The sequence below is a fragment of the Phocoena sinus genome, chromosome X, assembly GCF_008692025.1.
Source record: "Phocoena sinus isolate mPhoSin1 chromosome X, mPhoSin1.pri, whole genome shotgun sequence".
NCBI classification, from domain to species: domain Eukaryota; kingdom Metazoa; phylum Chordata; class Mammalia; order Artiodactyla; family Phocoenidae; genus Phocoena; species Phocoena sinus.
Genome location: NC_045784.1, coordinates 48,821,606 through 48,893,694, shown reverse-complemented (window position 1 = coordinate 48,893,694; position 72,089 = coordinate 48,821,606). Strand labels below are relative to the sequence as shown.

The following is a 72,089-nucleotide window of genomic DNA, read 5'->3' as shown; positions in this document are numbered from 1 at the left end:
CGTGGGGAGGGAGGGGTTCGTAATGCAGGGTGAGCCTGTGGCAGCAGGCTGGCGTGACGTTGCAACAGCCTGAGGCATGCCATGTGTTCTCCCGGGGAAGTTGTCCATGGATCACAGGACCCTGGCAGTGGCATGCTGCACAAGCTGCTGGGGGTGTGTGGATAGTGACCTTTGCTTGCACACAGGCTTCTTGGTGGCTGCAGCAGCAGCCTTAGCATTTCATATCTGTCTTTGGTTTCCACGCTGATAGCTGTGGCTCACGCCCATCTCTGGAGCTTGTTTAGGCAGCGCTCTGAATCCCCTCTCCTCTAGTACCCCAAAACAATGGTCTCTTGCCTCTTAGGCAGGTCCAGACTTTTCCGGGACTCCCTCTAGCTAGCTGTGGCACACTAGCCCCCTTCAGGCTGTCTTCATGCAGCCAACCCCAGTTCTTTCCCTGAGATCTGACCTCTGAAACCCCAGCCTCAGCTTCCAACCCTCACCCACCCCGGTGGGTGAACATACAAGCCTCTTAGGTTGGTGAGTGCTGATCAGCAGCGATCCTCTGTGTGGGAATCTCTCTGCTTTGCCCTCCGCACCTTTGCTGCTGTGCTCTCCTCCGTGGCTCTGAAGCTTTCTCCCTGCCACCCCCGTTTCCACCAGTGAGGTGGCTTCCTAGTGTGTCGAAACTTTTCCTCCTTCACAGCTCCCTCCCAGAGGTGCAGGTCCCATCCCTATTCTTTTGTCTCTGTTTTTCCTTTTTTCTTTTGCCCTACCCAGGTATGTGGGGAGTTTCTTGCCTTTTGGGAAGTCTGAGGTCTTCTGCCAGCATTCAGTAGGTGTTCTGTAGGAGTTGTTCCACATGTAGATATACTTTTGATGTATTTGTGGGGAGGAAGGTGATCTCCACGTCTTACTCCTCTGCCACCTTGAATGTCCCTGTAATTTATGTTATATTAATCAGGTGCTAGCAATATTGATTGAAAAATTGTTCTCAACTACTCTCAATGCCTTTTTTGCTTTACAAGTGTTTTGTTTAGTTGCACATCATTTCTTTAAGACCCTAATCCTAAGTATTTGGGGTTACATAAATGAGTAAGGCACAGTTTCCACCAATGAGCAGCTGAAGTTCTTGTGGGAAAGATATAAATATCTCATTTCAATATAACTTGGGAAGCACAATGCTAGAGACATGTAGCGGGTGCTATGGGAATTCCCATAAAAGGATAGGTTCAACGAGTTAATGAGATAGATGTTATTAGCCCAGATTATCATATGAGGAAATTGAGGCTTGAAGAGGTTAAGTGACTTGCCCTAACCTCTCAGTGGCATGACTGAGCAGTGCACTAGGACCCAGGTCTTTTGACTACAAATATAGTCCATTTGTTTCCCTTGTGTCTATAGAAATGTTGCTATTGACAGGAAAGCAGTGTCCAGGTGGTAAAACAGGTAAGTGTGGTATCAGTGTGATAGTAAAGTCTTTATATATTTTTCTCTTTAGAAATAGCTGTTGATCATATTAACTCAGAATGAGAGTGGAGGGGAAAAGTTGAGGCCTAGGGCAGTTCCTCAGTTTTAAAGGTACAATGTAAGCCCTTCCTTACCTCATCTTTTATCAACAGTTCTTTTTAGGGATCTACCAGAGTTTTAGGCCTCATTAACTGCATGTTGTATATTATCCAGATCTTTATAAGCACTTTAGATAACTTAGGTCTCAGCATAATATTTTTAATTTAACTATGGAAATATGAATGTGTCTCTCTACTGCCTACTGCTGAAGTAGAAAGAACATTCAAATTGAAATTTAAAAAAAACTCACTCATCAGCACCAATTAATTAATCCCCAGATGAATAATTTTGCAACACACACTTGCAAACTGCATTGTGAAGTTATAAGGTTGGATCACCAAACTGAGACCAATCAACTGAGAGTTGTCTAAAGTTGGTAGTCTAAGTCAGATGGAATTGTGAAACCAAATAGTACTTGATGTATATTGTTCACTGGAAAAAAGAGAGTTGTTTTTTGTTTTTTTTTTTTTTTTTTTAAGAGAGTTGTTTTATTAGCTGAATATTATGTCTCCTTAGAATGTATTCCAAGAAGTTGTCTGATTTTAGAACACTATATGTAATGAATACATACCAAATCCTCTATTTTGAAATAAAGAGATGTAAAGTATATTAGTAGAAAAACTGATTATAATTTCAAAAATGCTTAATTAGTGTTTGAAGACTATTGGCTTTGGTGGGGAACTAAGTAATTACCTTGCCTGTGTTACACACGTGTCTGACTTAAGTATGGCAGTAACATTTCCTGGGACTTCATTTAAGAGCCATGACAATTACTTATACTTCAATTAAGTTCTCTTAATGAACATTTGAGAACTATCATTCCCCATGGACTGCTTTAGGTGTTTTAGGGTATAACAGGGAACAAGACAAAGTCCCTGTCCTCAGAAAAGTCACAATTTAGTGGGATAGACAAAACATAAACAAGTAAACAAAAAATATTTATTACCATTTCAGATAGTGATACGTACTTTTTAAAAGCTGAAAAACAGGGTAAAAGGCTAGAGAGTAACAAGTGGGAGTGGAGCTATCTTTCAAAGTCAGAAAAGATTTCTCTGAGGAAGTGACATTTGAGCAGAGACCTGAATGAAAAGAAGGAGGAAGGTAAGAGAATATTTGAAAAAGGAGTGGTCCAGGCAGAGGGAACAAGTGCAAAGCCCTGATACATAGGCAGGCTTAGCATATTCAAAGAACAGCAAGGAGAACAGTATGGATGGAATTCAGCAGGCCAAGGGGAGAGTGGTACGAAATGAGATCAAAACATGTCATGTTAAGTCCCTGTAAGTCTTATTAAGCAGTATTTGTACTGTGTGATGACAGGCCATCTGAGAGAATTTTTGTTTATTTTTGTTTTGCATATGTGTGTCTGTTTTACTTTTCTCTTTAATTAAAATATATTTATTATGGAAAGTTTCAAATATATACAAAAGTAGAGAGAATAATATAATGAACCCCTTACACTCATCACCCAGCTTTAATAATTATCAAGTCATCAAGTCATGGCTTCTCTTGTTTTATCTATACACCTACCTACTCCCCACACAACTTCAGATAATTTTGAAGCAAATTTCACACTTATTATCATTTGGCATTTATGTCTGAAAGGTAAGGACCATCTGGAAGTTTTATACAGGGGAGTGTTAAGTAAGGAAGATTACTTTGGGGTTGAAACAAAATCATATAAGTAAAGAGCCCATTACATAGTAGGTGCTCTCAAAATAGCAGTTATTATCACTATTACTCTGGCAGGATGCTGATGAAGTTGCAATCTTGAATGAGATTGAGACCAGAATGACCAAGAAGAGTGAAGACAGAACTGAGGATCAGACTGGGGGGGAAAGCCAGCCAGGAGCAAGGTATGGTAGAATAAGGATGGATATGGATAAGGTAAAGGAGCTATTGCCACCATGGCTATCAAATCAGAGCCAGGTCTGTAGAGAGCCACAGAGAGTCAGGCACACCTCTGAGCTAAGCTCTCTCACTACCACAAGTAGTATCTCTGCTCATGTGAAGCCTTAAGAAGCCTAGTGGCCCTGTCCAGGCTCAATATTGCCAGAGGTTTGTAGGGAATCCAATGCCTCATGACATTTCAGTGGTAAGAACTCCAGTTTATGGGGAGTTAATCAAGTCATCTCTCCCTTAACATCCTCCTGAGTCAGGTATTCCAGCTTCATCTCACTATGGATCTACCAACTGAATGAACTTTTATTATTGCTGTTATTATTATTATTTACCATTGTTGAGTACCAAATATACACCAGGCATTGTTAGGGAGCTTTAGGTACATTATCTCATCTCCTCTCATTCTACATACAGCCTGGTGAAGCTGATGTTGTTACTACCATTTTATTGATGAGGAAATTGAGGCTGGGAGAGGCTAAGAGACTATCCAAAATAATCCACCTAGGAAGTAAACACCTGGTCTGAATTTAATGCCCAATCGTTTACTTCTACACTAGGATACCTTAGAGAAAAGTCACTGTCTTTCATATTCGGACATCTAGGTAGTTCTTGGCAACCTGAGCCACTGAAAATGGCACCCCACCTATCCCCTTGAGTAGGTGGAAGAAGGAAGACAAGACATCTGCTCTTGGGGTTTTCAGACCCCAGTCCCCGAGAGTTCTACCTAAGAAAGCATGGCTGGAGGCAGAGAAAGTGTCTGGAGTGGAAAAGTATAAAGTATGCATGATCTTGGCCATCCTTTTCCTCATAGATACCAATGAGAATAGCCTCAAAGTAAGACGATGTCTCCTTACCTCAGATTATGTCACAAAGTGTGAAAAGAACTGATCTTATTCTCAAAGGTCCAGAGCAGCAGAATGCCTTTATGTTGCCCAAAGTTTCAGGATGTATTTTAGCAGTCTGGCTCAGAAAAACACCAAGCAGCTTGCTCAGGAATTTGAACCCTGCCTCCAAAGGAAAACCTTAAAAAAAAGTCTGACTATACAACAATCTAAAAGCTAGTAACTAGAGCTAGATTTACTCTTTTTTTTTTTTTTTTTAAACATCTTTATTGGGGTATAATTGCTTCACAATGGTGTGTTAGTTTCTGCCCCACAACAAAGTGAATCAGCTACACACATACATATGTTCCCACATGTCTTCCCTCTTGCGTCTCCCTCCCTCCCACTCTCCCCATCCCACCCTTCCAGGCTGTCACAAAGCACCGAGCTAATATCCCTGTGCCTTGCGGCTGCTTCCCCCTAGCTATCTACCTTACTACGTTTGTTAGTGTGTATATGTCCATGACTCTCTCTCGCCCTGTCAAAGCTCACCCTTCCCCCTCCCCATATCCTTAAGTCCGTTCTCCAGTAGGTCTGCGTCTTTATTCCTATCTTACCCCTAGGTTCTTCATGACATTTTTTTCCCTTAAATTCCATATATATGTGTTAGCATACGGTATTTGTCTTTTTCTTTCTGACTTACTTCACTCTGTATGACAGATTCTAGGTCTATCCATCTCATTACAAATAGCTCAATTTCATTTCTTTTTAAGGCTGAGTAATATTCCATTGTGTATATGTGCCACATCTTCTTTATCCATTCATCCGATGATGGGCGCTTAGGTTGTTTCCATGTCCTGGCTATTGTAAATAGAGCTGCAATGAACATTTTGGTACATGACTCTCTTTGAATTTTGGTTTTCTCAGGGTATATGCCAAGTAGTGGGATTGCTGGGTCATATGGTAATTCTATTTGTAGTTTTTTAAGGAACCTCCATACTGTTCTCCACAGTGGCTGAACCAATTCACATTCCCACCAGCAGTGCAAGAGTGTCCCCTTTTCTCCACACCCTCTCGAGCATTTATTGTTTCTAGATTTTTTGATGATGGCCATTCTGACTGGTGTGAGATGATATCTCATTGTAGTTTTGATTTGCATTTCTCTAGTGATTAATGATGTTGAGCATTCTTTCATGTGTTTGTTGGCATTCTGTATATCTTCTTTGGAGAAATGTCTATTTAGGTCTTCTGCCCATTTTTGGATGGGGTTGTTTGTTTTTTTGTTATTGAGCTGCATGAGCTGCTTGTAAATTTTGGAGATTAATCCTTTGTCAGTTGCTTCATTTGCAAATGTTTTCTCCCATTCTGAGGGTTGTCTTTTGGTCTTGGTTATGGTTTCCTTTGCTGTGCAAAAGCTTTGAAGTTTCATTAGGTCCCATTTGTTTATTTTTGTTTTTATTTCCATTACTCTAGGAGGTGGGTCAGAAAGGATCTTGCTGTGATTTATGTCATAGAGTGTTCTTCCTATGTTTTCTTCTAAGAGTTTGATAGTTTCTGGCCTTACATTTAGGTCTTTAATCCATTTTGAGCTTATTTTTGTGTATGGTGTTAGGGAGTGATCTAATCTCATACTTTTACATGTACCTGTCCAGTTTTCCCAGCACCATTTATTGAAGAGGCTGTCCTTTCTCCACTGTACATTCCTGCCTCCTTTATCAAAGATAAGGTGTCCATATGTGCGTGGGTTTATCTCTGGGCTTTCTATCCTGTTCCACTGATCTATCTTTCTGTTTTTGTGCCAGTACCATACTGTCTTGATTACTGTTGCTTTGTAATATAGTCTGAAGTCAGGGAGCCTTATTCCTCCAGCTCCTTTTTTCGTTCTCAAGATTGCTTTGGCTATTCGGGGTCTTTTGTGTTTCCATACAAATTGCGAAATTTTTTGTTCTAGTTCTGTGAAAAATGCCAGTGGTAGTTTGATAGGGATTGCATTGAATCTGTAGATTGCTTTGGGTAGTAGAGTCATTTTCACAATGTTGATTCTTCCCATCCAAGAACATGGTATATCTCTCCATCTATTTGTATCATCTTTAATTTCTTTCATCAGTGTCTTATAATTTTCTGCATACAGGTCTTTCGTATCCTTAGGTAGGTTTATTCCTAGATATTTTATTCTTTTTGTTGCAATGGTAAATGGGAGTGTTTTCTTGATTTCACTTTCAGATTTTTCATCATTAGTATATAGGAATGCCAGAGATTTCTGTGCATTAATTTTGTATCCTGCTACTTTACCAAATTCATTGATTAGCTCTAGTAGTTTTCTGGTAGCATCTTTAGGATTCTCTATGTATAGTATCATGTCATCTGCAAACAGTGACAGCTTTACTTCTTCTTTTCCGATTTGGATTCCTTTTATGTCCTTTTCTTCTCTGATTGCTGTGGCTAAAACTTCCAAAACTATGTTGAATAAGAGTGGTGAGAGTGGGCAACCTTGTCTTGTTCCTGATCTTAGTGGAAATGCTTTCAGTTTTTCACCATTGAGGATGATGTTTGCTGTGGGCTTGTCATATATGGCCTTTATTATGTTGAGGAAAGTTCCCTCTATGCCTACTTTCTGCAGGGTTTTTATCATAAATGGGTGTTGAATTTTGTCAAAAGCTTTCTCTGCATCTATTGAGATGATCATATGGTTTTTCTCCTTCAATTTGTTAATATGGTTTATCACATTGATAGATTTGCGTATATTGAAGAATCCTTGCATTCCTGGAATAAACCCCACTTGATCATGGTGTATGATCCTTTTAATGTGCTGTTGGATTCTGTTTGCTAGTATTTTGTTGAGGATTTTTGCATCTATGTTCATCAGTGATATTGGCCTGTAGTTTTCTTTCTTTGTGACATCCTTGTCTGGTTTTGGTATCAAGGTGATGGTGGCTTCGTAGAAGGAATTTGGGAGTGTTCCTCCCTCTGCTATATTTTGGAAGAGTTTGAGAAGGATAGGTGTTAGCTCTTCTCTAAACGTTTGATAGAATTCACCTGTGAAGCCATCTGGTCCTGGGCTTTTGTTTGTTGGAAGGTTTTTAATCACAGTTTCAATTTCAGTGCTTGTGATTGGTCTGTTCATATTTTCTATTTCTTCCTGATTCAGTTTTGGCAGGTTGTGCATTTCTAAGAATTTGTCCATTTCTTCCAGATTGTCCATTTTATTGGCATAGAGTTGCTTGTAGTAATCTCTCATGATTTTTTTTATTTCTGCAGTGTCAGTTGTTACTTCTCCTTTTTCATTTCTAATTCTATTGATTTGAGTCTTCTCCCTTTTTTTCTTGATGAGTCTGGCTAGTGGTTTATCTATTTTGTTTATCTTCTCAAAGAACCAGCTTTTAGTTTTATTGATCTTTGCTATTGTTTCCTTCATTTCTTTTTCATTTATTTCTGATCTGATTTTTATGATTTCTTTCCTTCTGCTAGCCTTGGGGTTTTTTTGTTCTTCTTTCTCTAATTGCTTGAGGTGCAAGGTTAGGTTGTTTATTCGAGATGTTTCCTGCTTCTTAAGGTGGGCTTGTATTGCTATAAACTTCCCCCTTAGAACTGCTTTTGCTGCATCCCATAGGTTTTGGGTCGTTGTGTCTCCATTGTCATTTGTTTCTAGGTATTTTTTGATTTCCTCTTTGATTTCTTCAGTGATCACTTCATTATTAAGTAGTGTATTGTTTAGCCTCCATGTGTTTGTATTTTTTACAGATCTTTTCCTGTAATTGATATCTAGTCTCATGGCGTTGTGGTCGGAAAAGATACTTGATACAATTTCAGTTTTCTTAAATTTACCAAGGCTTGATTTGTGACCCAAGATATGATCTATCCTGGAGAATGTTCCATGAGCACTTGAGAAAAATGTGTATTCTGTTGTTTTTGGATGGAGTGTCCTATAAATATCAATTAAGTCCATCTTGTTTAATGTATCATTTAAAGCTTGTGTTTCCTTATTTATTTTCATTTTGGATGATCTGTCCATGGGTGAAAGTGGGGTGTTAACGTCCCCTACTATGAATGTGTTACTGTTGATCTCCCCTTTTATGGTTGTTAGTATTTGCCTTATGTATTGAGGTGCTCCTATGTTGGGTGCATAAATATTTACAATTATTATATCTTCTTCTTGGATCGATCCCTTGATCATTATGTAGTGTCCTTCTTTGTCCCTTTTAATAGTCCTTATTTTAAAGTCTATTTTGTCTGATATGAGAATTGCTACTCCAGCTTTCTTTTGGTTTCCATTTGCATGGAATATCTTTTTCCATCCCCTTACTTTCAGTCTGTATGTGTCTCTAGTTCTGAAGTGGGTCTCTTGTAGACAGCATATATAAGGGTCTTGTTTTTGTATCCATTCAGCCAATCTGTGTCTTTTGGTGGGAGCATTTAGTCCATTTACATTTAAGGTAATTATTGATATGTATGTTCCTATTTCCATTTTATATATTGTTTTGGTTTCGCTACTATAGGTCATTTCCTTCTCTTGTGTTTCTTGTCTAGAGAAGTTCCTTTAGCATTTGTTGTAAAGCTGGTTTGGTGGTGCTGAACTCTCTCAGCTTTTGCTTGTCTGTAAAGGTTTTAATTTCTCCATCAAATGTGAATGAGATCCTTGCTGGGTAGAGTAGTCTTGGTTTCAGGCTATTCTCCTTCATCACTTTCAGTACGTCCTGCCACTCCCTTCTGGCTTGTAGGGTTTCTGCTGAGAGATCAGCTGTTAACCTTATGGGGATTCCCTTGTGTGTTATTTGTTGTTTTTCCCTTGCTGCTTTTAATATGCTTTCTTTGTATTTAATTTTTGACAGTTTGATTAATATGTGTCTTGGCGTGTTTCTCCTTGTATTTATCCTGTATGGGACCCTCTGTGCTTCCTGGACTTGATTAACTATTTCCTTTCCCATATTAGGGAAGTTTTCAACTATAATCTCTTCAAATATTTTCTCAGTCCCTTTCTTTCTTTCTTCTTCTTCTGGAACCCCTATAATTCGAATGTTGGTGCGTTTCATGTTGTCCCAGAGGTCTCTGAGACTGTCCTCAGTTCTTTTCATTCTTTTTTCTTTATTCTGCTCTGCAGTAGTTATTTCCACTACTTTATCTTCCAGGTCACTTATCCGTTCTTCTGCCTCAGTTATTCTGCTATTGATCCTATCTAGAGTGATTTTGATTTCATTTATTGCATTGTTCATCGTTGCTTGTTTCATCTTTAGTTCTTGTAGGTCCTTGTTAACTGTTTCTTGCATTTTGTCCATTCTACTTCCAAGATTTCGGATCATCCTTACTATCATTATTCTGAATTCTTTTTCAGGTAGATTGCCTATTTCCTCTTCATTTGTTAGGTCTGGTGGGTTTTTATCTTGCTCCTTCATCTGCTGTGTGTTTTTCTGTCTTCTCATTTTGCTTATCTTACTGTGTTTGGGGTCTCCTTTTTGCAGGCTGCAGGTTCATAGTTCCCGTTGTTTTTGATGTCTGTCTCCAGTGGCTAAGGTTGTTTCAGTGGGTTGTGTAGGCTTCCTGGTGGAGGGGACTAGTGCCTGTGTTGTGCTGGATGAGGCTGGATCTTGTCTCTCTAGTGGGCAGGTTCACGTCTGGTGGTGTGTTTTGGGGTGTCTGTGGCCTTATTATGATTTTAGGCAGCCTCTCTGCTAATGGGTGGGGTTGTGTTCCTGTTTTGCTAGTTGTTTGGCATAGGTTGTCCAGCACTGTGGCTTGCTGGTCGTTGAGTGAAGCTGGGTGCTGGTGTTAAGATGGAGGTCTCTGGGATATTTCCACCGTTTAATATTATGTGGAGCTGGGAGGTCTCTTGTTGACCAGTGTCCTGAAGTTGGCTCTCCTACCTCAGAGGCAGAGCCCTGACTCCTGGCTGGAGCACCAAGAGCCTTTCATCCACACAGCTCAGAATAAAAGGGAGAAAATGTAGGGAGAATTAGTAGAAGTATGAGTAAAGAAAGAGGGAAAGGAGGAAAGGAAGGAAGGAAGAAAGAAGCAAAGAAGGAAAGAAAGGAGGGAGGGAGGGAGGGAGGGAGGAAGGAAGGAAGGAGGGAAAGAAGGAAAAAAAGACAGAAAGAAAGATGATACAGTAAAAATAAAATAAAGTATAATATAGTTATTGAATTAAAAAATATTTAGAAAAAAAAAAAAGGGACGGATAGAACCTTAGGACAAATGTTGGAAGCAAAGCTATACAGAGAAAATCTTACACAGAAGCATACACATACACCTTCACAAAAAGAGGTAAAGGGGGAAAAATCATAAATCCTGCTCCCTGAGACCACCTCCTCAATTTGGGGTGATTCGTTGTCTAAAGGAGGGAGGGAAGGAAGGAAAGAAAGAAAAAACGAAGGTAAAGTATAATAAAGTTATTACAATTAAACTTAATTATTAAGAAAAAGAATTTTAAAAAAAAAGTCATGGATGGATAGAGCCCTAGGACAAATGGTGGAAGCTAGAGTATACAGACTAGATGTCACACAGAAGCATACACGTACACATTCACAAAAAGAGGAAAAGGGAAAAAAATCATAGATCTCGCTCCTAAATTCCACCTCTTCAATTTGGGATCATTCCTTGTCTATTCAGGTATTCCACAGATGCAGGGTATATCAAGTTGATTGTGGAGCTTTAATCCGCTGCTTCTGTGGCTGCTGGGAGAGATTTCCCTTTCTCTTCTTTGTTCTCACAGCTCACAGGAGCTCAGCTTTGGATTTGGCCCTGCCTCTGCGTGTAGGTCGCTGGAGGGCGTCTGTTTTTTCGCTCAGACAGGACGGGGTTAAAGGAGCCGCTGATTCGGGGCCTCCTGCTCACTCAGGCCGGGGGTTGGGGGATGGGGGAAGGAGGGGCACTGCGTGCGGGGCGGGCCTGCGGCGGCCGAGGCAGCGTGACGTTGCGGCAGCGGCCGGCGTGACGTTGCACCAGCCTGAGGCCCGCCGTGCGCTGTCCCGTGGAAGTTGTCCCTGGATCCCGGGAACCTGGCAGTGGCGGGCTGCACAGGCTCCGCGGAAGAGGGGTGTGGAGAGTGACCTGTGCTCGCACACAGGCCCCTTGGTGGCGGCAGCAGCAGCCTTAGCGTCTCCCGCCCGTCTCTGGGGTCCGCGGTTTTAGCCGCGGCTCGCGCCCGTCTCTGGGGTTTGCGCTTTCAGCCGCGGCTCGCGCCCGTCTCGGGGGCTCGCGCCCTCAGCCGCGGCTCGCGCCCGTCTCTGGGGTTCGCGCTTTTAGCCGCGGCTCGTGCCCGTCTCTGGAGTTCCTTTAAGCAGCGCTCTTAAACCCCTCTCCTCGCGCACCAGGAAACAAAGAGGGAAGAAAAAGTCTCTTGCCTCTTCGGCCGGTGCAGGCTTTTCCCCGAACTCCCTCCCGGCTAGTCGTGGTGCACTAACCCCTTCAGGCTATGTTCAAGCCGCCAACCCCAGTCCTCTCCCTGAGCTCCGTCCAAAACCAAAACCCGAGCCTCAGCTCGCAGCCCCGCCCGCCCCGGCGGGTGAGCAGACAAGCCTCTCGGGTTGGTGAGTGCTGGTCGGCACCGATCGTCTGTGCAGGAATCTCCCCGCTTTGCCTTCCGCACCCGTCGCTGTGCACTACTCCGCGGTCCCGAAACTCCCCCCTCTGCCTCCCGCAGTCTCCGCCCGCGGAGGGGCTTCCTAGTGTGTGGAAACTTTTCCTCCTTCACAGCTCCCTCCCACTGGTGCAGGTGCCGTCCTTATTCTTTTGTCTCTGTTTTTTCTTTTGCCCTACCCAGTTACGTGGGGAGTTTCTTGCCTTTTGGGAGGTCTGAGGTCTTCTGCCAGCCTTCAGTAGGAGTTCTGTAGGAGTTGTTCCACGTGTGGATGTATTTCTGGTGTATCCGTGGGGAGGAAGGCGATCTCTGCGTCTTACTCTTCCGCCATCTTCAAGGTCCCTAGATTTATTCTTGACCTCAATTAATCCAGCCAGCATTGCTTGCTCCCTCTCTAGGGGCTGTCTAGAATGGAAGCTTTATTCATTCATTCATCAACTATTTATCGAATGCTTATGACATGTCAGGAATTGTCCTATATTGTGGAGTCAGTGTGGAGGGAAAATAGACATGTTTATGCCCTCAAGGAGTTTCCAGTATTGTGGGAAAACCTGTTTTTGCTAGCAGACTGTCTTCTTTTTTTTATTTTTTTTTATTTTTTTTTTGACTGTCTGTCTTCTTAACCACGTCTAAAACAGCTGAATATACAGGGCTTCTCAGTCAATGCTTACTAGCAGATGAAGGGAAATTGGAATTGATACCCTATGGGGCTATTTAGATTAAATCTCATCTAGAGATAGTGTGTCTGTCCAGTTCTATCTACCTTATTCTGAAGTTCCTGAGTAATACAAGGTGCAGACATCCCCTTCTCTAAAATCTGTTCTGCTACTCAGGCAGTACAGCAGAAGAGGTTAGTGGCACACACTAGATGCCTAGATTCAAGTCCAGGCTCTGTCACTCACAAACCATGTGAGTTGTAGGCCAGTAACCTAACCTCTCTGTGTCTCAGTTTTATCATATATAACAGTACCGAATTAGTGGAATTTTAAGGACAAAATGAATTAATATATATTAACAAATAATTAATATACTTAAATAATTGATTAAATAATTAATATAAATATTTAGAAGAGTGCATAATATATGGTAAGCAATCAATAAATGTTGGAAATCATAATTGTTGTTCTGGAGCTACAATGAAGGGAGCTACCAAAAGTTAGTTGTTTTCAATTGAGCTACTCCAAAGAAATTCAGTTTCCTGTTTTTTATGGGGTAAGAATTTGGCTACTTTCTCTTCTACACTGAGTTTGGTCTTTCCAGTTTCAAGAAGTGCTCAAGAGGAGCATATATGTGGTGTTGAAAATAGATTATAAATGAGGCAATCTTTCACTCAGAAGCTGCTGGTCAGACTTTGAGAAATTTCTTTTGGGATGAGACCAGCCTAAGGAAGAAATTCTTCAGGAGTTATGAAAAAATACTTCCCTGGACATTGCTGCCATCCTCTTTTCTTCCCTATATAACTACTTCTTGAAGCAGTTGTCACTGCTTTGCTTCATCACCATCCACATACTCTTCAGGCCCAGTGAGTATGGTTTCTGCCTCCTTCACTCCAATGTAACCACTTGTGACAACACAGACTGACCTTGAGGACATAATGCTATGCAAGATGTTAGAGAAAGACAAATTCTGTATCATCTCACTTATATGTGGAATCTAAAAATGTCGAACTCATAGAAGCAGAATAGCATGATGGATGCCAGGGGCTGAGGGGTGTGGGAAACGGGGAGATTTTAGTCAAATAGAACAAATTTCCAGTGATAAGATGAATAAGTTCTCGAGATCTAATTACAGCATGGTGGCTATAGTTAAGAATACTGTATTGTATACTTAAAACTTGCTAAGAGAGTAGATCTTAAGAGTTCTTTACCAGAAAAATAAAAGGTAACTGTGTAGGGTGATGGATGTGTTAATTAACTTGATTGTGGTAATCGTTTCACAATGTATTTGTATATTAAATCATAATGCTGTACACCTTAAAAAAACATCACATTGTACAACCTACACATATACAATTTTTGTCAATCATACCTCAATAAAGCTGGAAAAAAATGCTGATTATGTTCCACTAAATCACATGCAGTGAGGACATTTACATGCAATGAGGCTGGAAATTTTGTTAGTGAAGGCTGCAGGAAGACCCTGACTGATTTCCTGCTTTATAAGGAAGTCAGGAATTTAAGTGGGAAATCATAAGCTGGCCTTTGCAAAATATTGCTGTGGGAGATCCAAAAGAGTAACAAACTTTTTCCCTCCTATTTTTAAAAGGCCTCAGAGAAGTAGAGGCTATAACTAACTGCTCACAGTAGTCCAATTCTTGGGGAAAACCCACAAATACTGAAAAACTACTTAGATTTGACCTAAATCCTTCAAGCTAGAGATTTGTTTTCTTCCCCCTCCTATTCGACTCTGCTTTTCACTGCCAACTGTGGTAAAGCTTCTTATTCCATGTGGCAAAGCCCCAATGAAAACAAGAGTAATACAGGTTCACAAGCATTTGGCTTACTACTTCCATAGTAGCCAACACAGTGGTAGTCTCACAGCTAGGTACCATACCTGGATGCACCTCAAACTCTCCATCCTGAGAAGGCCCTTAAATTCAGGAAGGCCATACAATTTCAAGGTTAAGTTTAAGTGCACAAGCTCTGGAGTTAGAATACCTGAATTCAAATCCCAGCTCTACCACAACTGTTTCAATGTGGGCAAGTTTCTTACTTCTCTGGGCCCAATTCCCCCATCTAAAAAGTGGGATAGTGATAGTACTTACTTCATGGGGTTCTTGTAAAGATTAATGAGACAATCCTTATAAAGCATTTACAACATGACACTTAGTAAATACTGAACAAAAGGTAGCACTGTTTTCATCTGCAACCCACCTACATTTTCATGATATACTATTAAGTTAGCAAATAAAGCTGGTTGAAACTGGAAAAAGTTAGGTCCCTACACAAATCACTACCCATACTCTATGCTAGCAATGGTTTCCTTTTGCAACACATTACTTATGAAATAGGAGCTACCTAGTCATTGCTTTTATCTAAGACAGTGTTTTACAAACTTTTAGATTACTTTGAGAATCAGTAGTCTGATTTATATATATCTTTTTTTACCTCTTTTTTTATATGTATCTTTTTTTTAACCTCTTAACGTGTTTATTTTTTTAACATTTTATTGGAGTATAATTGCTTTATAAGCAATTATAATTTATAATTGTGTTAGTTTCTGCTTTATAACAAAGTGAATCAGCTATATGTATACATATATCCCCATATCTCCTCCCTCTTGTGTCTTCCTCCCACCCTCCCTATCCCACCCTCTAGGTGGTCACAAAGCATGAACTGATCTCCCTGTGCTATGTGGCTGCTTCCCACCAGTTATCTATTTTACATTTGGTATAAACTACATATATCTTATTTGGTATAATGCCTTCAACTTATCCTTACAAACCTGGTGAGCACATGTTTTCCCACTCCTGCTTCCAGGTCTACATTTTGTCTTCTTTTCCTTAAAGCAGTGGTTCCCAAAATATAGTCTGTGGACCAGCAGGATCAGTATCAGCAACACCTTGTTAGAAACTTGTTAGAAATGTAGGGAACTTGTTAGAAATGTAGATTCATGGACCCCACCAGAGACCTACTGAATCTGAAACTCTCAGTGGTAGTGGGTGGGACAGCAGTGTGTGTTATTATTACTATTTTTTTTTTTTCTTTTTGCAGTACGCGGGCCTCTCACTGTTGTGGCCTCTCCCGTTGTGGAGCACAGGCTCTGGACGCACAGGCTCAGCGGCCATGGCTCACAGGCCCAGCTGCTCTGCGGTTCATGTGGGATCTTCCGCAGTTCATTTGCTCTTTTCATTTTCCTAGATGTTACTAGGATAAAGAATCTGGAACACCTACTTAAAAAACTCTCCTTCTGTAGATTAATACAACTGTTGATAAAATTAGTCCAATGAGATTCTTTTAAGAATTGATATTTTTAATCTACATAATGATAAACTGCCTAAAAAACAACATGTTCTTTGTTGCTCAGTAAAAACTCTATCTCAATTGGGGACAATAAGATGGGGAAAGGTGAGGTTCTGGCAGTCTGGAAGAAGTTTCTTTATGACATAGAGACAAGAAAATTGAGATGAGTCTACTCTGCTGTAGATTCCCTAAATGCTTTTGTGCTCTGTTTCAGTTCTATGGAAACTGAAAAAGGGCTTTGAGTAGTTCTAGTCAGTGTTGTCAAGCTCCATTCCTCCCAGTTCACAATGCCTCATCTTTTCCTTAGGGGATGAAGTCAAATAAACTCCCAGCCTGAAAGATGTTTTTGTTTGTTTGTTGTTTGTTTTTTTTGTTTTTGGCGGTACGCGGGCCTCTCATTGTTGTGGCCTCTCCCGTTCGGAGCACAGGCTCTGGACGCGCAGGCTCAGCGGCCATGGCTCATGGGCCTAGCTGCTCCGCGGCATGTGGGATCTTCCCGAACCGGGACACGAATCCGTGTCCCCTGCATCGGCAGGCGGACTCTCAACCACTGGGCCACCAGGGAAGCCCTGAAAGAGGTTTTAATACTACTTAACTAGTATAATGAAGGCACATCCCACCAGGTGTTACAGAATATATAAAATTAACCATTCTTGGACCTCACAGAAAGAAGACTTACATCTCATAAACACTATTTTCCCTCAACTTTTTATTCATTCCTTCTCCAGTTGCATCCTGAAATAGACTTTCAATACACCTCAGGCCTGGATTACTACCACAGCTTCTCCGACTGCCATCAGTCAGCCTATAGGTTAACTTTCTTTCAACATTCCTTTGTCGTTTCCTATCACATTGTACCAAAACTCTTCTGCCTAGCTTTAAGGCTATCATTTGGCTCATCCTTCCTATCCAACTTTATTTTGTACTATTTCCCAAATAGCAGGTCCCCTTCCCCTAGGATAACTGAAATTCATTTGCTCTTTCTTAGGGAAAAGTTGAAGAAACAAGGAAAAGAAAAACAGACACTGAAATCCCTAACAGCAAAAGTTTATTTACAATTGTAGTTAAGGAATATTTTTAATGCATGCTGAGAAAACAGTAATATTCCAAACATTTAGGTTACTCTCTGGTAAAGAATACAAGATGACGCTGGGAAAGGCTTTGGCATACACAACAACTGGAACCAGGTTAACAGAACACCTGCACTATTAGAACGTTGTTATCAGAACACTTATATATCACCTATTTATATGTCACACCAACTTCATAAACAGCTCATCTTCTAACTCCTCACTGGCTATTTGAGTAAATAGCATTCAAGGTTAAACATTAAGACTGGGGAGTAGGGAAGAAATACAGAAGTGATAAGCATCACAACATTTCAGAGCCTATATATACTAATACAACATTAAGATTAAGAAACAGTATTCCAATTTTTTTCTGAAACAGCATTTGGCAATGTTTTAGCGCATAAGAAGACACTGCTTTGGTCCATCCACTCTTTCCAGCTTTTCAAAGTGTTTCCTGGCATTGCGGATATTGATCAGAGTAGCTGCAGAAGCTGAGGGTGGGGTAGGGAAGATAACCAACAGACTAAGTACAAGCAGCCAAAGGAATAATTGACTAGTAAAAACAAACAAAAGAGAGCCAAATCCCTCAATGTATGTCACAGAGAACATAAGTACCAAGTTAACCAGAGTTTAATTTTTCTGAATAAATAAAAGACTTAGTTTATATTCTAAACATAGTATTTTCAAAATAAATTTTCAAACTCTTTTGGTTTGGAGCTAATAGTAAAAAAGAATATTATCTTATGTTGTATTCTAATATTAACCTAAGATAGATAACTTAAGAGATAATTTAAACTTCTGGGAGCATCCTGGAAATACTGCTAGAACCTTTATTTCAATGGTTGTGATGGATATGGCTATTATGGCATGGAAGCACCAAATATCTCTCTTTATGCTCATAACAGAAATATGGGAGTATGGTACTTAGGAATATACAATGACATATAAAATGGTTCAACATTTAATAGTTCAGAGCTTAGATTGACTAGTCTTTTAAAAATCTACCCCACATGGAGCGTAAGTCATACATTTGGGTTCTTTTTCTTTAAAATCCTTAGATGTAGTAACTATACATAAGTAATTTTTTAAAATTTTTTTTTTTTTTTTTTTTTTTTTATGCGTTACGCGGGCCTCTCACTGTTGTGGCCTCTCCCGTTGCGGAGGACAGGCTCCGGACGCGCAGGCTCAGCGGCCATGGCTCACGGGCCCAGCCGCTCCGCGGCATGTGGGATCTTCCCAGACCGGGGCACGAACCCGCGTCCCCTGCATCGGCAGGCGGACTCTCAACCACTGCGCCACCAGGGAAGCCCCATAAGTAATTTTTAAAGTTCCCATGAATAAGATATAATACCCTAGAGTCTAAATTATCTTTAAGTTTCAAAATAGGTCTATTAAATAAAAAGTATTTACTACTAGTACTAAATTTTTTTTCATTGTGGTAAAATGCACATAAAATGAAATTTACCATTTTAACCATTTTCAAATGTATAGGTCAGTGGCATTAAGTACATTTACAGTGTTGTGCACTACTAAATAGCTTTTCAGTATCTTTAATAATATACTACCTTTAGGGAAATTAGTTTAAAAAATACGTGGCTTTGAACCTATGTCGGCTAAGTTTAAACTTACGAATGGATGGATCAGACATCACAACCATCACATAAGTGTTGGATGTAAAGATGTCAATGAAAGCAGCGAAGTTAGAGTTCCTGACTTCCATGCTCTGGAAAGAGGCAGCCAGCTTGCTATAGGAGAAAGGAGAAAAGTGAATAAAGAACGTAAAATAATAGCAACATAAGACATTCTTATTTTTCACATTAAATATTTTCATAGCATTATATCTCAATCCACCACCTCATTAAGACAGTTAATCACTACACTTTGCTTTCCAAGGAAACTCTAATGACAAATTTAACATGTGCTGGAAAGTGACTTAGAAAGTGGATTAGGACTTGATACTGACTGTGCAATGAAAAGTGGGCTTAGACCTAGATTCATATTAAAAATCATGTTACCAAAGATTTCTCTAATATTTAAGAAGTTTATTCAGTTGAAATTTCCCTATCATTGAGATTAATAACTGTATCTTTTGAATGTTAGTTATGCTGAAATTCTAGAAATGATCCCATTTCTTTGAAAATAAAAAGGGTAATGATATTTATATGCCATTTGCTATTTCTTCTTAAAAATGTTAGAATAAACATGCCAGAAAGTCTCAAAGTGTGCTATGACATAAAAGGGAAACAATTACACTTATTCTATTGTCTGGGCATCAAAGTTTTACCAGGATAAGAATTTTGATTATTAAATCTTTACTAGGTTATGATGTTCAGCCATTCCTTCTTCCTATATTCACAATGCTAAGATTCAAATTGTATTTAAACAAAGCTGAGACAATATGATCAGATATTTCTAGACTCTCTACTTTGTACCATTCTTGAATCAGTCCCTCACTATTTTAATTACCGTAGCTTTATAGTAAATCTTGGTATTTGGTAGGGTAAATTCTCCTTTCTTGTTTTTCAAAACTCTCTTGGACATTTTCTGTTTATTTTTTTCCCAAATAGTATCAAACATCTTGAAGGGGTACTCTGCTTAGATATTTTTCATATGCTTCTTCTGCATCAGTTGACTTTGCATTAAAGATGTCTTTCACTTCTGTCAACTGTAGGCTCCCTTAGAGTTTAGCTTTATTTTTAATATAAAGAAGAATATAGAAGTGCAGTCTACTATAGTTATTTGAACCTCTCAAAAAATGACAATTTGTTCCAGAGATAAATACATCACATAAGATCTCTTACCTGCAGCTCAGCTTAAATTGCTTAATAATGTTGCTGATTTTCTCAAATCTGTGGACATCACGCTGTTCTTTACATTGATAGTGAGAAATCACCTATGAAAAAGAGCAATGCCCTTTAAATTCATGCAGTGTTGTCATATCACCCTCTACTACTCTTCAAGGCAATACATTTGTCAGTCTCTTGGTCACCCTGATTTTCAGGGTAGACTTGGCACCTGGCTTTACTGCCTCTATTCCTCTGTCCCATATCCTGTTAACATCTGCATAATTTCAACATCCCTACGGATGACCCATCCAGTACTGTTTGGTTATAATTTTATTAGAGCATTTAAGTATTGTATTATCTATTTTGGTTCATTGCTGTCCTTTCTCACTTACTTTAATCATTAAATATTCATCTTATTTCAATATGATGGTCTTTGATTCAAAAAAAGAACAAATCAAAAAGGAAAAATAAAAATTCTTAGCTGTTTTTTAAAAAATATTTAATTTATTTATTTGTTTATTTATTTTGGTTGTGTCGGGTCTTAATTGCAGGCACACAGGATCTTCGTTAAGGCATGTGGGATCTTTTCGCTGTGGCATGCAGGCTCTTCGTTGCGGCACTCAGGCTTCTCTCTATTTGTGGCACGTAGGCTCCAGGGTGTGTGGGCTCTGTAGTTTGCAGCATGCGGGCTCTCTAGTTGAGGTGTGCAAGATCAGTAGTTGTGGTGCACAGGCTTAGTTGTCCCGTGGCACGTGGGATCTTAGTTCCCCGACCAGGGACTGAACCTGCATCCCCTGCACTGGAAGGTGGATTCTTTACCACTGGACCACCAGGGAAGTCCCTCTTAGCTGTTGCTGAGGTGTACTTAATGTATTTAATTTTAATGAAGTCTATAACACCAAGTGGTTTTTGGTATCATATTTAAAAATCTTAACTGAACGATTCTGACCTCTGAGGATTTACTATTTATAAATGAACCTATTCATGATGGACACCAATGCCAGCTGAAAATACTTCCCCTCACACTTTCAGATTAATAAAACCACACAAGTATTTCCCATAGGCTGATGTAAAGTTTCTAGTAGGAAGCAAAACTGAGTCATTTGCCAGAAGAAAATTCACAGGGCAATTCCCTGAAACCATGTGAAAATTTCAAAACATAATTCCTAGACCAATGGTGGAATAGGTTCCTGTTGATTGACTTCAAGAGCTATAGTGAAAATGGTCAATCACAATGAAACTTAGTCCTCAAGAGAAAGCAAAAGCTACTTGTTACTGCCAGTGAAAAACAGAGTTTATATTAGGTTAACCTCTATGATCATGTGTGGTAGATGTGGCAGGAGAATACTGCTGAAGCAGGATTCTACCATGCCACATGTCTCAAGATAGACAGAAGAGCTCACCTGCTTGTTGCTATTACCACTAGCAGGAAAGACAGGGCTCAGGGTAGTGAACTTCCAAGCAAGTGATCCCTGCCTATGGGCTGAGGCAGAAAGACACTCTAGTTAGGACTCCTTGCCTCAGCTGTACCAGTTAGCAGGAAGGATGACTCCCAAATATGCTACCATTAAAAATAATGTTTCCACAAAGGAAGGAGAAAAAAATTGCACTTTGAATTCTCTGCCCTCTGTTGGCTGCAGTAGCAAAAGAAATCAACGTTAAACAGTTTGCCAACTGTATGCTAAACTTTGGGCTAGGGCTTAATGTTACCTTGTCCCATTTTAATCCACACAATAAACCTATGATATAGATATTATTATCTCCATTTTATAAAAGGGGAACCAAACTCAGAGAGATTAAGATATGTGTCTACCATATATATGCTGTCTACAAGAGACCAACTTCAGATCTAGGGCTACATACAGACTGAAAGTAAGAGGATGGAAAAATGCATTCCATGCAAACAGAAATCAAAAGAAAGCTAGAGTAGCAATACTCATATTAGACAAAATAGTTTAAAGAATGTTACAAGAGACAAAAAAGGACACTACATAATAATCAAGGGATCAGTCCAAGAAGAAGACATAACAATTGTAAATATATATGAACCCAACATAGGAGCACCACAATATATAAGGCAAATACTAACAGCCATAGAAAGAAAAGTCGACAGTAACACAATCATACTGGGGGACTTTAACACCCAGTGTTCATCAATGGAAAGATCATTCAGACAGAAAATCAGTAAGGAAACACAGGCCTTAAATGACACTCTAGGCTAGATGGACTTAATTGATATTTAGAGCATTCCATCCAAGAGCAGCAGAATACACATTCTTCTCAAGTACACATGGAACATTCTCCAGAATTGATCACATGCTGGGCCACATAGCAAGCCTCAGTAAATTTAAGAAAACTGAAATCATATCAAGCATCTTTCCCAAACACAACACTATGAGATTAGAACTCAACTACAAGAAAAAAACTGTAAAATGCACAAACACATGGAGGCTAAACAATATGCTACATAACAACCAATGGATCACTGAAGAAATCAAAGAAATCAGAAAGTACATAGAGACAAATGAAAATGAAAGCGTGAGGATCCAAAACCTATGCGGTACCCCAAAAACAGTTCTAGGAGGGAAATTTACAGCAACACAATCTTGCCTCAGGAAACAAAAAAAATCTCAAATAAACAACCTAAACTTACACCTAAAGCAACTAAAAAAAGAAGAACAAACAAAACACAAAGTTAATAGAAGGAAAGAAACCATAAAGATCTGAGCAGAAATAAATGAAATAGAGAGAAAGAAAACAACGGAAATGATGAATGAAACTAAAAGCTGGTCCTTTGAAAAGATAAACAAAATGGATAAACATTTAGACAGACTTATCAAGGAAAAAAGGGAGAGGACTCAAATCAATACAATTAGGAATGAAAAAGGAGATGCTACAACAGACACCACAGAAATACAAAGGATCATGAGAGATTACTACAAACAACTATATGCCAATAAAATGGACAACCTAGAAGAAATGGACAAATTCTTAGAAAGGTACAATCTCCCAAGACTGAACCAGAAAGAAACAAATAATATGAACAGATCAATTACAAGAATGAAATTGAAACTCGGATTAAAAAACTCCCAACAAACCAAAGTCCAGGACCTGATGGCTTCACACATGAATTCTATCAAACATTTAGATAACACCTATCCTTCTGAAACTATTCCAAAAAACTGCAGAGGAAGGAACACTTGCAAACTCATTCTATGAGGTCACCATCACCCTGATAACCAAAACCAGACAAAGATACCACCAAAAAAGAAAATTGCATGCCAATGTCACTGGTGAACATAGATGCAAAAATAGCCCTCAACAAAACACTAGCAAACCGAATCCAACAATACATTAAAAGGATCAGACCCAATGATCAAGTGGGATTTATCCCAGGGATGAAAGGACTTTTCAATATCCCCAAATCAATCGGTGTGATACACCACAGCAACAAACTGAAGAATAAAAACCATATGATCACCTCAATAGATGCAGAAAAAGCTCTTAAAAAAATTCAACACCCATGTATGATAAAAGCTCTCCAGAAAGTGGGCACAGAGAAAATTTACCTCAACATAATAAAGGCTATATATGACAAACCTACACCTAACATCATACTCAGTGGTGAAAAGCTGAAAGCATTTCCTCTAAGATCAGGAACAAGACAAGGATATCCACTCTCACCACTTTTACTGAACATAGTTTTGGAAGTCCTAGCCATGGCAATCAGAAAAGAAAAAGAAATAAAAGGAATCCAAATTGGAAAAGAAGTAAAACAGTCTCTGTCTGCAGATGACATGATACTACTATATGCAGAAAATCCTAAAGATGCTACCAGAAAACTACTAGAACTCATCAATGAATTTGGTAAAGTTGTAGGATGCAAAATTAATACACAGAAATCTCTTGCATTTCTATACACTAACAATGAAAAATCAGAAAGAAATTAAAGAAACAATCCCATTTACCAGTGCAGCAAAAAGAATAAAATACCTAGAAATAAACCTACCTAAGGAGGTGAAAGACCTGTACTTCAAAAAACTGTAAGATACTGATGAAAGAAATCAAAGATGACAGAAACAGACAGAAAGAAATACCATGTTTTTGGATTAGAAGAATCAATATTGTCAAAATGACTATACTACCCAAGACAATCTACATATTCAATGCAATCCCTATCAAATTACCAAGGGCATTTTTCACAGAACTAGAACAAAAAATCTTAAAATTTGTATGGAGACACAAAGACCCTGAATAGCCAAAGCAATCTTGAGAAAGAAAAACGGAACTGGAGGAATCAGGCTCCATGACTTCAGACTATACTACAATGCTAAAGTCATCAGAACAGTATGGAACTGGCACAAAACCAGAAATATAGATCAATGGAATAGGATAGAAAGCCCAGAAAGAAACCCACACACCATGGTCAATTAACCTATGACAATGAAGGCAAGACTATATGATGGAGAAAAGACAGTCTCTTCAATAAATAGTGCTGGGAAAACTGGACAGCTACATGTAAAAAATATGAACATTCTTTAATACCATACACAAAAGTAAACTCAAAATGGATTAAAGACCTAAATGTAAGACTGGATACTCTAAACTCTTAGAGGAAAACATAGGCAGAACACTCTGACATAAATTGCAGCACAATCTTTTTCAATCCACGTCTAGAGTAATGGAAATTAAAAAACAAAAAAAACAAAAAACAAATGGGACTTAATTAAACTCAAAAGCTTTCGCACAGCAAAGGAAACCATAAAGAAAGTGCAAAGACAACCCATAAAATTGGAGAAAATATTTGCAAATGATGTAGCAGACAAGGGATTAATCTCCAAAATTTACAAACAACTCATGTGGCTCAGTATGAAAAAAAAACAAACAACCCAATAAAAAAAATGGGCAGAAGACCTAAATAGACATTTCTCGAAAGAAGACATACAGATGGCCAGGAGGCATGTGAAAAGATGCTCAGCATTAGTAATTATTATAGAAATGCAAATCAAAAATACAATGAGGTACTACCTCACACCAGTCAGAACGGCCATCATCAAAAAGTCTACAAACAATAAATTCTGGAAAGGGTGTGGAGAAAAGGGAACCCTCTTGCACTGTTGGTGGGAATGTAAATTGGTACAGCCACTGTGGAGAACAGTATGGAGGTGCCTTAAAAAACTAAAATTAGAGCTACCATATGATCCAGGAATCCCACTCCTGGGCATATATCTGGAGAAAAACATGGCTTGAAAGGATACATGCACCCCAATGTTCATTTCAGCCCCGTTTACAACAGCCAAGACATGGAAGCAACCTAAATGTCCATCAACAGATGAATGGATAAAGAAGATGTGGTACATATATACAATGGAATATTACTCAGCCATTAAAAAGAATGAAATAATGCCATTTGCAGCAACATGGATGGACCTGGGGATTATCATACTGAGTGAAGTAAGTCAGACAAAGAAAGACAAATATCATATGATATTGCTTATATGTGGAATCCAAGAGAAATGATACAAATGAACTTGTTTACAAGACAGAAACAGACTCACAGACTGAGAGAAGGAACTTGTGGTTGCCAGGGGCGAAGGGTGGGGGTAGGGATAGATTGGGAGTTTGGGATTGAGATGTACACACTTCTATATTTAGAATAGATGGCCAACAGGGACCTACTGTACGGCATGGGGAACTCTGTTCAATATTATGTAATAACCTAAATGAGAAAAGAATTTGAAAAAGGATACATGTGTATGTAAAAAACAAAAAAAGCAATAAATGTGTCTAAAATCATGAAGCACTGGTAGAGCTCAGAAACCAATTACTTACTGTGAGCTGCTCTTAGAGCTATATTTATTAAGCTGATCAGCAATTACTTAAGCAGTGCTTTGTGACAGCTCAAGCCAATTTTTATTAGTTATTTAAAAATTTTACTTATAAATATAATATTGGGTTTTGCATACCCCCTCATGGCCAAATACACAGTAGGTGCTAATATCATCGTTAAGCCGAATTTATAAGAAAAATAAAAATACCAACATACCTCTTTGCCCTTTCACCTCCCCATCTGAACTCTTAGCTACGTCACTGAGTTGACCATTACATCTCTTCCATGTTAAAAGCTTTAAACTCAAAGAAAAATACCCATCATTTCATAATAAAAGTCAATAGGAAATAGGAATTCTTTAACACAAATGAACAATTATTCACAAAAATAATCTAAACTCTATAGTAAGGCTTACCTGCAAACATCTAAGTTTTACTAATTACTAAAGATCCATGCACCAACGAACTTCTTTCAAGTTACTTGCTGACAATACTACTTTACAAATAAGGCTATGCATGGTGAAGTAATGACAAGAGGGAAAAAGGTTCTTTCTGAAAGTGGCAACATATTCTCCATTGCTGAATAGAAGAAGGTGAGTGTGAAGTACATCTGCAGAGCAGAAAGTTCTCACCAGAAAAGTGGCTCTCTCAAATAGAAGCACTTCATCAGCCTCAATAATTTCAGCAAAATTCCTTAGGTTCATTTCCAGCTGCTGAACATTGGGAATCAGCTGATAAACAATGCTGGACCAAGCCTAACAGAACAGAAGCACAGTGTAATATTACTAACAGGTAGCCAGTCCCAGATCTTTGCAAATGAGTAAGTATACTATAACATACAGACAGCAAAATATGGTGATAATTGAGTCCCAAACAAATTCTGGCAACAAGTATAACACAAACGAAGTGAGAAAATGAAGATAATATTTGATTTTTATCCTTCAGTTGGATTTTTTAAAGTTTCAAACACTTTTGTAAAATACTTCTTTCCATTGATAATTAAAAATAAACAAATATTTTATTCTATCATATTACCTTAGGGAAGTTGAAAACTCTGATATACTGGGCTAAAGAACTTCTAATCCAGCCATTCAAACAGATATGTAAGTCCAATAGTGTAGATTGCTCTAAAGATCAGAACCTAATAATGCTATATTTAACATACATCTAAGAATCAATTTTATGAAAATATCAGAGCCACATAGAAAAATGGCCCCTCCCCTCAATGGGATAACATACAATAGAAATTACAAGAGAAATTAGTGGCATTATCATTCCAAAAGGCTTACTGTCAGCTTTATAAATTATTGATCCAATTGAATTAAAAACAGTCCACTGTGTGTTTGCCTAAAAATAACTTCATCCAGAGGAGTATGACTAAAATAAGGAGTTGAAATTAACCACACCCTCCCTCTATTCTCTTAAGGCTCTTTTATTTGAATTTTCATTATAATATTTCTTTCAATTTTGCTCCAATTTGTCTGGTAAGGTGTACAATGTTCTTCTCTCCCCTACTAGAGGGCAGGAACCTGGTCTTAGCCATCTGTGCGTCCAACAGCATCAAGCAGATTGCAATGAGTGCTTTTAGAATAAAACTTAATATAAAAATTTATGTCAGCTCTATGCAACATTGATGTAAGAGAGAGTAGAGCCATGTCTCTGTTCCAATTAGTTTTATTACTTAGGCATGGGGGTTCAGGTTCCAAGTTCCCAGGTCGGTGTTAATGTCACTGCTGAATTTACCTTGGAGAAGGCACCAAAGCTAACCACAGCAGAGACATTGTCACTCACAGCAGTGTTGTGATTAGCCAATTGTCTTTGGTCGTGTTATGTATTGCCATCCTTCACACCGCAGTTGGTTCTTATCAGTGCGTCATGTCCATCCTTATTCACGGTTACCTGTTCTATGGGAATAAGGCTTTGAGAGAAATTCGGCCCAAATTAATCTAGAACAGTATTTCCTAGATAGGTATCTCAAAATGATCTGTTATTAGAGCGAGGCTGGGTCAACATATTGGGGAAAAAATGAATTAGTTAAAAAAATAAATCAGTGACTATGTTTAAAGTCCTATTGTTTTTCTCCTTGGCAAATCAGGTTTCTGTGCTTTTGGTTGTAGATACTTGTCAGATGGAGTTGATACTGAGGCTGTAGCTACAAGTCACAGAGAAGGATGCTTTCCTACCCAGACTTGTCAATGGATACCAGAAGCAGTCTGACCACAGGAGGACCCAAAAGGAGCCAGTCTTTCAAATCACTAAATCAGTGAGAAAGGGAGGAAGCAGGATAAGGAGCCTATGTGCCAATAAGGTAATTTCAGCTTCATCCATAACACAGCTATTATTTGTAACCTCTACAACTACTACAAGCAGTGTGGCATCCATTCCACCAATGGGAACAATCTCTCTGGTTGAAAGAATGCTAGTCTCTAATTTGGCATGAAAGTTGAAGCTATCATACTCTAGAAATAACATATCCCATTCTAAGACTCCCTTCTCCAATCTCTCCCCTAAATATTGTTCTTCTATTGCCATCCAAACTTAGGCAGACTAGCTTATATCCTGTAGAGGTACCTGAATATTAGATACAATTCCAGTCAGCACTGAGACCACAACAGGTCAAAATGGATGATGGTCAGTGAACCTCTACTGTCATGAAGATCTGTATCAAATTAATCAGGACCAAACTGGGTTAATTCAGTGTGATCTGGTAGGTATGTCGACCCAATCTAAGATCAAAACCAAAATTTCTTAAGGTTAAATTGGGTATTTTTCAAACAATTTATTGTAGATTATTTCTTCTTTTGGTTCAACACATCTAGATGGCTATGAAAGAGTTTAAAATCTTTTAGTTTTGATAATACCCTTCTAGCTTTTTTCCATGCTCTTTAAATGAGAGAACTCAGGGAAACATACACACCTTATAGAGAGTTTCATCCCAGATAGATGTTCGGAAGCAAGAACATTCCAATGGGCGAGACAAACGCCTCAGATCTTCTTCTCGCTCTTTAAAAATCTGAAGTAAATAGACCAACATACTGATCAGCATATAACTAACAGCTCTCCTCTCTCACTGCAAGATCTGAGGTGTAATATTTTAGCATATTTTAAAGAGGGGCATTTCATTTTTCCTCAGAGGAATTTTTAAATGTGTACGTTACTTTACAGACTAGGATGACAGAAATGATTTCAAGTCAGGTCTACAAAGTACAATGGCTACTAGAATTCTTCAGGACTGTGCTGCTTGTTTTGAGTACTCACTGAGAATACTATGCTGGAAAATAAAATTTACCATACAGAGGAATCTTAATAAAATATACCTAACATTCCAAATAATCCAATCTGGGTCATTTTTAAGATATGCATACCAATATCAAGATTTTATAAATCAAAATACTTCAACTTTTTGTAGATATCTTACTCTCATACACACATGCATACACATATATTATTTCTGTATGGACTGTATTTATTTGGCTACATAGATATAACAACACCTTACACACAAATATCTATTCTTCTTGGCTATGTATCTATCTATATATGTGCCCATATATACATGGAAAAATATCTATTTATACAAATATAAACACATACACAGATATTTTCCAGGACTGGGTGGGCTTATAGTGAGTGCACTGTTCACACTGTGATGGATAATTTTATGCAACCACTAGGTTAGGCCACAATACCCATTTGGTTAAACACCAATTTAGATGTTGCTATGAAGGTATTTTTTAGATGAGATTAATATTTAAATCAGTGGATGGATTTTTAGTAAAGCAGATCCCCCTCCATAATATGGGTAAGCTTTATATAACCAGTTGAAGGCCTTAAGAGAAAAAGACTGCCATTCCCCAGGAAGAGGGAATTCTGCCTTCCAGACTGCCTTCTGACTCAAGCTGCAACAAGGGTATCTAGCCTATCAGTCTGCCCTGTAGATTTCGGACTTGCCAGCCTCCACAATCATATGAGTCAATTCCTTAAAATTAATCAGTCTCTTATTCTCACTCTCTCTCTCTCTCTCTCTCTCCACACACACACACACACAAACACACACTTCTTATTGGTTCTGTTTCTCTGAGGAACCCTGACTAATACACACACATAGAGGGAAACACCTATCTTGCTTGAAACTGATATTCAGGGAAGCACCCTAGCCATTTTATTCCAAAACCTCCAAGTCTGAAAGTTTAATGAAATAGAGTATACTTTTCTTAATTAAGCTTAAAATCCCACAAAGAACATTAATGTATCTTTGGGGATATTTACATAAGCATTTAGAAAACAATATGTTGATCACTAAAAATTACAAGTAATTTAAAAATCCATAAGGAGGTCATTTATTGGAATGCTCTAAATTTTTCTGTTGCAAATTGGGCCAGGGAAACAAAACAAAAAACAGTAATAATAACAAACCCCTCACAAGCTCAAGATCAAGCTACATAAAGAATTTTCTGCTGAATTAAAACAGAATTGATATTTAGTGAGAGGGAGAAGGAATTTAAAAGAATACTCAAAAGTCCTTTTCAGAGTCAAATACGGAACCCTGTCAAGTGGTTTCTGAAAGCCTGTAAGCTAACCTAGAAACACCAAAACATACTCAAATACTGGAACACTGAAGGCAATCCTGTTACTAATTACAGGAAAAAAAAGTATTCCTGACCACAGTTATTACCCAAAAATTCTTAAGTTATTACCAAAAAATTCTTAAGTTATAGGGGATCCTTAGACTCCTAGGTTCCAACCCAAAGAGGAACTGTATTCTTCTACATCACCAGTATATTCTAAAACTGCTTTCCTCAACTTTAGCCTTGGAAATAGAGGATCTTCTCTTTCAGCTTAGACTTTAAAATCCAATCCTCTTATTTTATATGGAGCAAACTAAAGCTAAACTCTATTTGTGACTTGCCAGTCCTGGGGTCTCATAGCTAGCTAGGGGTTTGCCCTTTCTACTGTGTCTTTTCTTGTTTAAATTTATGTGTACTAACTCCCATGCCAGAAAAGAAGATAAATATACCATATCAGTGCAATTATGAGGGCCTTGGCATTGTGCCTAACACAGTATAGTTGGCATTTGAATTGGTGCATACCAGTTTCCTAGGTCAACCTAGTGACAGCTATGACCTTTCTTTATCTCACCCCTGGTGGGTCTTCTAGCCTTGACAATAACTGCCTGCTCTGAAGGACAGTAAAACAGTGGTATCAAATATATTTTAAAAGTACATAAAGCTGCTTAGTGATAACACACAGTCAGGATCCTTTCCTAAATTTGAAAATTATTTGCTAAATGAACATTATATTTCCCTTACCATGGAACATTTGTTTATGTGTTTTTTTGTTTGTTTTTGTTTTTTTTGCGGTACGCGGGCCTCTCACTGTTGTGGCCTCTCCCGTTGCAGAGCACAGGCTCTGGATGCGCAGGCTCAGCGGCCATGGCTCATGGGCCTAGCCGCTCTGTGGCATGTGAGATCTTCCCGGACCGGGGCACGATCCCGTGTCCCCTGCATCGGCAGGTGGACTCTCAACCACTGCGCCACCAGGGAAGCCCTGTTTATAAGTGTTTTTAAAAACAAATGTCAACTTTATTTTGAAAGCTTATGCTGAGATTTTTTTTTCCTAAAAAAGAATGGTACAAATTTACCTATATCTCTACAGAAGTCTACAAAGTATGTCACTTATTTGGTGCACCACCCATTCTATTTCTTACCAGGTCTCGTTGATCCTCCTGTACCAGATCCATTTTATGCACCAAGCAAAAGATTTTGGCATCTGGAGAATTCTGCAGAATGGCCTCCAGGCATGACTGGTAATAGTGCATGTCCTTTTCCAGTTCGCGGCTTTCCACATCAAAGACATAAATCAGAACCTCCACATTACGGAAGATGTTGTCTCGTTGGCTGGTGAAATAATTTTCCATGAAGGTGTCCTGTCTAGTAGGAAAAAAAATCTAGGTAATAAGCAAGTCATCACTTAATCACTCCTATTTACGATCTATTTTTGTTGGCTTAAGCCAACAGTGTGAAAGATAATCCTAAAGCTTCAAATTAAAGGGAAAATGATAGCAAATTAGGATGGCCTCACCTTCTTACTTCTTAAGCACATCTAGTGCCACCTTTTGCTCCTCTCCTTGTGTTCCAAATACACTTTGACCTTCCCTCAGTTCTAGTGGCCCATGGTCTATCCACCGAGAGGCCTTTACACATGCTTTTCACTCTGTCTCACATGCTATCCCCTTACTTTTATACATAATTAACTCCTACTTGTTCCACTGGATTTCAGTTCAATTCATACTTACTCACAGAAACTATCCTTGACCTCACTGACTTGGGCAAATCTAGTCACCATAGGCAATTATATTAACACATTGGTTTTATTTTTAACACTCACCACAAGTGTGATATTATACATATTTGTGTGAGTTTTTAATTAATGGCATTCGATCCCCTAGATGGCAAGCTCCATGAAGGTAAGGACCATGTCTGCTACAGTTTGACATTGTTTCCCAGCTTTTAGCACAGAGCTTGCCACAGAGTAGTTGCTCAATGAATATTTACTGAATAAAAAACTAGTCAAACACTCTAAACTATATGAAAATGGCTCCAAGTTAACATTTTAGCAGAATGTTGCTCTTTGCTCCTTAGGCTGTGTGCTGCTTCCCAAGAAATTCTCAATTGCCAGCTGGATAGATGAATACAGTAGTGTTCTGTCTTAAACAAAAAAATCAAGGGGTGGCATCAACAACATGGTGGAATGAAAAGCTACCTCTGTCTCTCCCCTTCAATCTACAACGAGTAAAACATTCACAACTCAACAAAGGTACTTTTGTCCAACACACCAGGATGCTAGAGAATTCCACACACCTGTACATCTAAAGATGGATGGACTGGAACAGATAGAGGAGGCAGAACTGAAGGAACAGTAGAGGTAGTGCCTATAATCCTGGCCCTCTGGCCATGGCAGCTAAGCCTGCAGCCCCAGAGAACCTGGTAGCAGCAGAGCAGACAGCACACACACCAGCCTCCTGGCTGCAGTGGCACCCATGGCCACATCTAACTGTACATCTGTGGGAATGGGGCCTGCGGCCCTGTCCCTCCAGCCACTGAGGTGCCCAAGTCTCCAGTCCCTCTGCTCTCCCACCAGCAGTGGCAGAGCCTAAGAACCTTAGAAAACCAGATAGGGAAGAGGCACTGGTATGACCCTGGCTTTCCCCACCCCTTCCCCCTGCGGTGCCTGAGCCTGTGAGCCTGTGACTCAGAGGATCCTGAAAGCAAGGGAAGAACCCACCAGCCAGGTGAACCAGGCAGCTTCTGCCAGTGACAAAGGCAGAAGCAAGGTGCCAATGACCAAGAAAACACCAGAAGTGATAATGAGAGTTGGGACAGGGGGCACACCTCTGACAGAGGCAGCTCAGGTAAGAGAAACCAAAAACTTGTGCTATAGTACCACCTATGGAAAAAGAAAAGACCCCTAATTTCTAACTTGTCTCACTTCACATGCTCTTGCAGAAGGAAGTACCATGAAGAAGCACAGTAACACCGCACCACAAAAAGAAAATGACAATTCTCCAGAAACCAAAGTTAAAGTCACATAATAGTGTGATCTGATAGAGAATTTAAAATAGCTGTCATGAAGAAATTCAACAAGCTACATGAAAACTCAGAAAGGCACATCAATTAGCTCAGGAATAAAATTAATAAACAGGAATGCTTTACCAAAAAGATTGAAACTAAAAAAAAGAACTAAAATTCTGGAGCTGAAAAACTCAATAAATGAGATAAAGAATGCATTAAAAAGCACTGGAAATAAGGCAGACCATATGGAAGAATCAGTGAGTGTGAAGATAGAAATCTAGAAAAGATACAAGTAGAAGAGGAAAGAAAAATAAGATGCAAAAAAATGAGGAAATTCTACAAGAGCTATCTGACTCTTAAGTAGGGCAACATTAGGATAATGGACATCACCGAAAGAGAAAAGAGGGAGAAGGGAGCAGAGAGTTTATTTAAACAAATAATAGCTGAGAATTTCCTAAACTGTGGAAGGAACTGAATAGACAACTCCATGAAGCTAAGAGAACACGTAATTACCTCAACGCAAAAAGACCTTCTCCAAGACACATATTAAAACTGCCAAAAGTCTATGACAAACAATTTTGTAGGCAGCCAGGGAGAAAAAAATGGTAAACTACAAAGGAACCTAAATTAGGCTATCAGCAGATTTCTAAGTAGAAACTCTATAGGTCAGGTGGGAATGGAATGACATTATCAAAATACTAAAAGATAAAAGTTGTCACCCAAGAATACTGTATCCACCAAAGTTATCATTCAGATATGAAGGAGAAGTAAAGACTTTCACAGACAAACAAAAACTGAGGCAGTTCATCAACACTAGACCTGCCTTACAAGAGATGTTGAACAGAGGTCATACACCAGAAACAAAGACAAAAGTACACAAAACTTGGAGTAAGGTGATAGACAGAAAGAATCAGAAAATTGCAACTATTTATCAGAAAAGGTTCTTAAATACTTTATTACAGTATAAAGATTAAAAAAGGGAGAAAATGCAGAAAAAGTAACTATAGCTATTTCAGTTTGGTAACAAACTTACAATGTAAAAAGGGAAAGTTTGAGACAACAAAAACACCAAAGGGGAAGAGGAAAACCATACAGTTAAATGAAGATAAGATGCTATCAGCAGAAAAAACTATTTATCTATGTGACGTTTGATACAAACTTCATGTTAATTACAAAACATAAATCTAGAACGGAGACACAAAACAAAATGAGGAAACTGAGAAAAATACCACAGAAAACCACCAAACAAAAATGGAAGACAAAAACGCAAGGAAAAAGAAACAATGAGCCTGTCCTGATGAAAGGGAAGTTGGAGACTGAGTTGGTCACCACATTAGGACACTCCTGGCAGGGAAGCAGCACAGAAACGACCATGTGGCTGACAGGGTCTTGGTGTTCCACCTGGGTGTTAGGCCTGAGACTCAAAGGTGGGAGAGCCAAGTCTAGGACATTGGACCACCAGAGACCTCCCAGCCCAATTTAATATCAAACGGTGAACGGTCTCACAGAGATCTCCATCTCAACGCAAAGACCCAGCTCCACTGAACAACCAGCAAAATACAGTGCTGGACACCCTATGCTAAACAACTAGCAAGTCAGGAAAACAAACACAGCCATTAGCAGAGAGGCTGCCTAAAATCATAAAAAGTTCACAGACAACCCAAACCACACCACTGAGCATGGCCCTGCTCAGCAGAAAGACAAGATCCAGTCCCACCCACGAGAACACAGGTACCAGTCCCCCCCACCAGGAAGCCTACAGAAGCCACTGAACCAACCTCACCCACTGGGGGCAGACACCAAAAACAACGGGAACTACGAACAGGCAACCTGCAAAAAGGAGACCCCAAACACAGTAAGTTAAAAAAAAAATGGAAAGAGAAAAATGCATGAGATGAAGGAGCAACGTAAAAACAAACCAGACCAAACAAATGAAGAGGAAATAAGCAGTCTACATGAAAAACAATTCAAAGTAATGAGAGTAAAGATGATCCAAAACCTTGGAAACAGAAGGGAGAAAATACAAAAAACCTTTCACAAGGACCTAGAAGAATTAAAGAGCAAACAAACAATGATGAACAACACAATGAATGAAATTAAAAATTCTTTAGAAGGAATAAACAGCAGAATAACTGAGGCAGAAGAATGGATAAGTGACCTGGAAGATAAAATAGTGGAAATAACTGCCACAGAGCAGAATAAAGAAAAAAAAATGAAAAGAATTGAGGACAGGCTCACAGACCTCTGAGACAACATTAAACACATGAACATTCGAATTATAGGAGTCCCAGAAGAAGAAGAGAAAAAGTAAGGGTCTAAGAAAATATTTGAAGGGATTATAGTTGAAAACTTCTCTAACATGGGAAAAGAAATAGTCAATCAAGTACAGGAAGCACAGAGAATCCCATATAGGATAAATCCAGGAGAAACATGCAAAGAAACATATTAATCAAACTATCAAAAATTAAATACAAAGAAAAAATGCTAAAAGCAGCAAGGGTAAAGCCACAAATAACATACAATGGAATACCCATAAGGTTAATAGCTGATCTTTCAGCAGAAACTCTGCAAGCCAGAAGGGAGTGGTAGGACATATTTAAAGTGATGAAAGGGAAAAACCTACAACCAAGATTACTCTACACAGTAAGGAACTCATTCAGATTCAATGGAGAAATTAAAATCTTTACTGATAAGCAAAAGCTAAGGGAATTCAGCACCACCAAAACAGCTTTACAACACATGCTAAAGGAACTTCTCTAGGCAGGAAACACAAGAGAAGGAAAAGCCCTACAATAACAAACCCAAAATAATTAAGAAAATGGTAATAGGAACATACATATCAATAGCTACCTTAAATGTAAATGGATTCAATGCTCCAACCAAAACACACAGACTGGCTGAAGGGATTCAAAAACAAGACCCGTATATACGCTACCTACAAGAGACCCACTTCAGACCAAGGGACACATAAAGACTGAAACTGAAGGGGTGGAAAAAGATATTCCACGCAAATGGAAATCAAAAGAAAGCTGGAGGAGGAATTCTCATGTCAGACAAAATAGACTTTAAAATACAGACAAGAGACAAAGAGGGACACTACATGATGATCAAGGGATCAATCCAAGAAGAAGAGAAAACAACTGTAAATATTTATGTACCCAATATAAGAGCACCTCAATACAAAAGGCAAATACTAACAGGCATAGAAGGGGAAATCGACAGTAACACAACAATAGTAGGGGACTTTAACACCACACTTTCACCAATGAACAGATCATCCAAAATGAAAATAAATTAGGAAACACAAGCCTTAAATGACACATTAGATAAGATGGACTTAATTGATATTTATAGGACATTCCATCGAAAAACAACAGAATACATTTTGTTCTCAAGTGCTCATGGAACATTCTCCAGGATAGATTCATATCTTCGGAAAAATCAAGCATTGGTAAATATAAAAAAATTGAAACCATGTCAAGTATCTTTTCCAACCACAACGCTATGAGACTAGGTACCAATTACAGTTAAAAAAAAAAAAACTAAAAACTACAAACACATGGAGGCGAAACAATACACTACTTCATAACCAAGAAATCACTGAAAAAAATCAGAGGAAATCAAAAAATACCTAGAAACAAATGACAATGAAAACATAATGACTCAAAACCTATGGGATGCAGCAAAAGCAGTTTTAAGAGGGAAGATTATAGCAATACAACCCTACCTCAAGAAACAAGAAACATCTCAAATAAAGAACCTAATGTTACACCTAAAGCAATTAGAGAAAGAAGAACACAAAAACCCCAAAGTGAGCAGAAGGAAAGAAATCATAAAGATCAGCTCAGAAATAAATGAAAAAGAAATGAAGGAAACGATAGCAAAGATCAATAAAACTAAAGGCTGGTTCTTTGAGAAGATAAACAAAATTGATAAACCGTTAGCCAGACTCATCACGGAAAAAAGGGAGAAGACACAAATCAACAAGATTAGAAATGAAAAAGAAGTAACATCTGACACTGCAGAAAGACAAAGGATCATGATTGATTACTACAAGCAACTATATGCCAATAAAATGGACAACCTGGAAGAAATGGACAAATTCTTAGAAATGCACAACCTTTCAAGATGGAACCAGGAAGAAATAGAAAATATAAACAGACCAATCACAAGCACTGAAATTGAAACTGTGATTAAAAATCTTCCAACAAACAAAAGTCCAGGACCAGATGGCTTCACAGGTGAATTCTACCAAACATTTAGAGAAGAGCTAACACCTAACCTTCTCAAATGCTTCCAAAATATAGCAGAGGGAGGAATACTCCCAAACTCATTCTACAAGGCCACCATCACCCTGATACCAAAACCAGACAAAGATGTCACAAAAAAAGAAAACTACAGGCCAATATCACCGATGAACATAAATGCAAAAATTCCCAACAAAATACTAGCAAACAGAATCCAACAGCACATTAAAAGGATCATACACCATAATCAAGTGGGGTTTATCCCAGGAATGCAAGGATTCGTCAATATATGCAAATCAATCAACGTGATACACTATATTAACAAATTGAAGGAGAAAAACCATATGATAATCTCAAAAGATGCAGAAAAAGCTTTCAACAAAATTCAACACCCATATATTATAAAAGCTCTCCAGAAAGCAGGCATAGAGGGGACTTACCTCAACATAATGAAGGCCATATATGACAAACCCACAGCCAACATTGTTCTCAATGGTGAACAACTGAAACCATTTCCTCTAAGGTCAGCAGCAAGACAAGGCTGCCCACCTGCACCACTGTTATTCAACATTGTTTTGGAAGTTTTAGCCACGGCAATCAGAGAAGAAAAGGAAATAAAAGGAATCCAAATCAGAAAAGAATAAATAAAACTGCCACTGTTTGCAGATGGCATGATACTATACCTAGAGAATCCTAAAGATGCTACCAGAAAACTGCTGGACCTCATCAATGAATTTGGCCAAGTTGCAGGATGCAAAATTAATGCACTGAAATCTCTGGCATTCCTATACACTAAGGACAAAAAAATCTTAATGAGAAATTACAAAAATACTCCCATTTACCACTGCAACAAGAAGAATAAAATACCTAGGAATAAACCTATCTAAGGAGACAAAAGACCTGTATGCAAAAAACTATAAGACACTGATGAAAGAAATTAAAGATGATACAAGGAGATGGAGAGATATACCATGTTCTTGGATTGGAAGAATCAACACTGCGAAAATGAGTTTACTACCCAAAGCAATCTACAATTCAATGCAATCTCTATCAAACTACCAATGGCATCTTTCACAGAGTTAGAACAAAAAATTTCACAATTTGTATGGAAACACAAAAGACCCTGAAGAAAGAAAACCGGAGCTGGAGGAATCAGGCTCCCTAACTTCAGACTGTACTACAAAGCTACAGTAATCAAGACAGTATGGTACTGGCACAAAAAGAGAAATACTGATCAATGGAACAGGACAGAAAGCCCAGAGATAAACCCACACACATATGGTCACCTTATCTTTGATAAGGGAGTCACGAATATACAGTGGAGAAAACACAGTCTCTTCAATACGTGGTGCTGGGAAAACTGGACAGCTACATGTAAAAGAATGAAATTAGAACACTCCCTAACACCAAACACAAAAGTAGACTCAAAATGGATTAAAGACCTAAATGTAAGGCCAGACACTATAAAACTCTTAGAGGAAAACATAGGCAGAATACTCTATGGCATAAAACACAGCAAGATCCTTTTTGACCCACCTCCTAGAGAAGTGGAAGTAAAAACAAAAATAAACAAATGAGACCTAATGAAACTTAAAAGCTTTTGCACATCACATGAAACCATAAAGAAGACGAAAAGACAATACTCCGAATGGGAGAAAATATTTGCAAACAAAGCAGCTGACAAAGGTTTAACCTCCAAAATACAGAAGTAGCGCATGCAGCTCAACATCGAAAAAACACACAACTGAATGCAAAAATGGGCAGAAGACCTAAATAGACATTTCTGCAAAGAAGATATACAGATTTTCAAAAAACACATGGAAGGATGCTCTAAATCACTAATCATTAGAGAAATGCAAATCAAAACCACAATGAGGTATCATGTCATATGCATCAGAATGGCCAACATCAAAAAATCTACAAACAGTAAACGCTGGAGAGGGTGTGGAGAAAAGGGAATCCTCTTGCACTTGTGGTGAGAATGTAAATTAACACAGCCACTATGGTGAACAGTATGCAGGTTCCTTAAAAAGCTAAAAATAGAACTACCATATGACCCAGCAATACCACTACTGGGCATATACGGAGAAAACCATAATTCAAAAAGAGACATGTACCACAATGTTTACTGCAGCACTATTTACAACAGTCAGGACATGGAAGCAACCTAAGTGTCCATCAACAGATTAACGGATAGAGTAGATGTGGCATATATAATATATACAATGGAATATTACTCAGCCATAAAAAGAAATGAACTGAGTTATTTTTAGTGAGCTGGATGGACCTAGTCTGTCATACAGAGTGAAGTCAGAAAGAGAAAAACAAATACCATACACTAACACATAAATATGGGATCTTAAAAAAATGGTTCTGATGAACCTAGGGGCAGGTCAGGAATAAAGACGCAGACACAGAGAATGGACTTGAGGACATGGAGAGGGTGATGGGTAAGCTGCAACAAAGTGAGCGAGTAGCACTGACATATATACACTATCAAATCTTGTACAGCAGAAATTAACACAACATTGTAAAGCAATTATACTCCAATAAAGATGTTAGAAAAAGGAAACAATGATAATATAGAACAGGCAGAAATCAGAAGATAAAATGGCAGTACTAAGTATTCATCCATCAATAATCACCCAAAATGTAAATGAACTGAATTCACGAATCAAAAGACACAGAATAGCTGGAGAGGTTATAAAACAATACTCAACTCTGTGTTGCCTCCATGAGATTCACCTCAGCTCTATAGGCTAAAAGTAAACAGACAGAAGGTGATTGTCTAAGCAAATGTCAGTGAAAAGAAAGTGGGTGTAGCCATACTCATATCACACAAAATGGACTTCAAGCCGAAAAAGGGTAGTAAGAGATAAAAATGATATAACAGTGATTAATATGGGAGCACCAAAACATATAAAGCAATTATTAACAGAAGAAAACAAATTGACAGCAATGTGATAATAGCAGGGAACTTTAACACCAATACCCCACTTACATCAATGGATAGATCATCCAGACAGATGGCCTTAAATGAAGGAAATGCTGGCCTTAAATGAAATATCAGACCAGATGGATTTGATAGATTTGTACAGAACATTCTATCCAAATGCAGCAGAATACAAATTTTTCTGCACATGGAACTTTCTGAGAGATAGACCATATGTTGTAACACAAAACAAGGCTCAGTAAATTTAAGAAGACTGAAATCATATCAAGCATCTTTTCTGACAATGGTATGAAACAAATCAACCACAAGAATAAAGCTGGAAAAATAACAAATATGTGGAGACTGAACAACATGTTACTGAACGATATTGGGTCAATGAAGAAATCAAAGGAGAAATCAAAAACTACCTGAAGACAAATGAAAATATGACATATCAAAATCTATGTGATCCAGCAAAGTGGCACAAATAAGGAAGTTTATAGTAATACAGGTCTACCTCAAGAAACAAGAAAAATCTCAAATAAATAACTTTATACCTAAAGGAACTAGAAAAAGAAGAACAAAGACCAAGATCAGTAAAAGAAAGTAAATAACAAAGATGAGAGCAGATATAAATGAAATAGAGACTAAAAGGACTAGAGAAAAGGTCAATGAAATTAACAGTGGGTTCTTTTGAAGAATAAAAAAACCTGACAAACCATTAGCTAGACTCACAAAGAAGAAAAGAGAGAAAATCCTGATTAAAAAATCAGAAACAAAAGAGAAGAGTAACAAAAGATACCACAGAAATACAAAGGATTATAAGAGAATACTATGAACAGCTATATTCCAACAAATTGGACAACCTAGAAGAAATGGACAAATTCTTAGAATCATACAACCTTCTATGACAGAACCATGAAGAAATAGTTTGAATAGACTGATCACTAGTAAAGAGATTAAAACAGTAATCAAAAAGCTACCAAAAAACAAAAGTCCAGGACCACACGGTTTCACAGATGAATTCTACCAAACATTCAAGGACGATTTAATATCTATCCTTCCCAAACTACTCCAAAAAACTGAAGAGAAGGGAACACTTCCTAACTCATTTTATGAGGCCTACATTACCATGATACCAAAACCAGACAAAGCCAACACACACAAAAAGAAAATTATAAGCCAATATCTCTGATGCACATAGATGCAAAAATCCTCAATAAAATAATAGCAAACCAAATACAATGCATTAAAAGCATCATGCACCATGATCTGGTGGGATTTATTCCAGTTATACAAGGATGGTTCAACACCTGCAAATCAAGCCATGTGATATACCACATTAACAAAATAAAGCATAAAAATCATATGATTATCTGAGTAACTGCAGAAAAATCATTTGACAAGATTCAACACACTTTTATGATAAAACTCTCAATAAAGTAGATATAAAAAGAAAGTACCTCAATATAATAAAGGCCATATATGAAAAACCCAGAGCTAACATCATACTCAATGGTGAAAAACTGAAAGCTATTCCTCTAAAATCAGGAACAAGACAAGAATGCCCACCCTAGCCACTTTTATTCAACATAGTATTGGAAGTCCTAGCAAGAGCAATTAGGCAAGAAAAGGAAATAAAAGACATCCAAATTGGAAAGAAAGAAGTAAAACTGTTACTATTTGTAGATGACATGATTTTATATATAGAAAATCCTGAAGTCTCCACTAAAAAAAACTATTAGAAATAAGAAACAAAGACATTAAATTTGCAGGATATGAAATCAATATACAAAAATCTGTTGTATTTCTATACACCAATAATGAGCTAGTAGAGAGATTAAGTAAACAATACCATTTATAATTGTGACAAAAAGAATAAAATACCTAGGAATAAATTTAACCAAGGAAGTAAAAAAGAACTGTACACTGAAATCTATAAATCAATGATGAAAGGAATTGAAGAAACAAATAAATGGGAAGATATTCTCTGCTCTTGGATTAGAAGAATTAGTATCGTTAAAATGTCTCTATTACCCAAAGCAACATAAAAACTGAATGCAATCCCTATCAAAATTCTAACAACATTTTTCACAGAAATACATCAAATAATCCTAAAATTTGAAATTTTTATGGAAACATAGAAGATCCCAAATAGACAAAGCAATCCTGAAAAAATGAACAAAGCTGGAGGTACATCACTCCCTGATTTCAAAATATACTACAAAGCCACAGTAATCAAAACTGAATGGTATTGGCAGAAAAACACACACAGAGCAAGGAGCAGAATTGAGAGCCTAGAAATAAACCATGCATATATGGATAATTAATTTACAACAAAGGAGCAAGAACACACTGTGGAGAAAGAATAGTCTCTTCAATAAATGGTGTTGGAAAAAATGAAGAGTGACATGCAAAAACGTGAAACTAGACCAATATCACACCATACAGAAAAAAATAACTGAAAATGGTTTAAGAACTTCAACACAAGATTTGAAACCATAAAACTCCTAGAAGAAAACATAGGCAGTATGCTCTTTGATATCAGTCTTAGCAATGTCTTTCTAGATATGTCTCCTCAGACAAAGGAAACAAAAGCAAAAATAAACAAATGGGACTACATCAAAATAAAAAGCTTATGCATAGCAAAAGAAACCATCAATAGAACAAAAAGGCAACCTACTGAATGGAAAAAGATATTTGAAAATCATATATCTGATAAGCAGTCAATATCCAAAATACATAAAGAATTCATACAAACTCATCAACAACAAAACAAGCAACCTGATTAAAAAATGGGAAGAGCAGGGCTTCCCTGGTGGCGCAGTGGTTGAGAGTCCGCCTGCCGATGCAGGGGACATGGGTTTGTGCCCCGGTCCGGGAAGATCCCACATGCCGCGGAGCGGCTAGGCACATGAGCCATGGCCGCTGAGCCTGCGCATCCGAAGCCTGTGCTCCACAACGGGAGAGGCCACAACAGTGAGAGGCCCACGTACCAAAAAAAAAAAAAAAAAAAAAAAAATGGGAAGAGCAGCTAAATAGAAATTTTCCCAAAGATATACAGATGGCCAACAGGCACATGAAAAGATGTTAAATGTCACTGATTAGTATGGAAATGTAAATCTAAACCACAATAATATACCGACTTACGCCCCTTAGATTGCCTATTATCAAAAAGGCAAGAAATAACAAGTGTAGAAATAACAAGTGTAGAAAGGGGAACCTTCATATGTTGTTTGTGGGAATGTAAATTGGTGCAGCGACTATGGAAGAAATATGGAGAGTCCTCAAAAATAAAAAATATGGACTTCCCTGATGGTGCAGTGGTGAGGAATCTGCCTGCTAATGGAGGGGACACAGGTTTGATCCCTGGTACAGGAAGATCCCACATGTCATGGAGCAACTAAGCTCATGTGCCACAACTACTGAGCCTGCACTCTAGAGCCTGTGAGCCACAACTACTGAAGCCCTCATGCCTAGAGCCCGCGTTCCGCAACAAGAGAAGCTACAGGAACGAGAAGCCTATGGATCACAAAGAAGAGTAGCCCCCACTTGATGCAACTAGAGAAAGCCCGTGTGCAGCAACAAAGCAGAAAAAAATACATAAATAAATAAATAAAATGTAAAAATACATCAAGAATAGAACTACCATATGATCCAGCTATCCCACTTCCAGGTATTTATCCAAAGAATATGAATACACTAATTTGAAAAGATACATGCACCCCTATGTTCACTGCGGCATTATTTATAATAGCCAAGATATGGAAACCACCTAAGTGCCCATCAAGAGATGAACGGATGAAAAAGATATGATATCGGAGGAGGAGCTTCAAGATGGCAGAAGAGTGAGATGTGGAGATCACCTTCCTTCCCACAAATACATCAGAAATACATCTACATGTGGAACAACTCCTACAGAACACCTACTGAACTCTGGCAGAAGACCTCAGACCTCCCCAAAGGCAAGAAACTCCCCATGTAACTGGGTAGGGCAAAAAAAAAAAAAAAAAGAAACAACAGACAAAAGAATAAAGATGGTACCTGCACCAATGGGAGGGAGCTGTGAAGGAGGAAAGGTTTCCACACACTAGGAAGCCCCTTCGTGGGCAGAGACTGCGGGGAGCAGAGGGAGGAAGCTTTGGAGCCACAGAGGACAGCGCAGAAACAGGGGTGCGAAGGGCAAAGTGGAGAGATCCCGCACAGAGGATCGGTGCTAACCAGCACTCACCAGCCCGAGAGGCTTGCCTGCTCACCCGCCCCAGCGGGTGAGGGCTGGGAGCTGAGGCTTGGGCTTCAGAGCTCAGGACCCAGGGAGAGGACTCAGGTTGGCTGCATGAACAGAGCCTGAAGGGGCTAGTGCACCACAGCTAGCCGGGAGGGAGTCCAGGAAAAAGTCTGGAGCTGCCAAAGAGGGAAGAGACTTTTTCTTGCCTCTTTGTTTCCTGCTGCACAAGGAGAGGGGATTAAGAGTGCTGTTTAAAGGAACTCCAGAGATGTGCGCAAGCCGCAGCTAACAGCATGGACCCCAGAGACAGATATGGGACGCTAAGGCTGCTGCTGCAGCCACCAAGAAGCCTGCATGAAAGCACAGGTCACTATCCTCACCTCCCATCCTGGGAGCCTGTGCAGCCTGCCACTGCCAGGGTCCCATGATGCAGGGACAACTACCCCGGGAGAACACATGGCGCGCCTTAGGTTGGTGCAACGTCATGCTGGCCTCTGCCGCCACAGGCTCGACCAGCACTCTGTTCCCCTCCCTCTCCCATGCCTCAGTGAGTCAGAGACCCCGAATCAGCTGCTCCTTTAACCCCATCCTGTCTCAGCGAAGAACAGAGGCCCTCAGGTGACCTACAGGATGAAGCAGGTACAAATACAAAGCTGAACCCTGGGAGCTGTGCGAACAAAGAAGAGAAAGGGAAATTTCTCCTAGCAGCTTCAGGAGCAGCAGATTAAATCTGCACAATCAACATGATGTACCCTGCATCTGTGGAATACCTGAACACACAACGAATCATCCCAAATTGAGGAGGTGGATGTTGGGATCAACGATGTATATATTTTTTTCCCTTTTTCACTTTTTGTGAGCGTGTATCTGTATGCTTCTGTATGTGATATTGTCCTAGGTGTCTGTCCGTCCATTTTTTTTTTTTACTTTAAAAAATTGTTTCCTTAATAATTTTTTTTTTTCTTAATAATTATTTTTTATCTTAATAACTTTATTTTATTTTACTTTACTTTATTTTACCTTATCCTCTTTCTTTTTTTCTTTCCGTTTTTTCTCCCTTTTCTTCTGAGCCGTGTGGATGAAAGGCTCTTGGTGCTCCAGCCAGGAGTCAGTGCTGTGCCTCTGAGGTGGGAGAGCCAAGTTCAGGACACTGGTACACAAGAGACCTCCCAGCTCCACGTAATATCAAACGGCAAAAATCTCCAGAGATCTCCATCTCAACGCCAAGACCCAGCTCCACTCAATGACTAGCAAGCTACAGTGCTGGACACCCTATGCCAAAAAACTAGAAAGACAGGAACACAACCCCATCTATTAGCACAGAGGCTGCCTAAAATCATAATAAGGACACAGACACCCCAAAACACACCACCAGATGTAGAACTGTTCACCAGAAAGAAAAGATCCAGCCTCATCCACCGGAACACAGGCACTAGTCCCCTAGACCAGGAAGCCTACACAACCTACTGAACCAACCTTAGCCACTGGGGACAGACACCAAAAACAATGGGAAATACGAACATGCAGCCTGTGAAAAGGAGACCCCAAACAAAGTAACTTAAGCAAAATGAGAAGACAGAGAAACACACAGCAGATGAAAGAGCAAGGCAAAAACCCACCAGACTTAACAAATGAAGAGGAAATAGACAGTCTACCTGAAAAAGAATTCAGAGTAATGATAGTAAAGATGGTCCAAAATCTTGGAAATAGAAAGAAGAAAATAAAAGAAATGTGTAACAAGGACCCAGAACTAAAGAGCAAACAAACAGTGATGAACAACACAATAAATGAAATTAAAATTTCTCTAGAAGGAATCAATAGCATAATAACTGAGGCAGAAGAACAGGTAAGTGACCTGGAAGAAAAAATAGGGGAAATAACTACAGCAGAGCAGAATAAACAATGAAAACAATTGAGGACAGTCTCAGAGACCTCTGGAACACCACTAAATGTACCAACATTCGAATTATAGGGGTCCCAGAAGAAGAAGAGAAAAAGAAAGGGACTGAGGAAATATTTGAAGAGATTATAGTTGAAAACTTCCCTAATATGGGAAAGAAAAGAGTTAATCAAGTCCAGGAAACACAGAGAGTCCCATACAGGATAAATCGAAGGAGAAGCATGCCAAGACACATATTAATCAAACTATCAAAAATTAAATCCAAAGAAAACATATTAAAAGCAGCAAGGGAAAAACAACAAATAACATACAAGGGAATCCCCAAAAGGTTCACAGCTGATCTTTCAGCAGAAACTCTGCAAGACAGAAGGGACTGGCAGGACATATTTAAAGTGATGAAGGAGAAAAACCTGCAAACAAGATTACTCTACCCAGCAAGGATCTCATTCAGATTTGATGGAGAAATTAAAACCTTTACAGACGAGCAAAAGCTGAGAGTTCAGCACCACCAAACCAGCTTTACAACAAATGCTAAAGGAACTTCTCTAGGCAAGAAACACAAGAGAAGGAAAAGACCTAAAATAAAAAACCCAAAACAATTAAGAAAATGGTAATAGGAACATACATATCGATAAGTACCTTAAATGTAAATGGATTAAATGCTCCAACCAAAAGACACAGACTGGCTGAATTGATACAAAAACAAGACCCGTATATATGCTGTCTACAAGAGAACCACTTCAGACCTAGGGACACATACAGACTGAAAGTGAGGGGATGGAAAAAAGTTATTCCATGCAAATGGAAATCAAAGGAAAGCTGGAGTAGCAATACTCATATCAGATAAAATAGACATTAAAATAAAGGATGTTACAACAGACAAGGAAGGATACTACATAATAATCAAGGTATCAATCCAACAAGAAGAGATAATAATTATAAATATATATGCACCCAACATAGGAGCACAACAATACATAAAGCAACTGCTCACAGCTATAAAAGAGGAAATCGACAGTAACACAATAATAGTGGGGGACTATAACACCTCACTTACACCAATGGACAGATCATCCAAAATGAAAATAAATAAGGAAACAAAACCTTTAAATGACACAATAGACAAGATAGATTTAATTGATAGCTATAGAACATTCCATCCAGAAGCAGCAGATTACAATTTCTTCTCAAGTGCACGCAAAACACTCTCCAGGACAGATCACAACTTGGGTTACAAATCAAGCCACAGTAAATTTAATAAAACTGAAAGCATAGCAAGCATCTTTTCTGACCACAATGCTATGAGATTAGAAATGAATTACAGGGGAAAAAACATAAAAAACACAAACACATGGAGGCTAAGCAATACATTACTAAATAAACAAGAGATCACTGAAGACATCAAAGGAGCAAATAAAAATACCTAGAGACATATGACAATGAAAACACGATGATCGAAAACCTATGGGATGTAGCAAAAGCAGTTCTAAGAATGAAGTTTATATCTATACAAGGCTACCTCAAAAAATAAGAAAAATCTCAAATAAACAATCTAACCTTACACCTAAAGGAACCAGACAAAGAAGAACAAACAAAACCCAAAGTTAGCAGAGGGAAAGAAATCATAAAGATCAGCGCAGAAATAAATGAAATAGAAACAAAGAAAACAATACCAAGAATCAATAAAACTAAAAGCTGGTTCCTTGAGAAGATAAACAAAATTGATAAACCATTAGCCAGATGTATCAAGAGAATGAGGGAGAGGACACAAAAGTAAAAGGACAAGTTACAACAGACACCACAGAAATACAAAGCATCCTGAGACTACTAAAAGCAACCCTTTGCAAATAAAATGGACAACCTGGAAGAAATGGACAAATTCTTAGAAAGGTATAACCTTCCAAGACTGAACCAGGAAAAAACAGAAAATATGAACAGACCAATCACAAGTAATGAAATTGAAACTGTGATTAAAAATCTTCCAAAAAACAAAACTCCAGGAGCAGATGGCTTCACAGGTGAATTCTATCAAACATTTAGAAATGACATAACACACATCCTTCTCAAACACTTCCAAAAAATTATGGAGGAAGGAACACTCCCAAACTCATTCTATGAGGCAACCATCACCATGATACCAAAACCAAACAAAGATACTACAAAAAAAAGAAAATTACAGACCAATACCACTGATGAATATAGATGCAAAAATCCTTAATGAAATACTAGCAAACAGAATCAAACAAAATGTTAAAAGGATCATACACCATGATCAACTGGGATTTATCCCAGGGAGCAAGGGTCCTTCAATATATGCAAATCAATCACTGTGATACAACATATTAACAAATTGAAGAAGGAAAAACCATATAGTCATCTCAATAGATGCAGAAAAAGCTTTTGACAAAATTCAACACCCATTTATGATAAAAACTCTCCAGAAACTGGACATAGAGGGAACCTACCTCAACATAACAAAGGCCATATACAACAAACCTACAGCGAATATCATTCTCAATGGTGAAAAACTGAAAGCGTATCCTCTAATATCAGGAACAAGACAAGCATGTCCACTCTCACCACTATTATTCAACATAGTTTTCGAAGTCCTAGCCATGGCAATTAGAGAAGAAAAAGAAATAAAAGGAATCCAAATTGGAAAAGAAGAATTAAAACTGTCACTGTTTGCCGATGACATGATAGTATACATAGAGAATCCTAAAGATGCCACCAGAAAACTACTAGAGCTAATCAATAAATTTGGGAAAGTTGCAGGATACAAAATTAATACACAGAACTCTCTTGCATTCCTATCCACTAATGATGAAAAGTCTGAAAGTGAAAGTAAGAAAACACTCCCATTTACCACTGCTGCAAAAAGAATAAAATACCTAGGAATAAACCTACCTAGGGAGACAAAAGACCTGTATGCAGAAAAGTATAAGACACTGATGAAAGAAATTAAAGATGATACCAACAGATAGAGAGACATATCACGTTCTTGGATTGGAAGAATCAATCCTGTGAAAGTGACTATACTACCCATAGCAATCTACAGGTTCAATGCAATCCCTATCAAATTACCAATGGCATTTTTCTTAGAACCAGAACAAAAAATCTTAAAATTTGTATGCAGACTGAAAAGACCCCAAATAGCCAAAGCAGTCTTGTGGGGAAAAAAACAGAGCTGGAAGAATCAGAGTCCCTGACTTCAGACTATACTACAAAGCTACAAGTAATCAAGACAATATGGTACTGGCACAAAAACAGAAACATAGATAAAAGGAACAAGATAGAATGCCCATAGATAAACCCATGCACCTGTGGTCAACTAATCTATGACAAAGGAGGCATGGATACACAATGGAGAAATACAGTCTCTTCAATAAGTGGTGCTAGGAAAGTTGGACAGTTACATGTAAAAGAATGAAATTAGACCCTAACACCATAAAAGCAACAAGGGAAAAGCAACAAGTAACACACAAAGGAATACCCATAAGGTTAACAGCTGATCTTTCAGCAGAAACTATCCAAGCCAGAAGGGAGTGGCAGGACATATTTAAAGTGATGAAGGAGAAAAAAGCTACAACCAAGATTACACTACCCAGCAAGGATCTCATTCAGACTTGATTGAGAAATTAAAATCTTTACAGATAAGCAAAAGCCAAGAGAATTCTGAACCACCAAACCAGCTTTACAACAAATGCTAAAGGAACTTCTCTAGGCAGGAAACACAAGAGAAGGAAAAGACCTACAATAACAAAACCAAAACAATTAAGAAAATGGTATTAGGAACATACATATCAATAATTACCTTAAATATAAATGGATTAAATGCTCCAACCAAAAGACACAGACTGGCTGAATGGATACAAAAACAAGACCCGTATACATGCTGTCTACAAGAGACCCATGTCAGACATAGGGACACATACAGACTGAAAGTCGGGGGATGGAAAATGATATTCCATGCAAGTGGACATCAACAGAAAGCTGGAGTACCAATTCCCATATCAGACAAAAAAGACTTTAAAACAAAGACTATTACAAGAGACAAAGAAGGACACTACATAATGATCAAGGGATTGATCCAAGAAGAAGATATAACAATTGTAAATATTTATGCACCCAATATAGGATCACTTAAATACATAAGGCAACTATGAAAAGCTATAAAAGGGGAAACTGACAGTAACACAATCTTAGTAGGTGAATTCAACACCCCATTTCACCAATAGACAGATCATCCAAAATGAAAATAACTAAGGAAACACAAGCTTTAAATGATACATTAAACAAGATGGCCTTAAATGACATTTATAGGACATTCCATCCAAAAACAACAGAATTCACATTCTTCTCAAGTGCTCATGGAACATTCTCCAGGATAGATCATATCTTGTGTCACAAATCAAGCCCTGGTAAATTTAAGAAAATTGAAATCATAGCAAATATCTTTTCCAACCACAACACTATGAGAGTACATATCAATTACAGGAAAAAATCTGTAAAAAATACAAATACATGGAGACTAAACAATACACTACTAAATAACCAATAGACCACTGAAGAAATCAAAGAGGAAGTCAAAAACTACCTAGAAACAAGCGACAATGAAAACACGATGACCCAAAACCTATGGGATGCAGCAGAAGTAGTTCTAAGAAGTAAGTTTATAGCAATATATTCCTACCTCAAGAAAGAAGAAACAGCTCAAATAAATAATGTAACCTTACACCTAAAGCAATTAGAGAAAGAAGAACAAAAAACCCCAAACTTAGCAGAAGGAAAGAAATCATAAAGATCCGATCACAAATAAATGAAAAAGAAATGAAGGAAATGATAGCAAAGATCAATAAAACTAGAAGCTGGTTCTTTGAGAAGATAAACAAAATTGATAAACCATAAGCCAGATTATCAAGGAAAAAATGGGAGAAGATTCAAATCAACAGAATTAGAAATGAAAAAGGAGAAGTAACAACTGACAATGCAGAAATACAAAGGATCATGAGAGATTACTGCAAGCAACTATATGCCAATAAAATGGACTACCTGGAAGAAATGGACAAATTCTTAGAAATGCACAACCTTCCGAGACTGAACCAGGAACAAATAGAAAATATGAACAGACCAATCACAAGCACTGAAACTGAAACTGTGATTAAAAATCTTCCAACAAACTAAAGCCCAGGACCAGATGGCTTCACAGGTGAATTCTATCAAATATTTAGAGAAGAGCTAAAACCTACTCTTCTCAAATGCTTCCAAAATACAGCAGAGGGAGGAACACTCCCAAATTCATTGTACGAGGCCACCATCACCCTGATACCAAAACCAGACAAAGATGTCACAAAAAAGGAAAACTACAGGCCAACATCACTGATGAACATACATGCAAAAATCCTCAACAACATACTGGCAAATAGAATCGAACAGCACATTAAAAGGATCATACACCATGATCAAGTGGGGTTTAACCCAGGAATGCAAGGATTCTTCAATATATGCAAATCAATAAATGTGATAAACCATATTAACAAATTGAAGGAGAAAAACCATATGATCATCCAACAGAGGCAGAGAAAGCTTTTGACCAAATTCAACACTCACTTATGATAAAAACCCAGTAGAAAGTAGGCATAGAGGTAACTTTCCTCAACATAATAAAGGCCATGTATGACAAACCCACAGCCAACAGCATCCTCAATGGTGAAAAACTGAAAGCATTTCCACTAAGATTAGGAACAAGACACAGTTGCCCACTCTCACCACTCTTATTCAACACAGTTTTGGAAGTTTTAGCCACAGCAATCAGAGAAGAAAAAGAAATAAAAGAATCCAAATCAGAAAAGAATAAATAAAACTGTCACTGTTTGCAGATGACATGATACTATACATAGAGAATCCTAAAGGCTACCAGAAAACTACTGGAGCTAATCAATGAATTTGGTAAAGTAGCAGCATACAAAATTAATGCACAGAAATCTCTTCCATTCCTATACACTAATGATGAAAAATCTGAAAGTGAAATGAAGAAAACACTCCCATTTACCATTGCAACAAAAAGAATAAAATATCTAGGAATAAACCCACCTAAACAGACAAAAGACCTGTATGCAGAAAATTATAAGACACTGATGAAAGAAATTAAATGTGATACAAATAGATGGAGAGATATACCATGTTCCTGGATTGGAAGAACCAACATTGTGAAAATGACTCTACTACCCAAAGCAATCTACAGATTCCATGCAATCCCTATCAAACTACTAGTGGCATTTTTCACTGAACTACAACAAAGAATTTCATAGTTTATATGGAAACACAAAAGACCCCGAATACCCAAAGCAATCTTGGGAAAGAAAAATGGAGCTGGAGGAATCAGGCTCCTGGACTTCAGACTATACTACAAAGCTACAGTAATCAAAACAGTATGGTACTGGCACAAATACAGAAATATAGTTCAGTGGAACAGGATAGAAAGCCCAGAGAAAAACCCACACTCATATGGTCACCATATCTTTGATAAAGGAGGCAAGAATATACAGTGGAGAAAATACAGTCTCTTCAATAAGTGGTGCTGGGAAAACTGGACAGCTACATGTAAAAGAATGAAATTAGAACACTCCCTAACACTATACACAAAAATAAACTCTAAATGGATTAAAGACCTAAATATAAGGCCAGATGCTATAAAACTCTTAGAGGAAAACATAGGCAGAAAATTCTATGATATAAATCACATCAAGATGCTTTTGACCCACCTCCTAGCGAAATGGAAATAAAAAAAAATAAACAAATGGGACCTAATGAAACTTAAAAGCTTTTGCACAGCAAAGGAAACCATAAACAAGACGAAAAGACAACCCTCAGAATGCGAGAAAATTTTTGCAAATGAAGCAACTGAAAAAGGATTAATCTCCAAAATTTGCAAGCAGCTCATACACCTCAATATCAAAAATCAAACAACCCAATCCAGAAATGGACAGAAGACCTAAACAGACATTTCTCCAAAGAAGATATACAGATTGACAACAAACACATGAAAGAATGCTCAACATCATTAATCATTAGAGAAATGCAAATCAAAACTACAATGAGATATCATCTCACACCAGTCAGAATGGCTATCATCAAAAAATCTACAAACAATAAATGCTGGAGAGGGTGTGGAGAAAAGGGAACCCTCTTGTACTGTTGGTGGGAATGTAAATTGGTACAGCCAATATGGAGAACAGTATGAAGGTTACTTAAAAAACTACAAATAGAACTACCATATGACCCAGCGATCTCACTACTGGGCATATACCTTGAGAAAACCATAATTCCAAAAGAGTCATATAACAAAATGTTCACTGCAGTTCTATTTACAATAGCCAGGACATGGAAGCAACCTAAGTGTCCATCGACAGATGAATGGATAAAGAAGATGTGGCACATATATACAATGGAATATTACTCAACCATAAAAAGAAACGAAATTGAGTTATTTGTAGTGAGGTGGATGGACCTAGATTCTGTCATACAGAGTTAAGTAAGTCAGAAAGAGAAAAACAAATACTGTATACTAACACATATATATGGAATCTAAGGGGAAAAAATGGTCATGAAGAACCTAGGGTCAAGACAGGAATAGAGACACAGACCTACCAGAGAATGGACTTGAGGATATGGGGAGGAGAAAGGGCAAGCTGGGACAAAGTGAAAGAGTGGCATGGACATATATACACTACCAAATATAAATCAGATAGCTAGTGGGAAGCAGCCGCATAGCACAGGGAGATCAGCTCAGTCTTTGTGACCACCAAGAGGGGTGGGATAGGGAGAGTGGGAGGGAGGGACGCAAGAGGGAAGAGATATGGGGACATATGTATATGTATAACTGATTCACTGTGTTATAAAGCAGAAACTGACACATCATTGTAAAGCAATTATATTCCAATAAAGATATTAAAAAAATGTACATTAGTAAGTGAAAGAAGCCAATATGGGGATTTTCCTGTGCTCCAGTGGTTAAGACTCCATGCTTCTAATGCAGTGGACATGGGTTCAATCCCTGGTCAGAGAACTAAGATCCCACATGCTGCATGGTGCAGCCAAAAAGAAAATAAGGAAAAAAAAAAAAGATGCCAATATGAAAAGGCTACACACTGTGTGATTCCAACTTTATGACCTTCTGAAAAAGTTAAAACTATGGAGATTTTAAGAAGATTAATGGTTGCCAGGAGTTAGGGTGGAGGGAGGGATGCATAGGCAGAGCACATATGATTTTTAGGGCAGTGAAACTACTGTGTATGATACTATGATGGTGGATTCATGTCATTACATATCTGTCCAAACACATAGAATGTGCAATACCAAGAATGAACCCTAATGTAAACTATAGACTTTGGGTAATAATCATGTGTCAATGTAGGCTCATCACTTGTAACAAATGTATCACTCTGATGGGGAATGTTAATAATGGGAGAGGCTATGCACGTGTGGAGACAGGGGGTAATGGGAAATATCTATACTTTTTTTTCAATTTTGTTGTGAATCCAAAACTGCTCTAAAGAAGTAAAGTACTGTACTAGGAAAAAGAAAAGATGTGGTATCTATATACAATGTACTACTACTCAGCCATAAAAACAATGAAAACTTGCCATTTGCAACAACATGGATGGATCTTGAGGGTATTATGCTAAGTGAAATAAGTCAGATGGACAAAGACAAATACCATATGATCTCACCCATGATATAAAAAAAAACAAACAATAAATAAAATAAAACAAAACAAACCCATAGGTACAGAGAACAGAGTAGTGGTTACCAGAGGGAAAGGGGCAGCGGGGAGGGAAGAAAGGGTAAAGGTGGTCAACTGTATGCTGATGAATGGATAGAAACTAAATTTTTGGTTGTGAGCATGCTGTAAAATATACAGAAGTAGAAATATAATGTTGTACACACGAAACTTATGTTACAAACCAATGTTACCTCAACAAAAATTAAATCTTAAAAACTAGACAAAAATAAAACAACTAAATAAATAAAGGAAAGAGAAAAGATTATATTTACTTTGAAGGTTTTTGTCATAGCCACCAAATACTGTGTATGTTAATCTACTATGGTGTAACTTTCAATGCTTTGCTCACTGTGTGGTACATGGTAGGTGATCAATAGATGTTTGCTGAATGAATGTTGAATAGATTTCTAGAAAACCAGAATAATCAGTGAACTGGGGTGGGGGTTTCTGGTGAATTTAATTTTCTACATTTCTGAAGGCTATCCTGAAAATCTATAGATTTTCTTTCCTACAGGAAAGAATCTAGCATGAAACCTGGCATATAGCATGCTCTCAATAAACAGCAGTTCCTTTAAAAAAAAATCATGAACCTAGCTTCTAGTCCTATACTTTGGTATTAAGTAGCTGTGCCTTATCTGTAAAAATGACAATAACGTTAGTGCCTAAAAGCAAAGGACTTGAAGTAATCTCTTGACACAGATTACAGAATTGGAAGCAATGATACTGAGGAAGGATTTACGTGGAGAAAGCTACTAGGGTGTTATCCATCTGCTAGCAATAAGGAAGTCATTTTCTTATTTGTTATTCTTTCAACAAATATTCATTGAGCACCTACTCTATGGCTGGCTCTATACGAGGAGCTGGGAGACACGGAGCTAATCATAACATTCATTTATTTTGTAGGTACTCTTGAGATTTTATATATATATATATATATATATATATATAATGTATATATTATATACACACACATATATATACATATATATAATCTTAATCATCAAAACAACCATAGGAGTTGGTACTATCATTATTCCTATTGTACAGATGAAGAAACTGTAGCTCGGAGAGTTTAAATGATCTATCCAAGATAACACAGCTAACAGAGCTGAGATACAAACCCCAATCTAACTCCATAGCTTAGGCTCCTAACCACTGTGCACTACATATTGCTGCTTCAGTACAGAGATGCAAGGGAGCACCACATGCACAGTGAATGTGTATTTATGATAGGATATTCTGGAAGTGTCCTGGACATGAGAGGAAAAACTGTCTCCTATTCCTCCAACAGTGGGAAACTCAGCTGGAGAACTGAGGTCCAATCAACAGTGCTTAGATTGCCTGGAGATAATTATTGAAATAACAAAGAATGAGGCGGTATGGCGTGATGGCTAAGAGCTCAGGACTGATGTTAGGCCACCTGAGATAGAAACCTAATTTCTTCACCAGAAAAAGAGAACAATGTTCGATCCCATACTACAGATACCTAGATACAGCTTGTGTGAGTGCTGCTTAAACATGTCACATACAGAGGGCATTTTCACAATGACATGAAAGTCAGAGATCTTTATTTAATCAAGTGCCAATTCTGAAGTAATTTCTATCTAATGTAGCTATTACAAATGATAGTTACTTTAATGTATTCTCTGTGCTGATTATACTACATGCCATGATTATTGACATTTGCCTCATGAAGAATTAAGCAGATGGTACTTACCCACCACAGTCCCACAGGTTCAATACCAGGTTTCCCAGAAATCGAACATGAGAATGTTCTACATCAACTGGAAGACAAACATGACAAATCTAGTAATTGTAGCATGCGAGATGAACCTCAAAATAAGCAACGTGCTAACCCATGGAATTTAGAAGGACCAAAGTGGAGTGAAATGCTCAAAGCTACAACAAGAAGGTGATTTTCAGCTTAGTGGTGTGGTTTAGTGGCAAGGTGGGCACCTAAACTACCCTGAGCTACAGAACTGGCTCTCACGTAAGTCGTTTTACTTTTTAGTTGTTTTAGTGCTTAGAGCAGAAACAATCTCCAATTATAATACTGTTAAAATTTCAACATGTAAGACAGAGACATATACCATTTAATAGCTCTTTTCTGACCCATAAACACCCTCCACAAAAAATTTAAAAATTAAAAAAAGACAACAAAAACCAAATACAAAACAAACATAAAACATAACCAAACTTGCTCCCTCTATTGATTTCCTATTTTGGTTAATGACCCTACCATTTTCCCATTTTGAGGGGGTCATTTTTGACTCCTCTGTCCACATTCAATTCATTGCTATTCCTTTGCAATCTCTCTCAATTCCACTCTTTGTTTTACAACCTGCTACTAACATTAAGGAAGGCCCTTACCTTCACAAGCCTATACAACTACAGTAGCTCCATAATTACCTCCCACCAGGAAGCCTTACTCACTTTACTTCATCCTATAGGCTACTGCAAGATTCATCTTCTTAACACTACTTTGAACATGTCACTCCCCATTCAAAAAACTTTCAATGGCTCCTCCATACCTACACGTGGGGCATTCAAGGTCCTTCAGAATTTGGCTTCCAATATACCTTTATGTTCCCCAATGATTCACATTAACGAAGCCTTTCGCTCCAGTCCAATTTGGTTTATTCATAGTCCTCCCAAACCCCTCTACCACCCCAACCTCCAACATACCTTACATCAGGGGTCGCAAACTTGCTAATAGGAGCCAGGCCGGTAAACGTACAAGAGTGAAGTTGATCATGTATGGAGAGTAAATATCCACCCAAGGGGACGATGGAGTGGGTAGCAGTTACACAGCTCTAGCTCATTTGCCATGCAGGAACGTGGGCTCAGGATTACCAGATCTTTAAATTTTTCAATAGTAGTAGGAAATCCAGATTTTTTATGGAAACTTTTACATATTGATAACTAATTCCAATTTTTCTAAAACATTACATAGGCCAAACAAAACACATCTACAGGCCTTATCCAGCATATGGGCTGCCTGTTTGCGACCTCTGCCTTACACCTCCCTCCCCACCCTTTACTTTGCCTACTGTGTCCATCTGCCTAGAAAGTCCTCCCCACCTTTCTTCCAAAGTTAGATTCATCTTCTACGACCCAGCTTAAATCCCACCTCCTCTAAAAGCCCTACCTGGCCACCCCCACTTACCATCATCACTCCCTCTGAATTCATTTAAACATTTATTAAGCATCTACTCTCTGCCAGGCACTAAAAATCACAAGGAACAATAATGAAAATTCTTATCCTGGAAATTTCTCAAAGTCTAGCAATTATCATCTTTACAATTTATGTAACAGTTAAACATCACACAGTGGTGTTTCTTCTACGACTACCTTGCAGCTGTTGCTTAAATTGACTGCTATCTAACTTTTGTGCAATTTTATCTTCTCATAAACTAGATCATAAGCAGCAAAGCATTACTTAAAAAAAACATGGACATTGGAGTCAAACAGTTCTTACTTCAAATATCAGCTCTACCTCTCTGTGTGACCTTGGGTAAGTCACTTAACCTCTGAGTATTAGTTTCCTCTTCTGTTAAAAAAAAGGTGGGAGGCATACTATTGACCTCACATTACTGTGAGGATTACAGGAATTATTATACATCAAGTGCCTGGCACGTAGTAGGTGCTCAAACTACTTCCCTTTTCCCCTTTACTTCCCCCTCCTTGGAAAAGGAATCATATCTTACATGTCTTTGTATTTCCAACAGAGTCTACGAGAGAGTAGGTGCTCAAACTGCTATTAATTTGAAGACTATGTAAACGGTCTAGTACTAAAAAAAAATGGAAAGAAGTGCTACTGAGAAAGGGAAAGACAATAATAAAAGAAGTGACAGGATTCAGCGACTGTTTAGATATGGAGCACATGGGATAGAAATCTGGTTTCTACTCCCATATCATAGAAATTGCTCTCATCAAGTGACCAATGGCCCCATTACCAAATCCAATGGACTTTTTAGTCCTTGTCTTACTATCTGCAGCATGACACTGTTGACTACTCTCTTCTCAAAAAATTCTCTTCTCCTGGCCTCTGAGAGCATTACCTATAACCTCTCTGGCAGGTCCTCTTTCACAGGCTCCTATTCTTCTTTCTGTCCCTTAAATGCTGGAGTTATTCAGGATTCCATCTTTGGCCACCTACTCTTCTCTCTATGTATTCTTTCCGCCAGGCAAGCTAATCAATTCATATCATCTTATTTACCATTTGGATACTGATAATCCATAAACATGTATCTATAATACAGATTTCTCTCTTCCCTTTCTGAATCATATACTGGACATCTTTACTTGCATAAACCACAAGTATCCCAAACTCAATGCATCCAAATATAACTCATCATCTGCCCATTCTTCCCACAAAATCTATTCCTCTTTCAGTCCTCCTTAACTCAGTGAATTTAACCAGATGCCTAAGCCAAACACTAAGTTTCATCCTTGAGTCCAGTCTTTCCCCCATCATTCCCCCCAAACCTACCAGCAAGTCATATTGACTCTACCTTTTAAATATCCCAAATCCATTTACTTTTCACCACATCCACTATTACCACCCTAACCCAAGTTAAGCCCCTATAATCTCTTACCTGGTCTACTAAAAACAGTCCCCTAATCTGTCAATCTGTTTCTTCCCTTGCCTCCCTCCAAACTATCCTCTATATTACAGGTATAATGATCTCTCCACAGTGCAGATTTTATTTCATTCTTCTTTAAAAAGAAAAAAAAAATAACATGTCTCTGTCTATATATTACTGTATATACCCAGAAAACATAAGGCCAAAAGGATAACCTCAAATTACTAATGGTGGTTGTCCCTAGGAAGTAGGCCTGAGAATGAGGGACAGAGTAGACTTTCTACACTTCTGCAATGTTTGAATCTTTCACAAGTATTACTTTTCTAATTAAAATTGAAAATTAAAAATATTGAAATCTGACCATATTACTTTTCTGTTTGAAACTCTCTAAGGGTTGCCTTCTACCCTCAGTTTAAACAACCTGGCTTGGCTTACAGGGCATTTTATGATCTAACCCCCAATTTCAGCCTCCCTCTTTAGTCTCAGGTCTCCTATAGGGCCCTCTGGCTCTCCTAATCTTCCTGTCCTGCTATCACAACAGCAACTGAAAAGAACCAAGAACAGAGGTTTGGGAAATCACATACACTTATGGGGCAGAAAGAAGAAAATATTCATTTTTTAAAAGGAAGGGATGGTTAAAGATAAAGGAATAAAACCAGGGTAATAAAGCATTAAATAAAAGCCAAGGGATCAGAGAATTTTGAGAAGGCAGGAAATCTTGGAGCCGTCAACAGTGTTTGAGACTAAAATACTTCATAATCACATTTTTATCGACAAGTTTACTATTCCAATAAACACATTTTAACAGCCCCCTGATAAATGAATACCACCATTCTGTATCCTTACTTCAAATTTCAAAACACAGTACACTCTAAGTTTAACAAAATGAACCTGGACTTTTTTCAGCAATGACAAACTAGAGAAACACTAAAACCTTCAAGGTGATATAATATTTTAGAATAAGTACTCTTTCACTACTTTTAAAGAAAATCAGCAACTTCACAAAAATAGTTAAGTAAAAATCAATACACTATATGTATTTTTAATTAGTCTATAAGTTTAGCAAGTAGAACCAAGACCTTTCTTCAGCAATGACAAACTAGCTAGTGATACACTAAAGCATCAGGCCAACATAATATTTTGAAGTATACTTTTATCACCTTTAAGAAATACAGCACTTGCTAACAAAGTATTATTGATAAAGATCCACTTGAGATATTCTTAAGGTCAAGAGCCTTGTCCCATCCACAGGAGGCTCCAGAAAAACACTTGTTAAAACAAATGGCCTGCTTCATGTACAGGGTTCATATAATTTGCAACATTCTGTTCATAACTTTTTAACAAATCTGCTAGATTATTTCAAAACTATTAAATAGCTTGACTAGCTCTGAAATTTGGGTTTTAAGACTATTCACCAGACTTAGGTAGTCAATCCACTCTGCTGATTAGCTAAAAACAAAAATATTAATTGGACTAGAAAAAAGTACATCAATGAAATGTGCAGAATTTAAAACATAAACAGAAAGAAGTCTGCCAGGAATTGTGGCTGTAGAACAATGAATAAAGCAGGAGCATAGATTGACATTCTAGTTCTAACACTTATGAGTTGCGTGACCTTAACTTCTAAGTCATACTTTCTTCACCTATTAAAATGAAGTTAATATGAGAACTAAAGTAAATAAAACACCATACAATAAACATTAGCTTCCTCTGATCTACTGAAACCATGTGATTATTAGGTCTAGATATTAAACTTGGAAAAATAGAAAAAAATTAAAATACAAAACAGGGAGAAGTTTGGACAGGTACTTTCTAGAAGGAAGTCTCTTGAGGCACAACAGGCCATAAGACCCTGTCCTGACCAAAATTTTTGATAAATGACTTAGATGAAAACTAGATGAGATGCTTATCAAGTGTACAAACTGCACAAAGCTAGGAAGGATAGCTAACATATCAAATGAGAGAATAAGTAGCTAAAATGAAAATAGGATCCAACCCCTTTTCTATGGATAAGGAAACTGAGGCCCAGTGAGATAGTAACTTGTTCTGGAATTAAGTTAACCTTTCATGGGCTAAAACAATCAAAACTGAATAATTTAACAGAGATAAGCATTTATTCTTAGGTTCAAAATATTAACTTCACAAGAATCAGAAGGAGGATATGTTGTTTTAATAAAAATATATGTGAAAAGGAATTTTCTTTTTTTTAGTATTACTCAGTATGATGAAGGCTGCTCCACAGGAGAGTAGGGGCTAGACTGTGCTAACAGTAGTGTGATGCCTATAGAACAAGAGATGTAACAGTCCTACTCTGCTCTGATTAGACCACATCTTCATTTAAGTCTCATCACTAAAAAATATAGACATATTCTAACAAGTCCTTAAATATGCTTCAAAATGATGTCAAACGAGGAATAGATGAAGGAGCTGGAGATATTTAACTTAAGGAAGATAAGATTTGGGAGGCAAGGAATGGCTAGGATAGATTGAGACATTACTCATACTAAAATATTTGCATAGGCTCAAGAGAACAGAAAGGGTACCAGCTAACAAAAATAAATGGAAATAGATTCAGGGCTCTAAGAAATAACTTTCTAATCATTAAAGCTTCCCTAATTATGAGTCTATTCTACACTCCAAGCACATTAAGAACAGAAATGAGGTTCCCTTCTCTTTTGTATCCTAGGTTCTGGAACATAGGGTGTTTTAAAAATGTTTGTTGTTCTTGAAACCAGAGATACCTTATGAAGTAGTGGGTGGCTTGTCCCTAAAAGTGTCCAAGATGCTAGCAACCCAGATCAGGAAAATCTGAAAGCCAGGTAGAGCAGTGGTTTCGTCACCTAGAGGCCAAGGACCAAGGAAGAATCCAGAAACCCTTAGGTGTTACAAAATGAAAAGGCGTTATAGCCTAAAGACTGAAAGGGTCTCCCAGGAGCATAGATCCACTGAACTGGCAGCCATGGCAGCCCAACTAGCCTATACTAAGAAACCAGATTTAACATTCAAACCATAAAGGGCAAGGAAACATTTCTCAAGTCAAAGCTGTAACTCCAAAGAAAACATCTATATGTATCCAGGAAGAGAAGTAGCAGAGTACAGATCTGGGTAACCTCCCTCTGACAGCCTCCCAAACCCAATAATTTACCTTTTAATGAAGACTAGGACTACTGCTTTATAAAATCTTAGATTTTAATGTTATGCTTGTTAATGCCTATAAATTAATTTCTGTTTATATAATAACTGTTAAAAACAAACACCCTCCCCCTCCTAAAAAGTGAACAAACAAAAGGACCCCTATGCTTGTTGAGAAAGAGCAGGATAAAAACGAAGTTGGACAAGGTTATCCCATTTGGTAACCAACCTAGAAAGGAAAGAACCTCCCCAAGAGAGCAAGCAGTAGTAACCAGAATTAGGTTACATCCTTCTGAGAAGGAATGAAAAAAAAGGAAACATGCTCAAAAACAAATCTGTCAATCTCTGCATCCCCAAGTTACTGCAACCAAGTGTGTTATGCGAATTATTAAGATCACCTGACTTTACAATAAGATAAAACATCTTACTTGTTGCACCAAGGCGACGTGTGTCTCTTGCAATATAATTTGCAAAGATAATAGACCTCATGCTGGTCTTACCAGACCCACTTTTACCCATCAACAGCACCTAAGGACAAAATGGGAAAAAAGAAAGGAAAGAAGTCAGAGATCAAGAGCAAATCAAGTCTAAAGGGATCTATTTCTCTCTTGCACTTGATGTTTCACTGAAGTGACAGTACTAATAACATAGAGTGGATACTTGTAACTGACTAGTTCTCTGACCAGTGGTGAATGCAGAGGTACCGAGAATTCCAGAGCCCAGCCACTTGCCTGTCATGAGTCACACATTCTCTTGGTGATAGAATCAAAGTGAATTTATTATGCTATTAATATATACTATCATGCATTCAGTACTATGTTAGCAAAATATCAACTTGAGAGGAACTCTCATAATGTAATGTTTTATGCACTGAACTATCTGGCAGGGTATTTCAGTATAACTGAAAGTTCTTTCTCCTCCTCAGGATCAACCTGACCACCTCTGCCCTTAATTTCATCCCTTTTACTTACCTTCATGATTTTGTTCCATTAATTACTCTTTTCTTTTCAAGAGCGTCCCATTGCCTACAGGATCAAGTCTTTAAACTACATATAAGACCCTCCTTGATCTGGCTTATCTACTCCTCTGCCCTCATCTTCTGACGCTCCTAGCCTGGAACTTGTCGAGTCCAGCCATACTGAACTGAACTGCTTATAGTCCCTTTGATTGCTCCAGGTCTTTTTTTCATGCTGAACTCTCTGCCAGTAACTTTCCACTCCCTTTTCTTCCTTCAGCTAAGCTCCACTTACCCTTCAAGTCTTGGTTCAGTCATCATCTCAAGAACTTCTCTGATCCCAATGCCCTAGGCTGTCTTAGATGTATTTCACCTCTGTCTTCCCATGACACTCTTATGACACTGCTAAGACCATAATGCACTGCAGTTTTCCAATTTGTTTTTTTGGTCTCTCACAAGACTCTGAGCGCCTGAATGGCAGGGAAAATCCCCTTTGAGTTTTCAGTGCCTAACATATAACAGACGCTCAAAATATGTTCATCAAAAGAATGAGCAAGCTATCAAAACAAAGATATAAAACAAGCAATTTTTTAACAATGCAAAGGGTGAAGGTAAACACCTTCTTGTCAATGATAGCATTTAACGAAGACAGAAAAACACCTATCAAAGATGCTGTAGATTCTTGCACTAGGGGGGAAATTGGGTGAGGTAACTTTTTTTTTTTTGGTGAGGTAACTTTTAAGGGTCTTTTCTAACTCAAAATTTATAAATATAATTCCAATTACCTTGATTTTCAAATGAGAGGATACATGTTCTATCTTCAATTCCAAGATATTTTATAAAAATTTCTAATTACAAATATAGGGAGTATTAATAAAAGGGTACTGCACTCAGGCTTAATCTATTTAGCTAGATAACTTTATCTCACTAAGGAAACGTTACTGAGGATATAGTCTAAAGCTGTTAGAGAAACGTTTTGCTTTTATTCTTTATCATTTACAAATTTCTGGTATTTTTAGGCATCCTTGTTGATAGCAACTTTAGACCGGATCATCAAGAACATTTCCTTAGCAAACTGAAGTTATATAACTGACTTATCAGATAAAGTTAAGGCTAAATACAGTGTATTTCTTTTTTTTGTTAATTGAAGTATAGTTGATTTACAACATTGTGTTAGTTTCAGGTATACAGCACAGTGATTCATTCTTTTTGCAGATTATATTCCATTATAGGTTATTACAAGATATTGGATATAATTGCCTGTGCTATACAGTAAATGTTTGTTGCTTATGTATTTTGTGTATAGTAGTTTGTGTCTGTTACTCTCATACCTCTAATTTGTCTCTCTCCCCTTTGTAACCACTAGTTTGTTTTCTATGTCTGTGAGTCTGTTTCTATTGTGTATATAGATTCATGTGTATTATTTTTTGGATTCCATATATAAGTGATATCATATAGCATTTGTCTTTCTCTGACTTGACCAAGCATAACATTCTCTAGGTCCATCCATATTGCTGCAAATGGCAATATTTCATTCTTTTTTATGAGCTTTTGTTGTTTAAGAAATCTTACTTTAATAGCTTATGAAAGACTTATCAAGGCTAACTGTATTAAGTACTAATCTAAGTGCTCTATCTGCATTTGCTTGTTTAAAAACTTCATAATAATTCTATGAGACAGGTAACCTTATTATCACCATTTTATAAATGGAGAAACTGAAAGCCCAAAAGATTCAGAAACTTACTCTAGAACTGTGCCCTTATCGATTCTTCTTAAACCCCAAGGTGAGGCACAGTACCATAAGAGCACAAGGGAAGGAGTGTTAAATTCCATTTGGGGAACTCACATGAAACCCAATAGCGATAACATTTGAGTTGGGTTCAACATAAATGTGCAAGCAGAGGCCTGTGTAGTGTGTGTGTATGGCTTGCACAAAGTGCAAATTAATTTGTAAACTTGGAGAAAAACAGATTCTGCATGGCTATGATAGGGTGCAAAGGTATGGCTGATGGTTTAGTCAGGAATAGATTTTTAAAGGGCATTCTATGAGATGAAATCTTTTGGATTGTATTCTATGGGCTTCAGGAAGTTACAAAAAGTTCTTAAGTATGTGAATGACTTACTTAGATTTCTGTATTAGAAAAATTAAATCTGACAGCAAAGAAGGGGACAAGAGTCAGGGAGAACATGTAGAAGGTTCCTACAACAGTCAAGGAAAGATGGCAGATATGACCACAAATATGCTTCCTGAACAGTAACTTCTTACCTTTACCTTCATGTTTTTGATGTACCTAACATGTCTTACCTTTTTCTTCATGGCTGTATTTGGTAGCACCCACCTGCAGATATAAACCAAAAGACAGAGTTTCCATGATCCAGTTGCCTTAGAAATTGGAATTAACGTAGAGGTGCAAAAGAGCATTTAGTACAACAGCTGAGTACAACTGTGTGGGGGACCTCAGTTAGGTAGAGGCCCTCATTTTCCTAAATTATAAAACTGGGTTTATGCTCCCTCTCCCCTAATTATGTGCTCAGGAAATAGCTCCTAGGAAGATTTATTTAGGAATATAAATGAGCCATTAAAATTCAAGATTCAATTTTTTATCACCTTAAAAAATTTATCAAAGCAATATTTACAAATGCTTTAATAAATCAAACAATATTGTCATATTTGAATATCCTGTTTTTCAAAGTCAGCATATTTCTAAAAATCTTAAGTCCTTCAGCTGTCCTTCCAAGTCATATTTCACTCATCACAGGCACAAAGTATATAAATTCTCAAATTCAGGTATAAACTGGCAAAGCACTCTCGAGTCACTGATCTCTGCCCAGGAAAAGCCAACCCTCTTCCTAGTCTTCTTATCGTCAACATGATGACATAAAATCTCCTTTATTGACAATTCAAAGCAATTCAGAACTGCCTCCTCAATTAGAACACTTGCCCCTCCCCGGAGTGATATCAGGCCTGTCCTAAGGATTGTTTCTCCCCAGTTAGCAACCAGACCTCTTACTAGTTTATCCAATCACCAAAAGCAACCTTACTGGTAAATCGAAAGAATTTATCATAGGTGGGGTATTCTAATTCACAATACTCTCTTCAGTTAGAACGTCCCCCCTGCCCCCTCCCTTCCAGGTTTGACTTAATACCCTTCACCCACCCAAGCGATCCTTCCGGTTCCCCTATGGGAGGATCCATTCTCGTCCCCAGATTCTCTTTCTCCATCTTTTTCTCAGAGTCAGATTCTTCCATTGTGCAACAAGTCCTTTCCAGTCCCTTCTAAATCCGCAGTACTCTCTTTTTTTTTTCCTGTTCACCCCCTCAGCCACCTATTCTCCTTGCCTGCGGCCCTTAGGCCTGCTCTAGTCTTGCCTCCACCTTTGTCCACTGGGGGGCTGCTTTCCCCACCGTTACCTTTACCGCCTCGAACTTGGCCTCAAGGCACCGCCGAGCTGGCCAGCTCAACGGCTAAGTGATTCGGTGATGCAAAGGGAGAGATGGAGGATGAGAAGGAAAGAGGGATGGGTGGGGGGTTCGTTTCGAGTTTGGGCCTCAGGCCCCAAGGTCTCGAAACCCAAAGGGGACTTCACCCGAAAAGAGGTGGGGACGAGGAAGGCGGAGGTGGCATAAAGAACAGACCCGTGCCGTAGGCACTAAGCGACGAATGCCTCAGTCGGCTCGTTTTTCCCGAGCCTGGCCGCTTGGGAAAGTCCGCCGGAGGTTGCGGTGCCTACGACCTAACCACCCACCCTTCACGAGCGCAGGTACCTCACCGCAGCCACCCTACTGCAGGCCAGGGTCACGTGGACACCTGCCGTAAACCCGGAGCTTGTCACGTGACTGCCGCTTCCCTAGGGGCGGGTGGGCTGAGAAGAATACCATAGAGATTGCGCGGAGACAGAGCGCCGCCTGTCTCCGTCACGTGGCCCGGGCTCTTACAAAGCCACAGGCTTGGTAGGACGCCGCCAGCTTGAAGGGGCATTCGTGTAGGCCACCTGGCGCCACGCCCCGCCTGCCGCGGGGAATTAAAGGAGCCGGTCGCAATTTTAGTGCCTCAAAGCTGTCCTTTTTTTTTTTTTTTTTCTAACTGCTATTTCATTCACCCTTAACGTTTTTCAGTGGGGAAGGCCTAGCATTGTCTTTTTTTCTCCCTGTTTTTTAAATCTTTGTTTTCCTGGTTTTGTTACTAGCCCCGTCCTTGTAACTGAGCTTGTAATTAAATGAGTTAATATATCCAAAGTGATTAACAGCTGTGTCTTTCACGTAGTGCTCAATAAAGGTAATTATTGCTGGAATCAGGGATTCATCAGGAAATTTAGGACTTACTTATCTCCCCACTTTAAAACTGAAAGGGAAATGAATTATCATACACCATAGTAAAAGTCAATAGACAAAATCTAGAGTTGATGATTGAAGGACTACTGGTAGGCATATACATACTGTATTTAGATACGGAGACTACAAGAAAAAACGGCTGAAGTAGTTTAAAGGGGTTGCTTCTGGAGAGGGGCAGGAGATAGGAAGTGAGGGGACTGTTGCTTTTCATCTTATTCTCTTTTGTGATATATATATATTTAAACCACATATATATATTTATATATTTATGTATTTAAACCACATGTACATATTCCTTGAAAAGAAAGGAAAGAAGGACTGGAGGGAGAGAAGGAAGGAAAGAAGGAAGGAAAGGGAAACTGGACAAAAATGGGGTGCTGTCTTGCCCCCAGACGTCCCCATTTACCCTCCTATATGATCCTTTCTTACCACAACTGATATGCCTCAAGAAAAATTCATTGTATTCTGACCATGATACCTTAGCCCTATCACTTGCCAAATCTTCTTCCTCCTCTCTACCACCCGACCCCAAACCAGCTCCTGTTCTAATTTTTCCTGTGTGGTGAAAGACCCTGAGTCCCAAACCAGGAAGTCATTTTATTATTTTTTTTCTTCCTGTTTTATCGAGATGTAATTGGCACACAGCACTGTATAAGTTTAAGGTATACAGCATAATGATTTGACTTACATACACCGTGAAATGATTATCACAATAAGTTTAGTGAACATCCTTCATCTCATATAGATACCAAATTAAAGAAACAGAAAAAAAATTTTTTTCTTTTGATGAGAACTCTTAAAATTTACTCTCTTAACAACTTTCAAGTATGACAGCAGTGTCAATTATATTTATCATGTTGTACATTACATCCTTAGTACTTACTTATCTTATAACTGGAAGTTTGTACATTTTGACAGCCTTCATCCAATTCCTCCTCCCCCCACTTCCCGCCTCGCCTGGCCTCTGTAACCACAAATCTGATCTCTTTTGCTGAGTTTGTTTTTTTAACTCATTCAACAGTGAATTTTTATATTAATGATTTTTCTACCTTAAGAACTGCATATGTACACATTATTTCTCAAAATATAAACTAAGGAGGGTACTAAAAGGAAAAATTATCTCATATTTAGTCAAAACAGAATCACTTTCAAAATTTTGAGTGTACATATGTATACTAGTACATATGCTTTCATATTCTACTTTATATTCATTTGTCACTTATTCAACAAATCTTCATTGAGTGCATATGCTAGGCACTGTGAACACAGGGATCAAGCAATGATCCCTTCTTTCAAGGAGCTTTCAGTCTAGATAGGAAAAAATAAATAAAAAGAAAATTAAACTATAGTGTGATAAGTACTGTAGGAATGGAAAAGGGGGAAAGGAGGTTTCATGAGAAACGTAAAAAATAGTTGGGAAGAATCTCGAAAATAGATGATTCCTGTGATTGGCTTCTTTGAAGAAAATATGGATCAACCATTTAAGAAAGAAAAAAGAATATTACAAGCAGAAGAAGGAGTATTTGCAAAAGCAAAGAAACATAAATTAATATGCTATTTTTTAGGTGTTGCAAGTAATTTGGTATTAGTAGAGCATAGTGTATAGGAATATGGTAACATATCTAGAAGTCAGGGTCCAGAAACCCACTAAATATTGTTGACATTAGATTTTAATACTGAAGGGGATAGAAAAACACAAAAAGGTTTTAAGTAGACAGCAATGATCAGATTCACATATTAAAGAGGTAAATCTGCAGGAGTTTCAAGACTGGGTAAAATGGGTAAAAAGGATGATGACATCAAAGGTAGCTGCAGTGGTCTACATCAGGGGTCCCCAACCCCTGGTGCCAAAAAGGTTGGGGAACGCTGGTCTACATGGTAATAACAAGGGTCCTACTGAGGTATTACCACTGGAGATGGAGCCATGTCAACAATAGACCTGGCAGGACTCAGTAACCAATTGGAAGTCTCTGGCCTAGGGATAGAAGTATTTTATGATGACTTCAAGAGTTCTTGCTTGGTGAAGTGGTTGAAGTAGGAAAAAAGAGGATGTGGGAAAGATTTATTAATTATCATCAGATAAATGCAGTTATGGAAATTTTGAATTTGATGGGCTTACAGTTTTATCCAATCAGATCACTCTAATGAAGGGTTTAATTTGTGGATTTTATCTAAGAGGAAAGACTTAGACTGGAGATAAGCAATTTGTTATTGACAAAAATGTGTATTCTTCTATTCGGGGGGAGTTATATGTTATATATGTCCATTAGATCACCCCTTTGGATTTTTTATGAAGAAAAATATTTATATTTGCTTTGCCAATATTTTGTTTAGGATTGTGTACCTATGTTCTCAAGTAAGGATGCTTTCTTACTTTCTCTTTTTTTGTTGTTTTAGATTATCCTTATCTAATGTTATTATTAAAGTTATGTTTGCCTCATGAAGATTGAGAGATTCTTTTTCTCTCTCTGTGAGGATTATATTAAAATTGGATTATTTATTCTTGGATATTACCATCTCAGGTATTTTCTTTGTCAGAAGATGTTTAACACATTCAACTTCTCTAATGATTTTTAAGACTATTCAAATTTTATATATATACTATATATATTACATATGTGTATATATAATATACATTATATATATATAGTTATAGGTTTTACATTTATAAAGTTTTATATATACAGTTGTCAATTTTAACATATTGCTTTAAAATGAATAAATCTATTTCATCTAAGTTCTCTAATACACAAGTATGCAATTGTCTGTAATATCCTTTTAATCTTTTTTTAATCTCTGAAATATCTATAGTTAGGTCTCTCTTCCCAACCTTCATGTTGTTTATTTCAATTAAGTCAACAATAAAATTCACAAGCCGAACCAATATACTTTTGAGAATGAAAGGAGATGCCATTACTTATACCATAACAACAGGTGTCACCCTAGAGTATCACAGCAAGATGGGACATACTGCCTCTGGGTGAATATCTAGTTAGCTTCATATTCTTGATATTTGGCAGTGACACTTGTTTTTTATCTGACCTTTCTTTTAATTTAGCCATTCTCGTGGTTGTGCCATGCAAAACGTTTTAATAAAAAATAAAATTAGGCATATCATTTAAAATTAAATATTTAATGCAATGAAAGGATGCTGTTATCCGTATTTTATAGACAGCCTGTTCTAAATGCTAATTATTAAATAAATTATATGTAACTTCTTTGTGAAAATCAATCTATATTACAATGGATAAGAAATGAATAGATAGCATTCATTGAGAATTTACTGTATATGGACCTCATGTAATCCTTATTAAAATATATGTGTCCAATATTATCTCCACTTGAAAGACAATAAAACCTGAGGCTCACAGTCACATAGTTGAGAAGTGATGGAACTATGATCCAACTTGGGTCTCTCTGAATTTTTCCAACTCAGAGTTACTATTTAGGATACTAAAAATTCCCATTAATAAGTAAATAATCATTCTATATTCAAAAAACTTTTCAAAATATAATTAGCTGTGAAACATCTTTTTTAATATTAAAAACTGCCTTTGATTGTCTTATTAGCATTAGTGAAATAATATTCATTGAAAAATTTTAAGTTATCTATTCCATATTAAGATATACAAATGCCTAGGGATTCTTCCATTAATGTTTGAGAACTTTCAATCACTCATTCATTTAAGCTAAACCTCAGAATGAAGCACATTCTACTGACAGTGCTAAGTAAAGTTCTGACTGCTAGACATACAATGTTGAACTAAAGAGAGACATCTCCCACTTTCAAGGAGCTTTAATTGTAGAGGGAGAGCAGAAAATAATGAAGTAGGGAGAGCAGAAAATAATGAAGTAAGCCAACATATAATGAAATTTAAAGTAGTAATTAGTTCTAGAAATAAATAACAGTGAAGTAGTATGAAGGCATAAAGAGT

The 72,089-nt window shown here is 38.0% G+C and overlaps 1 protein-coding gene across 8 annotated transcripts; it reads right to left on the bottom strand.

The window, feature by feature from the left end:
- Nucleotides 1-16,824: 16,824 nt before the first annotated feature.
- Nucleotides 16,825-67,651, bottom strand: RRAGB (Ras related GTP binding B). Of its 8 annotated transcripts, none has more exons than XM_032620508.1 (11): nucleotides 66,980-67,642; nucleotides 66,127-66,160; nucleotides 63,295-63,394; nucleotides 58,856-58,939; nucleotides 56,866-56,932; nucleotides 31,193-31,415; nucleotides 28,403-28,498; nucleotides 26,118-26,240; nucleotides 19,672-19,763; nucleotides 18,500-18,615; nucleotides 16,825-17,361 (listed from the first exon to the last, which is right to left on the bottom strand). In XM_032620508.1, exons 1-11 carry the CDS (start codon nucleotides 67,069-67,071, stop codon nucleotides 17,264-17,266), a joined length of 1,125 nt encoding a protein of 374 aa, XP_032476399.1. In that variant the 5' UTR covers nucleotides 67,072-67,642; the 3' UTR covers nucleotides 16,825-17,263. The 8 variants fall into 8 exon arrangements, 7 of the variants coding, with proteins under 7 accessions (XP_032476399.1, XP_032476405.1, XP_032476404.1 ...); XM_032620514.1 differs by having other exon boundaries at nucleotides 16,832-17,361; nucleotides 67,588-67,619; XM_032620513.1 differs by having other exon boundaries at nucleotides 16,832-17,361; nucleotides 67,569-67,618.
- Between the last annotated feature and the right edge of the window lie 4,438 nt (nucleotides 67,652-72,089).

Bases quoted from the DNA above. Each gene is read 5' to 3' on its own strand.
- RRAGB (XM_032620508.1), bottom strand. From the start codon at position 67,071: ATGGAAGAATCTGACTCTGAGAAAAAGATGGAGAAAGAGAATCTGGGG. The intron at 63,395-66,126 runs GTAAGACATGTT...TTTTGTCCTTAG, and splicing joins ATACAGCCATGAAGAAAAAG to GTGCTGTTGATGGGTAAAAG. The intron at 56,933-58,855 runs GTAAGATATGAT...TTTGTCTTCCAG, and splicing joins TGTTGGAAATACAAAGACAT to TTGATGTAGAACATTCTCAT.